Below are 69,803 nucleotides of genomic sequence, written 5' to 3' on the forward strand. Positions count from 1 at the left end.
AATCAATACCGGGAGAGTTTCCCCTATGAAATAATCAAGATTCAACCCTAGATGTTACAGCGGTGACGAGGTGCAGCGGTGGAGATGATGGTGACGGCGGTGGAGATGATGGTGATGATGATCCCAATGAAGTCCAGCTCAATGGCGGTGACGATGGCGTCTATTTCCCCCTCCGGGAGGGAATTTCCCCGGCGGATTTCAGCCTGCCGGAGAGCTCTTTTTCTGTCTGGTGTTTTCCGCCCCGCAGAGGCGGCTGTGACTCTTTGCGATTATTCCCAGTACCTTAGGTTTTCGGGTAGATTAAGTACGCGAAGGAGAGGCGGCCGAAGGGGGCTGTGGGCCCCCTCCCCACAAGGCGGCGCGGCTAGGGTGGAGCCCGCGCCGGCCTATGGGGGGCCCATGGCGGCCCTCCTCGGCCCCTCCTTTTGGCTGGCTCCCTCTTCTGGAGAATTAAGACCTTCGGTGTAATTTCCGTCAATTGTTGATCTTCAGAAATATTGCATTCTGACGGTGCTTTTTCCAGCAGAATCCTGACTCCGGTGAGTGATTCTCCAATAATCATGAAACATGCAAAATAGGTGAAATAACATAAGTATCATCTCTAAATATGAAATATATCAATGAATAACAGTAAATTATGATATAAAATAGTGATGCAAAATGGACGTATCATGCCCCTGGCCCATTAGGCTAGGGAGCACCCCCTCGGCCCATGCTAGGCCTCCTAGGGTCGTGGGCCCACTGGTGGGACCCCCGGAACCTTCTAGAACCTTCCCGGTCATCCACCGGAAAAATCCTGAACTTTTCCGAAACCTAGAAATCAACTTCCCTTATATGAATCTTATTCTCCGGACTATTCCGGACCTCCTCGTGATGTCCTGGATCCCATCCGAGACTCCGAACAAACTTCATCTCCATACCATATTCAAATCTACTTATGCGACATCGAACCTTAAGCGCGTCACCCTACGGTTCGCGAACTATGCAGACATGGTCGAGACTCCTCTCCGAGCAATAACCAATAGCGGGATCTGGAGATCCATAATGGCTCCCACATATTCAGCGATAACTTAGTGATCGATTGAATCATTTACATACGATACAGATTCCTTTTTTCACGCGATACTTTACTTGTCTGAGGTTAGATCATCGGTATCTCCATACCTTGTTCAACCTCGTTACCGACAAGTACTCTTTACTCGTACCGCGGTATGTCATCTCTTGTGATCTTAATCACATGCTTGCAAGCTAATCAGACGACGTGCCACCGAGAGGGCCCAGAGTGTATCTCTCCGTCATCAGGATGGACAAATCCCACTATTGATCCATATTCCTCAACTCACACTTTCCGAATACTTAATCCCATCTTTATGACCACCCATTTACGCAATGGCGTTTGATGTAATCAAAGTACCCTTCCGATGTAAGTGATTTACATGATCTCATGGTCGAAGGACTTAGGCAACTATGTATCGAAAGCTTATAGCAAATTGAACTTAATGACTTGATCTTATGCTAGGCTTATTTGGGTGTGTGTCCATTATATCATTCAACTAATGACATAACCTTGTTATTAATAACATCCAATGTTCATGATCACGAAACCATGATCATCCATTAATCAACAAGCTAGTTATACAAGAGGCTTACTAGGGACTTCTTGTTGTTTACATAACACACATGTATCAATGTTTCGGTTAATACAATTATAGCATGGCATGTAAACATTTATCATAAACACAAAGATTATAATAACCACTTTATTATTGCCTCTTGGGCATATCTCCAACAGTCTCCCACTTGCACTAGAGTCAATAATCTAGGTTACATTGTAAGGTACCTAACACCCATGGCATTCTGGTGTTGGTCATGCTTTGCCCTAGGGAGAGCTTTAGTCAACGGATCTGCCACATTCAGATCTGTGTGCACTTTGAAAATCTCTACTTCACCATCTTCGATGTACTCGCGAATCGAATGAAAACGCAGCTTGATTATCTTTAGCTTCTTGTGTGACCTTGGTTCCTTTGCATTGGCGATGGCACCCGTGTTGTCACAATAGATGACTAACGGGTCCAATGCACTAGCAACCACACCAAGCTCAACAATGAACCTCTTCATCCATACCGCTTCTGATGAAGCCTCTGAAGCCGCGATGTATTCAGATTCAGTTGAAGACTTCGCCACCGTGCACTGCTTGGAACTCATCCAGCTTACTACAGCTCCATTCAGTATAAACACGTACCCAGACTGAGACTTAGAGTCATCAGGATCAGTGTTCCAACTTGCATCGGTGTAACTGGTTACAATGAGCTCTTGGTCACCGCCATAACAAAGAAACATATCTTTTGTCCTTTTCAAGTACTTCAGGATATTCTTGACCATTGTCCAGTGTTCCATTCCTGGATCACTCTGATATCTGCTGGTCAAGCTAACAACATGTGCGATATCCGGTCTAGTACACAGCATGGCATACATGATAGAGCCTACTGCCGAGGCATAGGGGATCTTGCTCATCCTCTCTCTATCTTCTGCCGTAGCCGGACCTTGAGTCTTACTCAAGACCTTACCTGGCAACATAGGCAAGAACCCTTTCTTGCTTTCATCCATTCTAAACTTCTTTAGAATCTTGTCCAGGTATGTACTCTGCGAAAGCCCTATTAGGCGTCTTGATCTATCTCTATAAATCTTGATGCCTAAAATGTACGCTGCTTCACCGAGGTCTTTCATTGAAAAACACTTATTCAAATAACCTTTAACACTGCTTAATAGTTCCATATCATCCCCAATCAATAATATGTTATCTACATATAATATCAGGAAGGCTACAGAGCTCCCACTCACTTTCTTGTAAATACAGGCCTCACCATGAGTCTGTATAAACCCGAAGTCTCTGATCACCGTATCAAAGCGTCGGTTCCAACTCTGGGATGCTTCAGTCCATAAATGGAACGCTGAAGTTTGCATACCTTGTCAACATTTTTAGGATCAACAAAACCTTTGGGTTGTACCATATACAACTCTTCCTCAATATCACCATTAAGTAACGCCGTTTTGACATCCATCTACCAAATCTCATAATCGAAAAATGCAGCTATTGCTAACAAAAATCCTTACAGACTTTAGCTTCGCTACAGGTGAGAAAGTCTCATCGTAGTCAACTCCTTGAATTTTTCGGAAACCCTTTGCGACAAGTCGAGCTTTATAGATAGTAATATTACCATCAGCATCTGTTTTTCTCTTGAAGATCCATTTATTTTCGACAGCCTTGCGGCTATCAGGTAAGTCTACCAAAGTCCATACTTTTTTATCATACATGGATCCCATTTCGGATTTCATGGCTTCTTGCCATTTGTTGGAATCTGGGCTCACCATTGCTTCTTCATACGTCGCAGGGTCATCATCATTGTTGTCCACAATCATGACATTTAGACAGAGATCATACCAATCAGGAGTGGTACGTTCCCTCGTCGATCTACGAGGTTCAGTAGCTTCCTCATTCGAAGTTTCATGATCATCATCATTTGCTTCCTCTCCTATTGGTGCAGGCTGTACAGGAACATCTTCCGGTACTGCGCTACTCTGATCAACGAGAGAAGGTTCATTAACCTCGTCGAGTTCTACTTTCCTTCCAGTCACTTCTTTCGTGAGAAACTCCTTCTCAAGAAAGGATCCGTTCTTTGCAACAAACATTTTGCCTTCGGATCTGTGATAGAAAGTGTACCCAATTGTTTCTTTAGGGTATCCTATGAAGACGCATTTCTTCGCTTTGGGTTCTAGCTTGTCAGGTTGTAACTTCTTTACATAAGCTTCCCAACCCCAAACTTTAAGGAACGACGGCTTAGGTTTCTTTCCAAACCATAATTCATACGGTGTCGTTTCAGCGGATTTAGATGGTGCCCTATTTAAAGTGAATGCGGCTGTCTCTAATGCATAAACCCAAAATGATAAAGGCAAATCGGTAAGAGACATCATAGACCGAACCATATCTAAGAGATTTCAATTACGACGTTCAGACACACCATTGCGCTGTGGTGTTCCCAGCCGTGTCAACTGTGAAAGTACTCCGCATTTCTTTAAATGCTTGCCAAACTCATAACTCAGATATTCGCCTTCGCGATCAGAACGCAGAAACTTAATCTTCTTGTTACGTTGATTTTCCACTTCACTTTGGAATTCCTTAAACTTCTCGAAAGTTTCGGACTTATGTTTCATAAAGTAAATATACCCATATCTACTCAGATCATCCGTGAAGGTTAGAACATAATGATAATGATGAGGACATCCCTACTACACCATTACCTCCGTCACTGATAAATGAAGATGAACCTGCTGTGAAGCTCAAGTCCAATGAAGTTCGGATTGGACCAATTACAAGGGCTCGTGCGAAGCTACTTAAACAACAGGTGAACTTGTTTCTAAACGGTACTTTGATTGATGAGAACTTTATACTGCCTAAGTCCTATTACTTATGTATCATCAGGTATCAAGAAGAGACGAGCATCGCACGAGGAGGAGAGGAGCAGCTGGACATGAAGACGGACGTCAAGATGGACGTGAAGCTGGACATGGAGCTGGAAATGAAGATATCTCATGGACGCGCGAGGGAGGAGCGGGAGGCATGCGCGAGAGGAGAAGAAGACGTCCAGGCCGGTCCAGCACCCGGTCCGACCGGCCGCCAGACCGGCCAACCCGGTCACTGACCCGGTTGACCGGGCGCCAACCGGACGCGATTCATCGTACCGGATGAAAACCGGAAAACCTCGCAACTACCCGGTTGACCGGACCCCAGACCGGCCGATCCGGTCCCTGGCCCGGTTGACCGGATTCCAGACCGGATTCGTCCGAGTCTGTCTCGACCAGATCTATTCTGGGTCGGTTATTTTTGTATCTTTTCGACCAGAACTCGTCTCGGACGCCTATATAAGTGCCCAGGATGCCCCCTAGCTGCTTTAGACCACGTTTAAGATAAACCCTAGTTCTTAGTTGTTTGCTCTAGCAAAACTATTGAATCCCTACACCATATTGCTTGAATATTGTGTAGATCCTGAAAAAGTCTTGTGTGATCTGCTGTTCCATTGGGAATTATACGGTTGCAACTTACCGCTTTGTGGTCGGCGGCTACGTGCGCAAGTGTGTGGAGTTGCGAATATCTTGCAGGGTTGAGAGCTATTGCATTGGCGACAGGGACCAATCGAGAGATCTTGTTGCGTCATACAAGTTATCATCCACTTCATCGTCGTGTTTCTCCGCTGCCATCACCCCGTGATCATCATCACCACCGTTGCTTACTGAGAAGATCGGGCCACCCCTTATCATCTTGGTATCAAATTTCCAGTTTTCCTCGGTAAGCCATCCACAATCCACCCCATAGTTGAGTTGTGAGTGTTTCCTATCCAGAAAAATCCAAAAAAAATTAGGGTTAGGGTTTTCCATAGCCTTAGATTGCACTAATTTCAAGTTTTAGTTGCTTTTCGTAGTTGTTTTTGCGTATCTTTTCTTTCCATCTAGTCTTTTAGGGTTTGAGTTTACTCTATCATCTTGTGTTCCTTTATCGTGTGGTGTCAGTTTTTGTTACTCCGACTCCACATAGCATACATTGTGCTTGTTCCCAACCATAGACACAGCCTATCGATATCAAGTGACTAGGAATTTCCCCAGAAGAGACTAGTTTTACCGCTCGACAGGCTGCTCGTTAGGTTATTGGTGCTTTGCATATTTCTGTTGGCCGTGTTATCAAGGAGTTGGGTCAGAAAATCAAAAAAAAAATAGAAAATTGAAAAGAAGCAAAAAGAGCTACATCGCTGCGTGTGTTATACAAATAGAAAATCCAAAAAGACAAGTGAAGTGCTAGTTGATTCAAGTGAAGGCCTAAGTTTACTTTACTGCACCTGTAGTTGAGCAATCTTGTGCCTGTCTCGTTGAGCTTTGCTAGCGTCTCTCGTGTGCATTGCAACCTTTCCCACATATAGTTGCATTGCCCCATTATATCGCCTTGTGTGAGTATCATTGGTTGTTTACGGTCAGCGCTAGAGCTTGTTATTGGTGCAAATAGGTAGCCTACCTACAGCCCCACATATACTCTGCTTTGCCGTGTGATTTGTTCTTATACCCTTGATATTCGCTTCGCTACATACGTGCACTAGTTGCTACTACAAGTGGTAAGCAACACTAATTTACTTTGGAACGGTAAGATCTCCTTTTCTTATCAGTTTTGAGTGAGTTGTGAGAGTATCACCATATATTTTTGAATTAGTGCACTAATCTACTAACGATGTCTGCTAGTGATCATAGAATTGTTAATCAGGAAAACAAGAGTGCTGCAGATATCATCACATGGAGGGAGTATGAGGCTCTTCGTAATGAGATGCGACGTGAATTCCGCGCTCAGGACGAGGTGCTTAATGGGAAGATTGATGAGATTTCCCAAAAACTGGATGCTACTCAGGTGACCGTCACTGCAATGCAAGATCAAATGACGGATGTACAACGCAATCTTGCTGATTTGCGCTTAGCTGTTGAGAATTTGACCACGCAACAACAACAACAAGACGATGACGATGATCCTGAGCTTCAAGATGACGCACATAATGCTCGTGATGCGCCACGTGGTAATCGTGCTCGCGGTTGGGTTCCACTTGGTCGCAATGGTCGTGGTCAAGATGAGGAAGATGGTTTGGGTAAGCCCAAATTTACTATACCCAAGTTTGAAGGAGGAGCTGATGTTGAAGAATACCTCACTTGGGAGCTCAAGATTGAGAAGTTATGGAGCTTACATCCACATTATACTGACGATCGGAAGATTAAGCTTGCTTCTTCCGAATTTGATGGCTATGCTTTGCGTTGGTGGGATGCTTTTGTCCGTAACCGCGAAGAGGATCGTGAGCAGCCTATACGCACATGGCGTGCCATGAAGGAGGTGATGACTTCTCGCTTTGTGCCTACAAATTACTTGCGGAATATATATGATAAGCTGACTCTATTGAGACAAGGTGTGAAGACTGTGGATGAATACTACATGGAGATGGAGATGCTTATGCAGCGTGGCCGTGTCCGTGAGTCTCTTGAGATGACAATGCAGCGTTTCCTCAACGGTTTGAAGTATGATATCAAAGGCATTGTTCGACACTACAGCTACACCAATATGAATCAATTGTTACATCATGCAAGAGAAGCTGAATCACAGTTGGCTGACGAAGCAAAAATCAAAGGTCGAGCTACAGGAGCTGGGCGTTTCACACCCCGCGCGGCCCCATCTATGGCGCCGGCACCTTCGACGCGCGCTCCGCCCCTCCGCCTAGTAAGTCGGTCTCCAATGTGTCTAACACAAAGAAGTCCGACTGCTGCAAGTACGAGTGGCTCTAATGTGTCTCTGCACAGAATCGTGATATGCTTTGTCATACATGTGGTGGCAAGGGTCACTTCAAGAGAGATTGTCCGAACCGCAAAGTCATGATTATCAATGAGGACGATGAGTACGAGACTGGAGATGATGTTGATCCTAATGCTCCAGACGATGATGATTATGACACTGATGGTGAAGATGCATATCCATCTGATGCTCGCACCATTGTTGTGTCGCAGCGTGCTCTTAATGTGTTGCCTAGTACATCTACTCAGCGCTGCAATTTGTTCCAAACAAAGGCTTTAGTTGGTCCTGACAAGGCTTGCAAGGTCATTATTGATGGCGGGAGTTGCCGCAATTTAGCAAGCAAGGAGTTGTGTACCAAGCTGAAGTTGAAGTATCTACCGCACCCGCATCCATACTATATTCAGTGGTTGAGCGACAATGGTGAGATGAAGGTAAACCACATGGTGCGTGTTGAGTTTGCTATTGGACCGTATAAGGATTGCATTGATTTTGATGTCGTTCCTATGATGGTGTGTCACCTTCTATTGGGTCGGCCTTGGCTCTATGACCGTTCTGTGCAACACAATGGCCGTGCCAATACATATCACTTGGAGTTCAAGGGCAAGAAAATCAATTTACAGCCTATGACACCACAGCAAATTGTCAATGAGTCTCGTCAGAAAGTTGAAGTCAATTTGGAGGATGCTTCTTTAGATAGGCGAGAGAATTGTAATGTTGTGAGTGATATAACGAAAAGTGAGAGAGTGAATTCCTTAGTCTCATTAGCCACCAAAGAAGACATGAGAGAATTTAGTGAGGATCCTACAGCCATGCCTCTTGTGCTCTTGTACAGGGGTACGGTTTTGGTTTCTAACGACATGACCCCTCTTCCTCTTGGTGTTTCTAATGTTTTGCAGGAATTTGGCGACGTGTTTCCGGATGAGGTACCCGCAGGACTTCCACCATTGCGAGGTATTGAGCATCAAATCGACTTGATTCCTGGAGCTTCGCTACCCAATCGGGCACCATATAGAACGAACCCCGAAGAGACGAAGGAGATACAGAAGCAAGTACAAGCGCTACTCGACAAAGGTTATATCCGCATAAGCCTTAGTCCTTGTGTTGTTCCTGTTATTCTTGTTCCTAAGAAAGATGGTACATGGCGTATGTGCGTAGATTGTAGAGCTATAAACAATATCACTATTCGATATCGTCACCCTATTCCCCGTTTAGAGGATATGTTAGATGAGTTGAGTGGTGCTGCTGTGTTCTCTAAAATTGATTTGCGTAGTGGTTATCATCAAATTAGGATGAAAGAAGGGGATGAGTGGAAAACCACCTTTAAAACGAAATTTGGTTTATATGAGTGGTTAGTAATGCCTTTTGGTTTGACTAATGCACCTAGCACTTTCATGAGACTGATGAACCATGTTTTGCGTGATTTTATTGGCAAATTTGTGGTTGTGTATTTTGATGACATATTAATCTACAGCTGCAATGAATCTGATCATATTATACATATTCGACATGTTTTGCAAGTGTTGCGTGATAGTAAACTCTATGGTAATCTTGAGAAGTGCACATTTTGCAAATATAAGGTCATATTTCTGGGTTATGTTGTCTCTAAGCATGGAGTAGAAGTAGATGTGTCTAAAATTGAAGCTATTCAAAATTGGCCTACTCCCGTGAATGTGAGTCAAGTTAGAAGTTTTCATGGTCTAGCTGGGTTTTATCGCCGTTTTATGCCCAATTTTTCTACTATTGTTGCACCTTTGAATGAGTTGACTAAAAAGGGTGTTGCATTTGAGTGGGGCGTTGCCCAAGATCATGCTTTTGATGAACTGAAACGATTGTTAACTTCTGCACCGTTGCTTGCGCTTCCTGATTTCAATAAGCAATTTGAGATTGAATGTGATGCTAGTGGTATTGGAATTGTTGGTGTGTTGATGCAAGAGGGTCGCCCAATTGCATATTTTTCTGAGAAACTTTCTGGTGCTAAGTTGAACTATCCAATATATGATAAAGAATTGTATGCTTTGATTAGAGTTCTTGAGGTTTGGCAACATTATTTGTGGCCAAAGGAATTTATCATACATTCTGATCATGAAGCTTTGAAATATCTGAAAGCCCAATCTACTTTGCATAGGCGTCTTGCTAAGTGGGTTGAGTTCATTGAGTCTTTTCCATACATTATTAAGCATAAGAAGGGAAAAGATAACATTGTTGCTGATGCTCTATCTAGGAAGAATATGCTATTAACTCAACTTGATGTTAAAATTCCTGGATTAGAGGTGTTATGTGATTTATATGCGACTGATCATGATTTTGCTGAACCATATCGCTTATGTGCTCTTGGTAAAGCATGGGAAAAATATCACATACATGATGGGTTCTTGTTTCGAGCTAACAAACTATGTGTTCCAGAATCGTCTGTGCGTTTGCTCTTATTGCAGGAATCACATGCTGGAGGTTTGATGGGTCACTTTGGGCGTGAGAAGACGCTACTCATGCTCACTGATCATTTTTATTGGCCAAAGATGAGGCGGGATGTGGACAAGTATGTGAAGAGGTGCATTACTTGCAACAAGTCCAAGTCCAAGCAGAAGCCTCACGGTTTGTATACTCCATTACCGGCACCTACTACACCTTGGGAAGATATTAGTATGGATTTTGTGTTGGGTTTGCCGCGTACTAAAAGAGGCCATGATTCTATATTTGTGGTAGTGGACAGATTTTCTAAAATGTCACACTTTATTGCCTGCCACAAAAGCGACGATGCGTCGCATATTGCTAACCTGATTTTCAGGGAGATTGTTCGACTACATGGAGTCCCGAAGACTATTGTTTCTGATCGTGATGTGAAGTTCATGAGCTACTTCTGGAAGACACTTTGGGGAAAGCTAGGGACAAAGCTACTGTTCAGTACTACTTGTCATCCCCAAACTGATGGTCAAACTGAGGTGGTGAATCGGACCTTGTCACAACTGTTGAGATCCATGATCAAGAAGAACCTAAAAGAGTGGGAAGAGTGTTTGCCGCATGTAGAGTTTGCTTACAACAGGGCGGTACATTCTACCACGGAGCTGTGTCCTTTTGAGGTGGTGTATGGTTTCAAGCCCATTACTCCACTTGACTCGTTGCCTTTGCCCATACATGAGAGAGTTAATATGGAGGCATCTAAGAGGGCAGATTTTGTGCGAAGAATCCATGTGAAGACTAAAGAGTTGATAGAGAAGAAAGGCAAGAGCAATGCTGCAAGGATGAACAAGAAGCGCAAAGAGATGTTGTTCAAGCCTGGTGATATGGTCTGGGTACATTTTCGCAAGGATAGGTTCCCGAAGCTGCGGAAGTCTAAGTTGAAGCCTCGTGGTGCTGGTCCTTACAAAGTGCTTGCCAAGATCAATGATAATGCATACTCGATAGATCTTCCAGTTGATGAGTTTGGTGTCAGTAATTCTTTCAATGTTGCTGATTTGACACCATATGACGGAGAAGACCTTGGAGCGTCGAGGTCGACGCCTTTTGAAGGGGGGAGATGATGAGGACATCCCTACTACACCATTACCTCCGTCACTGATAAATGAAGATGAACCTGTTGTGAAGCTCAAGTCCAATGAAGTTCGGATTGGACCAATTACAAGGGCTCGTGCGAAGCTACTTAAACAACAGGTGAACTTGTTTCTAAACGGTACTTTGATTGATGAGAACTTTATACTGCCTAAGTCCTATTACTTATGTATCATCAGGTATCAAGAAGAGACGAGCATCGCACGAGGAGGAGAGGAGCAGCTGGACATGAAGACGGACGTCAAGATGGACGTGAAGCTGGACATGGAGCTGGACATGAAGATATCTCATGGACGCGCGAGGGAGGAGTGGGAGGCATGCGCGAGAGGAGAAGAAGACGTCCAGGCCGGTCCAAAGACCCGCTCCGACCGGCCGCCAGACCGGCCAACCCGGTCACTGACCCGGTTGACAGGGCGCCAACCGGACGCGATTCATCGTACCGGATGAAAACCGGAAAACCTCGCAACTATCCGGTTGCCGCCCGGTTGACTGGACCCCAGACCGGCCGATCCGGTCCCTGGCCCGGTTGACCGGATTCCAGACCGGATTCGTCCGAGTCTGTCTCGACCAGATCTATTCTGGGTCGGTTATTTTTGTATCTTTTCGACCAGAACTCGTCCCGGACGCCTATATAAGTGCCCGGGACGCCCCTAGCTGCTTTAGACCACGTTTAAGATAAACCCTAGTTCTTAGTTGTTTGCTCTAGCAAAACTATTGAATCCCTACACCATATTGCTTGAATATTGTGTAGATCCTGAAAAAGTCTTGTGTGATCTGCTGTTCCATTGGGAATTAGACGGTTGCAACTTACCGCTTCGTGGTCGGCGGCTACGTGCGCAAGTGTGTGGAGTTGCGAATATCTTGCAGGGTTGAGAGCTGTTGCATTGGCGACCGGGACCAATCGAGAGATCTCGTTGCGTCACACAAGTTATCATCCACTTCATCGTCGTGTTTCTCCGCTGCCATCACCCCGTGATCATCATCACCACCGTTGCTTACTGAGAAGATCGGGCCACCCCTTATCAGATAACCACCGCGCGATACTACACTCATTGGTCCGCACACATCGGTATGTAAGATTTCCAATAAGTATGTAGCTCGCTCCATTGTACCAGAAAATGGAGTCTTAGTCATTTTTCCCATTAGACATGCTTCGCATCTATCAAGTGACTCAAAGTCAAGTGACTCAAGAAGTCCATCGGAATGGAGTTTCTTCATGCGCTTCACTCCAATATGACCAAGACGACAGTGCCACATATAAGTAGAATTATCATTCAATTTAATTCGCTTAGCATCAATGTTATGAACATGTGTATCACTACTATCAAGATTCAACAAGAATAAACCATTCATCTCAGGTGTATGGCCATAAAAGACATTACTCATATAAATTGAACAACCATTATTCTCTGACTTAAATGAATAACCGTCTTGCATTAAACAAGATCCAGATATAATGTTCATGCTTAACACATGTACCAAATAACAATTATTGAGGTTTAAAACTAATCCCGAAGGTAGATGTAGAGGGAGCGTGCCGACGGCGATCACATCGACCTTGGATCCATTTCCAACGCGCATCGTCACCTCGTCCCTCGCTAGGCTTCGTCTATTCCGCAGTTCCTGTTTCGAGTTACAAATGTGAGCAACCGAACCAGTATCAAATACCCAGGCACTACTACGAGAACCAGTAAGATAGACATCTATAACATGTATATCAAATATACCTTTCTTTTTCTTGATAAGGCCGCTCTTCAGATCAGCCAAGTATTTGGAGCAATTACGCTCCCAGTGCCACTTCTCCTTGCAGTAATAGCACACAGTATCAGGCTTAGGGCCAGCCTTAGGCTTCTCAGGAGGCGCGACAGCTTTCTTGCCGCCCTTCTTGAAGTTGCTCTTGTTGTTAGGCTTGCCCTGTTTCTTGAAACTGGTGGTCTTGTTGACTATCAACACTTGGTGCTCTTTCTGTATCTCAATCTCAGCAGATTTCAGCATGGAGAAGAGTTCAGGTAACTCTTTGTTCATGTTCTGCATATTGTAGTTCATCACAAAGTTCTTGTAACTAGGTGGCAGTGATTGGAGGACACGATTAATCCCGACTTGTTAGGAATCACTATCCCCAAGTCACTGAGTTTCTTCGCATGCCCGGACATAGCGAGCATGTGCTCACTAACGGAGCTGCCCTCTTCCATCATGCAACTGAAGAAGTGTTTCAACGCTTCATAGCATTCCACGGCCGCATGAGTTTCAAAAATAGCTTTCAGCTCATTGACCAACTCATACGGATCGTGGTGCTCAAAACTTTTTTGAAGATCGTCTTCCAGACTGCACAGGATGGCACACTGAACTTGAGAGTACCGAATTTTCTGAGTCTCGTAAACATTCTTTACTTTATCGGATTCAATTTCTGCAGGTGGGGCACCTAGTGGTTCATCGAGCACATATTGCAGGTTTCCACCAGCGAGGAAAATCCTCACATGACGGAACCAGTCAGTGAAGTTGCTACCGTTGCTCTTAAGCTTTTCTTTCTCTAGGAACTGGTTAAAACTGATGGAGGGGGACGCCATGATCTACAACATATTTGCAAAGAGTTCAGACTAAGTTTATAATAAAATGTGTTCAATTTTAATTCTTAAATTAACTAGGTGAACTCCCACTCAAAACAACATCCGTCGCATTGTCTTAGTGATCACACGAACCAAATCCACTACACCAAGTCCGATCTTCACGAGAAAACATGTAGCTTCAAAGGCGAACACTCAAAGTGTTCATCATATCATTCATATGACTCATGCTCTACCTTTCGGTATCCCGTGTTCCGAGACCATGTCTGTACATGCTAGGCTCGTCAAGGCAACCTTAGTTTCCGCGTGTGCAAAACTGGCTTGCACCCGTTGTATGCACATGTAGAATCTATCACACCCGATCATCACGTGATGCTTCGAAACGACAAGTCTTAGCAACGGTGCATACTAAGGATGAACACTTTATTATCTTGATATTTTAGTGAGAGGGATCATCTTATAATGCTACCGTCGCGATCTAAGCAAAATAAGATGCATAAAGGATTAACATCACATGCAATTCATAATGTGTGATATGATATTGTCTTTCTTCTTGTGCTTTTGATCACCATCTCCAAAGCACGGACATGATCTCCATCATCACCAGCATGGCGTCAAGGTCAGTGGCGCCGCTTCATGGTTGTCCATCACGTATAGCTACTATAACAACTACTTGAAATAAAGCTATTACATGATGAATAGACACGCAGATCTTTAACAAAAATTAAAGACAACCATTAGGCTCCTGCCGGTTGCCATAATACAATAATGAACATCTCATACATCAAATATAATCATCATCACATGGCCATATCACATCACCAAACCCTGCAAAAACAAGTTAGACGCCTCTAATTTGGTTTGCATATTTTACGTGGTTTAGGGTTTTCGAGTAAGATCCAATCTACCTACGAACATGAACCACAACGGTGATACTAGTGTTGTCAATAGAAAGAGCAAATTAGATCTTCACTATGGTGGGAGAGACAGACACCCGCAAAGCCACTTATGCAATACAAGTTGCATGTCAAGCGTGGAGCAAGTCTCATGAGACGTGGTCATGTAAAGTTAGCCCGTGCCGTAATGAAGAAATGAAATGTGCCATAGTTTGAAAAAATATAAAAATTACAAATTGAGACTGTCAACTCAATTTGTGCGCTCTAGGATCTCCTTCTGCCTCTTCTCGAAGCAAGCTCTCTTCGCCTCGCTCATGGTGGTCAAGTCGGTGTTCATGATCAGGTTGTCCTCGGCTTGCCGTTTGAGCTCAACTTCCTTCGCCTTCAACTCCACCTCTTTGGCCCTTGCCATTGCTAGGAGCTCAATTTCTCTCTCTTTGAGCTCAATTTTCTCGAGCTTTGGTCTTGGCCTTCAACTCTTCAATCTCAAGCTTCTTCTTTTGGACATCGAAGTAGTTCTTCTTGTCCTCTTCTTTCTCCCGGCGCCTCCTCTCATCCCTCTTGTCCGTGGACACATCTCTGTCAGCATGCATCTCCTTCAAAGTGCCAAACAATAGCATGGACGAAGCATCACGCTTCATGTCGGCTTTGGTTGACTTGTGGCCGCGTGGACGACTTGCACGAGAAGCGGAGCTACCGCAAGGCTGCCCACCATCAAGGTCGATGACCGTGGCATCTTTGGCGGTCTTGTTGCCAGTCAAGGTGGCCATGTACCAGTCGTACCCCTCCTAAAACTTGGGGGTGCCATGGAGTTCCTTCCAACAATGAGGGAAGGCAAAGGTCTTTTGTTCATTGTTACTTTTGTAGAAATCCAAAGCTTGCCACACCTAGAGCAAAGCGAGACAACAATGATAAGCATATGTGCAAAGACCGAATGAACAAGTTGAGGTTAAGAATCATACCAAGTCCTTCATGCCCATGCCGCTAACGGGCATCCGCTTCACGTGATCATACGCCGCCTGGAACTTATTGCATTCAGTTTGAATTGTTCCCCACCTCTTTTGGAGGGATAGCTCGCTGCGGTCGCTCTCAAATGGCTCCAGTCCGTATTTGCGATGTTCATGGAAGTATTCACAGATCCGGCGCCAGAATGCGGTCCCCTTCTGCTCGGCACCTGTCAATGCATCTTGCCCAATGGTCAACCATCCATTGATGAGCACCTTGCCCTCCAGCACCATGTAGTTGCTGGTTCTTTTGCTAACCTGGCGACCTCGAGCTGCGGCTTGTGTCAGCTCGTCAGCGAACAACGGCTCCTCCTCGATGTTCATGTTGCCGGGGTATGGCACGGTGGTGTCCTCCTGTGTGTCAGTTTGAATTGTTCCCCACCTCTTTTGGAGGGATAGCTCGCTACGGTCGCTCTCAAATGGCTCCAGTCCGTATTTGCGATGTTCATGGAAGTATTCATAGATCCGGCGCCAGAATGCGGTCTCCTTCTGCTCGGCACCTATCAATGCATCTTGCCCAATGGTCAACCATCCATTGACGAGCACCTTGTCCTCCAGCACCGTGTAGTTGCTGGTTCTTTTGCTAACCCGGCGACCTCGAGCTGCGGCTTGTGTCAGCTCGTCAGCGAACAATGGCTCCTCCTCGATGTTCATGTTGCCGGGGTATGGTACGGTGGTGTCCTCATGTGTGTCAATGGGAGGTGGCTGGGGAGCCTGCTCGGTTGAAGGATATGGCACGGTGGTCGGCATTGTCTGCGGGTAAGACGGAGGGACCTGCACGGTGGACGGTGCCATCGATGGCGGGGCGCGCTCGGCTGACAAATCGTCGAGCAGGTTGTGTGCACCGGTCATCGCTGCTGCTCCCAGGTGCTTTGGGCCTTTGGAGTTCGCCGTCGCATGGTTGAGGTCAATGGACAAAGGCGACGGCCCCGTCATGGACTCGCCCACCTCCGGTGACCCACCCCATGACGGGTACGCATAGCGCCCTGAATGTGCCGCCAATTCCCGCGCGCCGGGCGTGCACCCCAACGGGGTAGTCAGCGGGGCTGGAAGGGGCCGGGTCACGGACGAGGCCGAGCTCCCCCCCCCCCCCCCCGAGGTAGTGCCGGCGCCCTGGATGATCATGTGCTGAGCGAGCGCTGCGTGGCCGTAAAAGAGCATGGCCTGCTCTTGCATCACATTCGCCTTCACCTGTGTTTGGGGCTGGAGGAGCTGCTCCGCCGCCAGAACCCGCTCCTTGGCGGCATCGGCCTCCTTCTTCCGTTGCCACAACGCCCTGTGCCGGTCGCCCCGCTTCTTTGTCTCCATCGCCCTCTGCTCCGCGGTGAGCTCGGGCTTCGCCTTCTTCGTGGGCGGCCCGGGTTCCACGACCACCGGAGCGTCCAGGACTGGAGCCGCCTCCACGGGAGGAGCGACAACGGACGCGAGCTGGGCTTCGTCTCCGATGGTGGCGGTGGCGGCGGCAGGAGCTTCTTCGGCCAGCTCTAGGTTTTGGGAGTGGAGTGGAGTGGGTGTGTTTTGGGAGACAGACATGCGGGCCAGGGGCGGACAAGGGGAGGACGCGAGGGACCAGCCAACGGCGTCCGCGGCCACGCAAACTCGTCCCAGATTTGGGCCGGGTTTGGGTCGTGCCGGACGCCGTGGCCATCCGTTTTTGGGATGGGTCCGTGCGCTGGGCCGCGATTTTGTCCGGTTGGACCCATCCAGGCATCTCCAACGTGGCGACCCATCCCGCGCCCGCGCATCCGGATGGGTCCAACCGGACAAAACCGCTGCCCAGCACGTGGACCCATCCCAAAACGGATGGCCGCGACGTCCGGCACGACCCAAACCCGGCCCAAAACTGGGACGAGTTTGCGTGGCCGCGGACCCCGATAGCTGGCCACTCGCGTCCGCCCCTTGTCCGCCTCTAGCCCGCGTGTCATAGAGAGATAGTTTTTTTTCATTAAAGTTAACCATCACATTTTTTCTTAAATCTACTACTACTAGTCTAGCTACGTACGGGGCCGGCGTCCTCGCCGGCGACTCGCCGCCGGGGCCGTGGATTTCACTCGACACGGGCGGCATGTACGCGTGAGGATTCCACTCCAGCTTTAGCAGCTGGGTGGCCTGGCGGCGGCCCTCTTGCGGCTCTCCTCCGCGGCCGCCTTCCTCTTTTCTGCTTGGGCGCGCTCGCGCTCCGCCTCCCGCACAGGTCGAGCTCCTGAAGGGTAGCGCGTTCCACAGCGGTCCGTGCCTCCAGGCGGATGCGGCCGGCGGCCTAGGCCTCGTGGTTCGCCTCACGACGGCGCATGCGCTCTTGGCGGCCGCGCTCCACCGACGCAGCAGCCTCTCCGGCGCGCGCCGCTCGGGCGAGGGCAGCTGTATGAGGTGGCGGGCAGCTCGCATAGCGAGGAGCTGGTTCTTCTGGCCGAGAAGGTCGCCTAAACAGCGGCGGCCGGCCCGGCAGGTGGCCTCGTGCTCCTTCGTCACGCGCGTGAGGTCGGCAAGACGTTCCTCGATGGCGACGTTGATGTTCGTCAGCGCGAGGTCGTCGAACCAGTCGTCGGCGTCGACGGGCTCCTCCTCCGCGGCCTCATACGAGCCGTCCGCGTTCTCGTGCCGGCCCGTCGCGGCCGCCTCCACCAGCTTCGTGTCCTCTTCCTTCTTCATCGTCCCCTCGGCGGCGACGCGGAGCGTCTCATCGTCGGCGACCCAAACCGCGTCCGCCCGCTCCTCCTCCTCCGTTCGCGGGAACCTGGCCCAGGCGGCGAGGGAGAGCTTGGCCCACGTGGCCTGCAGGGTGCGCGGCATGGCTATGGAGGTGTAGAGGGCGTCGGAGAAGGAAGAGGGGGAGAGGACGGCGAAAATGCTGTGAGGTCTGTGAGGCCGGCGTCGTCTTTTTATAGCCGGTGTCGATGAAGCCCTTCCTCTCCCTGTTCCAGCGGGCAGCGGAGGTGTAGAAGATCTCCTCCAAAATCTAGCAGCACGACGGCGTGGTGGTGGTGATGGAGGAAGAAAAGCTGCAGGGCTTCGCCTAAGCCGGAAAGCGTATAGTGGAGGAGAGAGAGGCGGCCAGGAGGAGGAATGATGGAGAGGGTGGCCGGCCACCCCCTCCCCTCTTTATATAGGTGGCCAGGTCGGTGGGGAAGCCCCTTTCCCATCTAGGGTTAGGGGGGCGGCGGCCAAGTGGGGGGAAGAGGGATTCTTCCCCGCCAAGTTGATCCCCCCCTAGGGAAACCCTAGGGGTTGGCCGGCTGGGCCTTGAGGGGCATGTGCCCCTGGCCCATTAGGCTAGGGAGCACCCCCTCGGCCCATGATAGGCCTCCTAGGGTCGTGGGCCCACCGGTGTGGGACCGGAACCTTGTAGAACCTTCCGGTCATCCACCGGAAAAATCCCGAACTTTTCCGAAACCTAGAAATCAACTTCCCTTATATTAATCTTATTGTCCGGACTATTCCGAACCTCCTCGTGACGTCCTGGATCCCATCCGAGACTCTGAACAAACTTTGTCTCCATACCATATTCAAATCTACTTATGCGACATCGAACCTTAAGCGCGTCACCCTATGATTCGCGAACTATGCAGACATGGTCGAGACTTGTGGGGCCCCGGACTAGCTGTCCGAAACACCCGTTATGCATACACATTCACGATCCCATGATCAGTGTGTCGTGAAAGCATAACCGGACTGGTACCAAATACAACATCCATTATAGTACCGAATAAAAAGATTACAACGGTCACATGACCAATACTTACATAAGAGCCTCAATGGCAAGAGATTAACAACCACACAGCGGAAATACTTCAGAAGAAAGCGTTCGCATGGCTCGAGTCATGCCATAACCCTACAGGCAACTGACTGGGAAGATGTGCCTAGCTCGCATAGACGTCGTCAACTCCTTCTTCATCTGTCGAACTCCACCAAGTCTGGCCAAGTAAATAGCCAGGGACAAAGCCATGAGTACATTATGAATTGTACTCTTAAACCACCTTAGAGAGAAGTAAAGGATATGAAATTTGGCAGTAGCAAGGAATAGGCACTAACTAGGGCGACAAGGAGCGAGAGGTAGTTCCTCTCGAGAATATGACATCTCTATATCTTTGTTGAAATTTTTTTTTGAAAACAACTTTGTATTTACAGACTAATAGGTAAGGATGACCCATTTTCCTTTCGGACCATCTCATATGGCCAAAACAACTTTTCCAACTTTCCACCGTACCTCCCAGGTACATTTCCACCAGTCCCACTGGTACTCCTTTCCCAAAACATTTTTGAGAAAACACTTTTATAAACCAAAACCTTCCTTTAATGCCACGTACCGCCATTCCCATGTCCATAACCGCGGACACGGCTATTCGAATAGATTTACACTCTGCAGAGGTTGTACACTTTCCCCACAAGATCCGATAAATCCGCCGGGATCATCCCTGGTTCGCCAAGCGTCAAAACGCGAGGCTCGGATAACCGATCGTAGTTTTTCGCTTGCTCGCTTTGAGCCTAAGACATGCCGAATGAGTTGTACCTCCCAACACTGAGTCGGGATGCCGTTTACCCAGGAGTTGCAAAGTCCCCCGACACCCGACCCTCGGAATGCCATCCAACCACTTAGGCATCTTTCAATGGGAGCTCATAAGTTGTACCCCGCGTACCTAAACAGCAAATGGGTTGCGTCCCTTCTCATGGGAAGAACCCCGGTCCGAAGCGTCCATGGTCGGACCGCCACTACACTTGCGGGACCCAAACTAAGGCGAGACAAACTACTACGCTACGCCCCGTCCCACTAAAGGGTAATGTGGTTGTACTGGCTAGGTCCGGTTTCGTACTATGGTCACCAAGGTTTTTCGAAAACAACTTTTCATTTCCCTTTGCCTCCAGCAATATCTTTCATAAACCTTTTTGTCTTTCGTAAAACCACACTTGGACAGGGCTACCCCATTCCAAGGTTTTCGAAGAATTTCCTTTCTTGAAAACTTTTTCACAAACCTTTTTCAAAAGGGCTCCCGACCTATAGTCCCATTTCTCTTTTGAAAAGAGGCGACAAGGGTGATAAGGTGGTAAGCATCGTATCACTAATAGAGGTGTGATCAGTAGGTACCAACGAGGGCTGCACCCTAAGGGTGGATTAATAAAAGTCCGGGTGGCACTAACCACCGACATAATAAATAAAAGACATGCACTTTATAAAACCTGTCATAATGCAAGAGCAAGAATATATATAGGATCAGAGATGCATCAAGAGGTGGCTTGCCTTGGTTGGCTATTTGTCCCTGGACTTTCTCTTCGAAATCCTCGAAATGATCCTCCTCTTCTTCATCTGTGGCATTCGTATCTATCGTCGCAAAAAAAAACACACAATCACCATACAAGACACAACCGTACAAGTAAACATTCTAACAAAATTTATTATAATGAAATCAGTGGGTATTCCAAGCACTAATAAGTGCACAGTACCCCTAGTTATTTTCTAGCACTTTTTTTTTCGAGAAAACCATTTTACTTGTTCATAAAAGGCAAGAAAGCCTTAAAATTAGCCACTGCCTCTCTGCTTACCACCAAGGCCTAAACTTGGTATGCCAAGGTAGGTAATGACACAAAGAGAGCCTGGACCTCTTCCCTTATCCCCATCTACAGTAGATAAGGCGATTTGTGCACCCTCCCGCACTGACCACCTCGCCGCCGTCGATCCGCTCGATCCCTCGCCTCCGGCGGCCGCTCCGGCGGCGGGAGGGTGGGGGATCGTCGGATCACGGTGTGTACATAGTGTAGGTCGCTGTAGGTTGGCTGCCGGCGGCGCTGTGGAGGCGGTGGCGCGGTCGGAGAGCCTTTTGAAGACGGCGGTCCTCTCCTCCGTTCTGGATGCTCCGGTGGAGCTCCGGGGCGGATCTGCTGTCCCAGGCGCGGTCGTGGCTCGGTGGAGCTGTGCTGCGGTTTTCCCCCTCGCCGGTGTCCGAGTGATGGCGGAGCCGGCCGTCCTAGATCTTGGCGGAGCTGTTGTTGTTGACCAAGCCGGTGTCGTTCGTGGTGCAGGATGGAGGTGCTATGGTGCCGAGGAGCGTCGACTTCCTGGCCGTTCGGGGGCTCCTCCCAGTCCAAGCTTGAGGTGGAGGAGTGACGGCGGGTTTCGCCGGCGTAGCGTGCTGCTCGACGGAGAAGACGCTGGGGCTCAGAAGGACCTTTCTGTATTTTTCTCTGTTTCTGAGCTTGTTTGTAAAACTCTTGGTTAATGGTATCAGCTCTGTTTGCGCAAAAAAAAAAAAAAAAAAAGGTAGGTAATGACACAGGGAAGTACTATACAGTGGTGTGGTGTCAAATTTAAATATATAGTATCTTTAACCATTTTTACAAAAGCGAGGAACAATTAGCTTCCCTTTTTGGCTCACAGAACACAAATGAATTAAGGCAAACAAGTTGTACATCCCGATAGACAACTAAATAAGGATTCCAGAAAAATTGGATTCACTCCATTTAGCTTTACATATTATTTATAATAATTAATTTACTGTTTAGGGTTCAGTTTTGGTAAATAAATTTACATATATTCTCAGAAGCTTATAAAACATTTTTATCTGGATAAGTCAGATTTGAGCAGAAAATAAGATATACTGGTTCTTATAAAATTGGATATACTGGATAAGCTTATAAAATAAGATATACTGGTTCTTATAAAATTGGTTTCGTGCACAAAATCTATTTTTGATGTCCCTCAGTAATTTTCTCAAGTCAGATTTGAGCAGAAAATGTTCTCTGGTTCATTTGCAAACTGGCAAGGTACGTGCGTTTTCACTTATGCCAAAAGGCGGAGAATACAGAGGGGTATTCAACACAATTTAGTTTGCTCAAAAAAAAGTGCTCTAAATTTTTTATATTGAATTTACATTGCTATTGCATGACTCACGCACTTTATTTCCTGAGGGAGATGCAGAGCAGATCTGGGGTTGAAACCAGTTTCTAATGATAGAAAACTCACTACGGTACCTTAGGAATTTTAGATCTGCTGATTTAGGTATTTACAAAATAATATTTGGTGGATTTAAACCTGAACTAGATCTGGCAGCACAGGATTTCTATTCCCAGATAAGAAAAACGAAACGGGCCGAAAGGCCGGGACGAGGCGGATCAGCGCCGGCTAGCTTGGCTCAGCTCAGTGCTGGGATGACCCATTTTGCTACTTGCGGCCATGCACCATGCATTTGCATGCAGCAGCAGGATCGTGATAGCTACGAATGAAAGCTACCTGGATGCGTCCTTCGGGGACTACCAATGAAAGTCAGCGTCGCGGTGATAGCTACGACGGAGGGAAACGGGGTTCTCACCGGCGGTGGTCGAAGATGATGGAGGTCGCCGCTGAAGGATTCGGCGGAGGCTGCGCGGCTCAGTCGGCGACGCGCACATGCAGTGACGGCGTCCCTGTTGGAACAAATCTTGTTATTAGTACTAAGTTTAGAGTTTAGAACAAGAGAAAAGAGGCACGAAGGTGCGGTGCCTGAAAAAGTCTCTGTGTGTTTTTCTCCAATGTGTATATGTGTGTGTTGATCCTTGGCCAAAACTATCATTTGGTATCAGAGCCTCGTTTGTCGAGGTCCGCTCTCCATCGTCGTCGAGCTGCGTCACGAGCGAAGGAGAACGGCGTGCTGCCCGGTAAGTTGCGTCACCGGCGGCAAGGAGGTGATGGCCATGGCGTGGAGGCCATTGCCATGAAGAGTTCATCGTCCATGTCCGAGTCGTCGACAAGGTGCGTCATCGGCGGCAACATGGAGGGAGTCACCGGCGAGGTGCGGCACCAGCGGTGAACATGTGGCATCGAGTGTGTTATGGCGGCACGCTCACGGTGAAGGCGTAGGAGGTGCGACTCTCGGCGAGGCCAATGGCGACGACGGCAATCGGCGTACAAGATGGCATTGGCGGCCATCTGCGAGGTGCACCGATGACATCGACGACCACATGCTTCAAGGGAGAAATAAGTAATAGCAAGATTTGGGAGGTGATTGTTGGAACAAATCTTGTTATTAGTACTAAGTTTAGAGTTTAGAACAAGAGAAAAGAGGCACGAAGGTGCGGTGCCTGAAAAAGTCTCTGTGTGTTTTTCTCCAATGTGTATATGTGTGTGTTGATCCTTGGCCAAAACTATCAGTCCCGGCGTCGACGCGAACGTGCAGACGGGTCTACGGTCGTCGACGACGTGGCCGGAGGCGAGTTCGGCGTAGCTCCGGACGAAGCGGTTAGCGGAGGTGCCTAGCGATGGAGCAGGCAACGCGGAGATACTGCAGTTCACGTCGTCCATCAAGTATGACTCGCGGGAGGCCGGGCGTTAGCGTTGACGACGGCGGGCACGGTGCACGGACAGAACAACACGGAGAAGCTGGACGATGGCTCGTAATGGCGACGGCTCGTACTAGCCTCCACGGCGACGGCCGCCAAGGTTTTCTGCGAGGTAAAACGGACGTGTTAGGAGGGCCAGAGAGAGAAGAGATACATGCAGGAAGAGAAAGTAGAGAGAAGGGATGGAATGCGACGAAGACGACGACGTGAGCCCGGCCAGCTCAGCTCGGCCTCTGCCTCGACGAGGAAGGAAAAGAAGCAAAGCTTCGCTCGCCTGTGTTTCTGGGATATGAGAAGAAATGTGAGGGAGTGGGAAGTGAGGAAAGGAATGGAAAGGGAGGGCTCTGCTCAAGTTAAAAAGGACGGGCGACGGTGCACCGTGGACAGTGAGCACGGGAGGATGGTGGCGATGTTCCACGGACGCGATTGGGCGGAGGGGCGGTGCCATCGTGAACAGCATCAATAGTTGGGTCTGGTTCGTCTTAGGACGACGAAAAGCGCGGTCTGAGCTTGCCGAAAGGAGATGGCATTGAAGGGTACACGAAGGTGTTCGATCTTTCCAGTTCAGTCTTTATCGCACAAGAGAGAAATCTATGCAGTCATTTTGTGTTCTGGATCCAAGGTAAATGGTGGTTTAGATGGGTGCTTCCTGTGTCGCACTAATGGAATGGGAACGGATCGGCGTCCACGGTCGTGGTGACCACGGGGCTGTCGAGCCTGGGGAAGAGAGATGTGGGACAGAGGCTGCCTCGGGAGTGAGCGGGTCAGAGATGGGATCGACATGACATTACCCTGGCGCAAGCTCGGGAGCTGGTGTGGTCGAGTCACCACTGTCCATCTTATTTGGTGAACACCGGGGAGAGAGAGAAGGGAGAGGTGGCCGCGCCCACGGGCAGCTATTGGGGTGTGCTGGAGCGTGCTTGCACGCGCGTGAGAGAGCAGCAGGAGACAGGGCAGCAGGGGTCTTCATTGGTTTGGCAAGAAGTGATGGAGGGAGAGGCAGCAAGGTTCTCCATGTTCTTATCGCATGCAAGCCTTGGTCTTTCTCTCCGCTTCCTCTCCAAGAGCAAACAGCCAATGCTGTTCACGTGGGCACTTGCTTGCATGGATGTTCAGAGTGGAGTCGTGGAGAGAGTAGAAGGAAAGGTCAAAGAGAGGGAGAGAGAATCAGATCGAGCTGGCTCGATCAATGAATCGAAAAAGTCTCAGGCTGCAGAAATTTAACGAGCCTCACTTTTCACCTAGCTTCAGCTCGATGCAAACGCATTCACGTAAAAATGTGAACATCAAAGATGTAGAGGGTAGTGCCAGCTTTACCGGGAAATTTTCAGAGAGACAAACGATTGCCAAATGATGGAGAAAAAGAGTGCCAAAGTCGAGGCAAAGTACTGATGCCCAGACTCATAAGTGAAATTCAGAGATAACAGCTCCACCGGGCCGATTTTGCCGAATTCCTGCTAACACCTCAGAGCTTGATTTGATATAAAACTTATTGCATGGCGAAGAGGAAGGTAACAAGTTTATCAAGAATTTTACGGAAGAATTAATGGTGGAGGAACGAGGGCAGGAGGAAGGCTCAAAGTCGAGACTGTAGATGAACCCGAAGGTCATTTTCTGAAATTCGATGAGATCAACCGATTTTCACATTTTCACCAGGAGCACATGGGTGCACCGAATGAGCTGAATTTTATTCTAAGCTGTTGAGGATACGTCCACGATTACAAGTAATTTTAGAGATAAAAATTTAGTTGAGAAATGAGGGAAAGGGAGAGGTCTAAAGTGGAACATTTCTTTGATCTGCACGGATTACTGCCAGCAGTTGGTTTCTGACAGTTTCAGAATTCGGATGGTTTTCAGAGTGATGCTAGGATTGGAGTTTTGTAGTGGCTGCACCGAGCAACTTGTGTTGACCCAAGGTCAACTCTCCATTTTATTTTATTGTTGGTGATGATATTCATGATCATCCATATTTTGTTTTGAAAACATAACTTGGAAACTATTTTGGAAATAGTTTTAGAAAACCAAGAGCAAATTACGATTTTTTTAAAATAAAATAAAGCAAGGTTTATCAAATAGGCATACTCCACTTTGTAAAGGAAACACGAAATACCTAAAAGATTGTTTTTTTTATAAAAAAAAAGAGTTTACCGAGCACTTACATGGCATGGCGATTAATAATGATCACCATTACCACTTAGGGTAAGTGGTGGGTTTTAAAAATGAACATATTTTGAGAGGCTTCGGCCATAGGGTTCAAACCCAATTAAAACAATGGCCTACCCAAAAGGGTTTTTATCATAGATAAGAAATGAATTGAGATTAAGGTGTAAGAGAAAGATGATCATGGCATCACTGGTTTTAGTGATACTATGTGTAAGTGTGTTGAAGGCAGTTTTGTTAGGCAACCATACAAGTAAGTAAGATCAGACAAGTACTGAAACGAAGCTTTTATAAAATTTAAAATTCACACAAGGTAAGGGTGAGACATTTGGCAAATACTTTATCTCAGAACAAAATAACTTTAGAAACACTTTTTGTGATACTATGATCTCAGGTGACCATAGCCACTTTAAAATAAAAGGTGTTTGACAAGATCTTTTGAATTTAAAATTTGAGTCATAAGACAAAACAAAAGAGGCTTTGTTATATGACATAAGGTTCAAATATTTTTGAAGAGAGGAGATTAAGGTGATAGAAGAGTGGCCATAGCATGAGTATTCTCTCGAGATAATAAGATGTGGTTTGAGGTACATCACTTAACATTATTCAACCAACTTCACTCATCAAACAAAGTTAGACATATTTCAACCAAACACATGACAGCACAAGCAAAACTTAAAAAGTTTTTGTTCCCCCTGATTTTTGCACTTTGGACAAATAAACAAGGTTGCAAAAGTTGGGGCGTTACAAGACTCCTCTCCGAGCAATAACCAATAGCGGGATCTGGAGATCCATAATGTCTCCCACATATTAAACAATAACTTAGTGATCGATTGAACCATTTACATACGATACTGATTCCTTTTGTCACGCGATACTTTACTTGTCCGAATTTCGATCATCGGTATCTCCATACCTTGTTCAACCTCGTTACCGACAAGTACTCTTTACTCGTACCGTGGTATGTCATCTCTTGTGATATTAATCACATGCTTGCAAGCTAATCAGACGACGTGCCACCGAGAGGGCCCAGAGTGTATCTCTCCGTCATCAGGATGCACAAATCCCACTATTGATCCATATGCCTCAACTCACACTTTCCGAATACTTAATCCCATCTTTATGACCACCCATTTACGCAATGGCGTTTGATGTAATCAAAGTACCTTTCCGATGTAAGTGATTAAATGATCTCATAGTCAAAGGACTTAGGCAACTATGTATCGAAAGCTTATAGCAAATTGAACTTAATGACTTGATCTTATGCTACGCTTATTTGGGTGTGTGTCCATTATATCATTCAATTAATGACATAACCTTGTTATTAATAACATCCAATGTTCATGATCACGAAACCATGATCATTCATTAATCAACAAGCTAGTTATACAAGAGGCTTACTAGGGACTTCTTGTTGTTTACATAACACACATGTATCAATGTTTCGGTTAATACAATTATAGCATGGCATGCAAACATTTATCATAAAAACAAAGATTATAATAACCACTTTATTATTGCCTCTCGGGCATATCACCAACACCTTCGTCACGCGCGTGAGGTCGGCGAGCTGCTCCTCGATGTCGGCGTTGATGTTCGCCAGCGCGAGGTCCTCCGCGGCGACGGGCTCCTCCTCCGCGGCGGCCCCCTCCTCTGCGGCCTCGTACCACCCGTCTGCGGTCTCGTGCCAGCCGTCCGTGGCCGCCTCCACCATCTTCGCGTCCTCTTCCTTCTTCGCCGCCGCCTGGGCAGCGACGCGGAGCGCCTCGTCATCGGCGACCCACCGCGCGTCCGCGCGCTCCTCCTCCTCCGTCCGCGGGAACCTGGCCCAAGCGGCGAGGGAGAGCTTGGCCCACGTGGCCTGCAGAGTGCGCGTCATGGCGACGGAGAGGGCGCCAGAGAAGGTGGAGGGGGAGAGGACGTCGGAGCGGGTGTGATGAGATCTGTGAGCCCGCCGCCGTCTTTTATAGCCGGCGGCCTTGGGCGGGAAAGTTGGGCACGAGCGCGCGCCAATGGCATTTTCGCGCGCGCGGGAACCTTGGTGCGCGCAGGAACTTTCCCGCGCGTTCTACCGCCCGCCATTGCTGTCCCGTCGAGGCCGGCCATGGCGCAGCGCCGCGCAAGGAAGACGAACCACGTGGCGTCTTTTTGGGTCGCCGCGTTGGGCGCAGCGTGCGACCCAACCGGACACGCGGACGCGGGCCGCTGTCTGGGTGTCCGCTCGGCCACCCAAACGGCCCAAAACGGACGGCCCAGCGTGTCCGTTTGGGTCGCTCGGTAGGGCATCTCCAACCCGGCGACCGAAACGGATGCGCTGGGCCGTCCGTTTTGGGCCGTTTGGGTGGCCGCGTGGACACCCGGACAGCGCCCCGGGTCCGCGTGTCCGACAACGACCTGTGTCCACGTGTCCGTTTGGGTCGCACGCTGCGCCCAAGGCAGCGGCCACCCATTTGCCATTTGGTCTATTTCTTTAGGAAATAGGCCATTTAGCAACACATACTTATAAATAATATCTTAAAATATAGAATAATATCTAACAAATATAGAATAATATCGAATAGCATAAAATAATATCAAATAAAATTTAGCATAATGAAGAAACGAAATGTGCCATAGTTTGAAAAAATATAAAAATTACAAATTGAGATTGTCAACTCAATTTGTGCGCTCTAGGATCTCCTTCTGCCTCTTCTCGAAGCAAGCTCTCTTCGCCTCGCTCATGGTGGTCAAGTCGGTGTTCATGATCAGGTTGTCCTCGGCTTGCCGTTTGAGCTCAACTTCCTTCGCCTTCAACTCCACCTCTTTGGCCCTTGCCATTGCTAGGAGCTCAATTTCTCTCTCTTTGAGCTCAATTTTCTCGAGCTTTGGTCTTGGCCTTCAACTCTTCAATCTCAAGCTTCTTCTTTTGGACATCGAAGTAGTTCTTCTTGTCCTCTTCTTTCTCCCGACGCCTCCTCTCATCCCTCTTGTCCGTGGACACGTCTCTGTCAGCATGCATCTCCTTCAAAGTGTCAAACAATAGCATGGACGAAGCATCACGCTTCATGTCGGCTTTGGTTGACTTGTGGCCGCGTGGATGACTTGCACGAGAAGCGGAGCTACCGTAAGGCTGCCCACCATCAAGGTCGATGACCGTGGCATCTTTGGCGGTCTTGTTGCCAGTCAAGGTGGCCATGTACCAGTCGTACCCCTCATGGAACTTTGGGGTGACATGGAGTTCCTTCCAACAATGAGGGAAGGCAAAGGTCTTTTGTTCATTGTTACTTTTGTAGAAATCCAAAGCTTGCCACACGTAGAGCAAAGCGAGACAACAATGATAAGCATATGTGCAAAGACCGAATGAACAAGTTGAGGTTAAGAATCATACCAAGTCCTTCATGCCCATGCCGCTAACGGGCATCCGCTTCACGTGATCATACGCCGCCTGGAACTTGTTGCATTCAGTTTGAATTGTTCCCCACCTCTTTTGGAGGGATAGCTCGCTGCGGTCGCTCTCAAATGGCTCCAATCCGTATTTGCGATGTTCATGGAAGTATTCACAGATCCGGCGCCAGAATGCGGTCCCCTTCTGCTCGGCACCTGTCAATGCATCTTGCCCAATGGTCAACCATCCATTGACGAGCACCTTGTCCTCCAGCACCGTGTAGTTGCTGGTTCTTTTGCTAACCCGGCGACCTCGAGCTGCGGCTTGTGTCAGCTCGCCAGCGAACAACGGCTCCTCCTCGATGTTCATGTTGCCGGGGTATGGCACGGTGGTGTCCTTCTGTGTGTCAGTTTGAATTGTTCCCCACCTCTTTTGGAGGGATAGCTCGCTACGGTCGCTCTCAAATGGCTCCAGTCCGTATTTGCGATGTTCATGGAAGTATTCATAGATCCGGCGCCAGAATGCGGTCTCCTTCTGCTCGACACCTGTCAATGCATCTTGCCCAATGGTCAACCATCCATTGACGAGCACCTTGTCCTCCAGCACCGTGTAGTTGCTGGTTCTTTTGCTAACCCGACGACCTCGAGCTGCGACTTGTGTCAGCTCGTCAGCGAACAATGGCTCCTCCTCGATGTTCATGTTGCCGGGTATGGCACGGTGGTGTCCTCCTGTGTGTCAATGGGAGGTGGCTGGGGAGCCTGCTCGGTTGAAGGATATGGCACGGTGGTCGGCATTGTCTGCGGGTAAGACGGAGGGACCTGCACGGTGGACGGTGCCATCGATGGCGGGGCGCGCTTGGCTGACAAATCGTCGAGCGGGTTGTGTGCACCAGTCATCGCTGCTGCTCCCAGGTGCTTTGGGCCTTTGGAGTTCGCCGGCGCACGGTTGAGGTCAATGGACAAAGGCGACGGCCCCGTCATGGACTCGCCCACCTCCGGTGACCCATCCCGTGACGGGTACGCGTAGCGCCCTGAATGCGCCCCCAATTCCTGCGCGCCGGGCGTGCACCCCAACGGGGTAGTCGGCGGGGCTGGAAGGGGCCGGGTCACGGACGAGGCCGAGCTCCCCCCCCCCCCCCCCGAGGTAGTGCCAGCGCCCTGGATGATCATGTGCTGAGCGAGCGTTGCGTGGCCGTAAAAGAGCATGGCATGCTCTTGCATCACATTTGCCTTCACCTGCGTTTGGGGCTGGAGGAGCTGCTCCGCCGCCAGAACCCGCTACTTGGCGGCAGCGGCCTCCTTCTTCCGTTGCCACAACGCCCTGTGCTGGTCGCCCCGCTTCTTTCTCTCCATCGCCCTCTGCTCCGCGGTGAGCTCGGGCTTCGCCTTCTTCGTGGGCGGCCCGGGCTCCACGACCACCGGAGCGTCCAGGACTGGAGCCGCCTCCACGGTAGGAGCGACAACGGACGCGAGCTGGGCTTCATCTCCGATGGTGGCGGTGGCGGCGGCAGGAGCTTCGTCGGCCATCTCTAGGTTTTGGGAGTGGAGTGGAGTGGGTGTGTTTTGGGAGACAGACATGCGGGCCAGGGGCGGACAAGGGGAGGACGCGAGGGACCAGCCAACGGCGTCCGCGGCCACGCAAACTCGTCCCAGATTTGGGCCGGTTTGGGTCGTGCCGGACGCCGCGGCCATCCGTTTTTGGGATGGGTCCGTGCGCTGGGCCGCGATTTTGTCCGGTTGGACCCATCCAGGCATCTCCAACGCGGCGACCCATCCCGCGCTCGCGCGTCCGGATGGGTCCAACCGGACAAAACCATCGCCAGCCGCGCGGACCCATCCCAAAACGGATGGCCGCGACGTCCGGCACGACCCAAACCCGGCCCAAATCTGGGATGAGTTTGCGTGGCCGCGGACCCCGATAGCTGGCCACTCGCGTCCGCCCCATGTCCGCCTCTAGCCCGCGTGTCATAGAGAGATAGTTTTTTTTCATTAAAGTTAACCATTACATTTTTTTCTTAAATCTACTACTACTAGTCTAGCTACGTACGGGGCCGGCGTCCTCGCCGACGACTCGTCGCCGGGGCCGGCGTCCTCGCCGGCGACTCGTCGCCGGGGCCGTGGATTTCACTCGACACGGGCGGCATGTACGCGTGAGGATTCCACTCCAGCTTTAGCGGTGGGTGGCTTGGCCACGGCCCTCTTGCGGCTCTCCTCCGCGGCCGCCTTCCTCTTTTCCGCTTGGGCGCGCTCGCGCTCCGCCTCCCGCACAGGTCGAGCTCCTGAAGGGTGGCGCGTTCCACAGCGGTCCGTGCCTCCAGGCGGATGCGGCCGGCGGCCTAGGCCTCGTGGTTCTCCTCACGACGGCGCATGCGCTCTTGGCGGCCGCGCTCCACCGACGCAGCAGCCTCCCGGGCGCGCCGCTCGAGCGAGGGCAGCTGTATGAGGTGGCGGGCAGCTTGCATAGCGAGGAGCTGGTTTTTCTGGCCGAGGAGGTCGCCTAAACGGCGGCGGCCGGCCCGGCAGGTGGCCTCGTGCTCCTTCGTCACGCGCGTGAGGTCGGCAAGACGTTCCTCGATGGCGACGTTGATGTTCGTCAGCGCGAGGTCGTCGAACAAGTCGTCGGCGTCGACGGGCTCCTCCTCCACGGCGGGCTCCGCCTCCTCCTCCGCGGCCTCGTACGAGCCGTCCGCGTTCTCGTGCCAGCCGTCCGCGGCCGCCTCCACCAGCTTCGCGTCCTCTTCCTTCTTCGCCGTCCCCTCGGCGGCGACGCGGAGCGTCTCGTCGTCGGCGACCCAACCCGCGTCCGCCCGCTCCTCCTCCGTTCGCGGGAACCTGGCCCGGGCGGCGAGGGAGAGCTTGGCCCACGTGGCCTGCAGGGTGCGCGGCATGGCTATGGAGGTGTAGAGGGCGTCGGAGAAGGAAGAGGGGGAGAGGACGGCGAAAAAGCTGCGAGGTCTGTGAGGCCGGCGTCGTCTTTTTATAGCCGGCGGCCTTGGCGGGAAACTTGGGTGCGAGCGAGCGGCCATAGCCTTTTCGTGCGCGCGGGAACCCTGGTGCGCGCGGGAACTTTCCTGCGCGTTCTCCCGCCCGCCATTGTTGTCCCATCGAGGCTTGCCATGGCGCAGAGCCCGCACGCTGAAGACGAACCACGTGGCGGCTTTTTGGGTCGCCGCGTTAGGCGCAGCGTGCAACTCAAACGGACACGCGGACGCTGTTTGGGTGTCCGCGCGGCCACCCAAACAGCCCAAAACGAATGGCCCAACGCGTCTGTTTAGGTCGCCGGGTTGAAGATGCCCTTACGGTAGAGAGAATCCACGAGGGGGCAGATAGAAGGCAAAAGGTGTTTGGCTGACCAACGTGTCATTGTGGAAACGTGGGGTACGTCACCTCTTTGACCGAAGGCAGCCATTGGTAATCTACAATGAAAATCGCCCACATGTCAGGCTTTTATATATTATTATAGTATAATATAATGGTACAAGAGGAATGGCCTGGTCAGGTGGAATCGATGAAGGCTATAGAACTGATACACCACTTTTATTTGGCTGTACAACTGAAAGTATACAGACAATGTTCCCCTTCCCAGAAAGGCCGGCGAATGAATGAAAGGAATAGCACACCTAAACTAGATACAAAAGGGAAATAACAACAATGAGTAATTATACAAAGAATTGAGAACTGTGACAACGGAAACACCACGAATCAGCCAGATGGTCTATGGTAGATATGTTTTGTTCTTGCATCCACAATCAGGCCCCTATCACCATTCACCTCCAGATCATGCCTGCAGGATTATTTTCATAAGAACAGTGTCTTTCATAGCTCCGTAAAAATGTGCTAGAAGCAAGAATTACTTACTGAAAGACAAAATCTGGAATGGTTAATTGTTCACGTGGCACGTATCTGAACAGCTGCACAAGCCTATCGACATATACAACTTTCTTCCAGACCTAGTTTAAAAACACGATTCTAAACCTCAAGCAACATATTAAGTGATTAAGGAATATCAGTATGGTGTGAACTGAGAGATACCTCTCCATCAACCAAAACTTGCATTGCCAGAATAGCTGATCTCAACCCCAAGGTTGGGTGAAGGATATATATTCCCTGTTACAGTGAAAACTGTTAGAAGAGCAAACTTTTAACAGATAAATAGGATACATAGCGCATAAGCAAGATACTGACATGAAGGTTCCGCTGGTGTTTCCGGCCTAATATTTGTTGTATCCGTTTCATGAATCCTAAATCTGGTTGCCTGGACATAGATTAAGAAAATTCCTTGAATAAACTCATGAGGGTTTAAAACCCGCTGGTAGGAGAACGATGGAGAAGGATCGAGCTCTGGCGATCCCAGGCGACGACGGGAGCCCGCCGCCGACCACCGCCCTCCCGACCCATACAGCAGCCACCGCCGGCGCTGGACTCCCCAACTCCGACGCCACCCTCCCGTCGGCTCCCGTCGTCCTCAGACGCGGCCCCTTGCCGCAGGTTTGCTCCCTCCCGCCCCTCCTCCGTCGCCCTCGTCGACCACCGCTCCCTTCGCCTCTCCTAGCTCTACTGCTCCTCCCTCGCTCTCGTGCCCTCCTTCGGCCCCGCGCACCCGTTCTTGCGCCTACGCCGCGCTCCACCCGTCTCCCCGGTGAACTCTTCTCCGATTACTCCATGGCCAAGTTCCACTCTCCCGTCCCCGCCGCCCTCGTCCCTGGTTCTCCCTCCGCCGCGGGCTCCACGCTCTGGCTTGCGTGCGTCCGGTCCGCCGGGCCGATCGACGCTCCCGCGCTCTCAGCTTGCCTCACTTTCTTCTTCTCCCACCCCGACGACCCCTTCTCCGTCTCCGACGCCGGCGACGGCGTCTTCTCTACCACGGTCTCCGGCACCAGCGTTGCGGCGGCGCTGCTCTCCCGCCGTGGTGTCGCAGCAGGGCCCATGCGTGTTGACTTTTTCCCTTCAAAAAATCTAGCCGTTGAGGCCATGCGATCAGCCCGGGCCCGCGCTGACTCTCCTGCCCCCATGCATGTCAACAAACCTGTCACCCCTGACGTAAGCCCCTCCGGGGGTGGCCCCGCGCGGAGAGCCGCGTCTACCCCCGTTCCCTCCGCCTCTCCCGGCCCCACCCTCCACGTACCCACCGCCCCATGCGTGTCGCCCCCCCACCCCACGCCGCCCTCCACTACGCACGTGCCCCCCCCTCTCCACCACCTGGCAGGGGCCCGCCAGACCGCTGACCACGCCACGCCCCTGCTCCAACCGCACGATCCCCATCCGACGCCCCGCAGCTGGGCGGACGTGGCTAGGGCCCCCCTGCCACTCGACGGCCCACCGCTCTCCTTCTCCCTCCGTTATCCTCGGCGACCCCGTTCGCTCCGCCCTCTCTCTCTATCCGACATATATGCGGAGAGGCTGTGCTTCCGCTGCCTCCTCCCAGACCACCCCGTCCGCGACTGTAGAAACCCAATGCACTGCCGCCTGTGCCGCAGCCCCGGCCACTGCAGCGGTGGCTGCCCTCTCTTCGGCGCCCGCGCCTGCTGCACCACCCACCCCTCCATCCTCCGCACCCGTTGTACCTCCGCCTCGCGTCGCCGGCGGCCGCGGGCATCTCCCCGTCACGCCTTACCCCTTCGCCTTCGCCATGTTGCCACCTCCAGGCTTCACCACTACGCCCGTCGGCCAGCCTCCCAACGCCACAACGCCCACCCCCTCCTTTGCCGCTCCCGCTCCACGAAACCCCATCTCACCCTACTCTCCCATCTCGCCGCTGGACTTCGCCGGCGCCTCCGCCAGCAGGGGCTCGGACGGTACCGCCGCTGGAGGCGGCAGCGACGACTCTACTGACTCTGATCCGCGTCCGGCCACCCGCCACCCCGCCCACATCGACGTCTACATGCTGCCAGTCGACGCCCGCTCCCACGGCGCCACCGTCGTTCTCTTCCGCTCCCGAGCCAGCCGTGAAGCGGCGGTGGACGGCAGCCCGTTACCCGTCCTCGAGCATTCCGTCTACTTCGAGCGGCACGAGGAGGCGCTGAACCGCCTCCGCTTCACCCATACAGGCTACGCCGCCCTCGCCCTCGTCCACTTCCCCTTCGACCATTGGACGGTGCCGCGCATCCAGGGCTCCATCAGGCAGATGGGCAATCCCACCGACATCGCCCAGGTCTGCCTGTCCGGGCGCAACTACTTCCGTATTCCTCAGGACCTGAACGTCAAGAACGCCGACGACGACTACACCGTTGTGGAGGTGCAGCGTCTCCGTCGGGTGCCGATCGGCGGTGCAACTGGTGGTGGTAACGAAGGAGGTGGCGGCGGCGGCGGCGGAGGCCGCGGTGGCAGTGCCGGTGGCGGCAGCTGGGGCGGCACGGACCCCGGACGGCCCGCCGCGCGGGGATGGGCCCTGGTCGGCGCCGACTCCTTTGCCGTGATGGGCCGCCGTCCTCGCGATTCGGTGGCAACAGCGGCTGCCCGCAGTGTCGCACTCGGGCCGCTCGTGGCCAGCATCCTGACGCCGCGCCGGCGGCGGCCGCCGACGATGCGCCCCCGAGCGAGGCGGATTTCTCCATCGACGTCCCGCAGCTGTGCTCCGAGCGTGTTCGCGACGCTCCCTTCGCCGCCATCACCAACGGCGGCGTCCCACAACACTCCGACATCCGCGTGGGTGCGTGCGGCCATTTTCTCCACATCGTCGTCCGCGGAGAGCCGGGCGAAGAGGCATACTTTGCCGTCCCGCGCCGCATGGCATCCCCCGGCATCATCGGGCCGCGCGGCCTAGCCCACCTCCACCTGGTTTCCGGTGCCATCGGCGTCGTCGACCAGATCGTGAAGGCCCCGGGAGTGGCCTCATGCCTCTCTGTCAACGTCCTCGCCGACGCCGTGACCTGCGCCTCGCCCCTCGAGCTGGTGCCCTACCATGGTGTCGTGAGTGCCAACGCCGGCGCGGCGTCGGCGGCCAGGAACCTGTCTTCTGCGCTCCGCTCCGCCGAGGACCATGGCGAGGGTCCGGTGTAGGAGGCCGCCGGCCACCCGGCTTGTGATGCTGCTCCTGCCCAGCGCCGCTCCCTCCATGTCGCCGTGGCCGCCCCGCCAAGTCCCACTCCACCCGTTCACCTGCCCCGTCCTAGGCCGCCGTTGGGGTGAAACGCAGCGCCCGCGTGCGTGATCAGAGCGGCCCCCTCTTCGAGTCCGTCATGGCGCGCGCTATCAGGCTCAAGGCCCTCAAGTCCGGGGATGGTGGGGACGCTCTGTCAACCTTGGTGCCACCGCCCTTCCGCACCGATGAGCTGCTCTCCATGGCCCATGCCTGTCAGCGCGGGAACCATGGTGTGTGCGCTCGCGTTCGCCTCCGAGGAGCCTGCCGCCGATCCATGAGTTCCCTACCCAGCTGCTTGGGGCGGGCCAATTTAGGTCCCTGGATGATCGCGCCTCTGGCTCCCGCGCGTGCACCGCCCGCCCCCGTCAAACACGTCTACCTGCTTAGCTCAATGCCTGTAACGTGCGTCTCCAGTTTGTGTTGTATAGCCTCGCACGTTTTGCTCACCTTGGTGCTGTCCGGTGTGGAGCCTGTTCCACCCTGCCAGCCCCACTTAGGGTTAGATAGTCCGGTTTTGGAGCTTGTTCCACACCGTCGATCGTGCTTTGTGGGTGTGGTTGATGTAAATAGCTTGGTGACAATCAAGTTTCCATGGATGTAAACAGCCTCTCACAACTCCTCCTCTCCTCCTGGAACATTCGCGGCTTGAATGACCCCGACAAATGCCTTGATGTAAAAATGAACCTATCCGCGCAACCCCTGCATGTTATTTGCCTCCAAGAATCGAAGCTCTCCTCGGTCCCACCTCAGAAAGAGGCGACTTTCCTCCCCCAGGGGTTCACTTGCTTCTCCTTCCTGCCTTCCATTGGCGCATCCGGTGGCATTGTCACCGCGTGGGACTCGCGACACGTTACCCACCTGTCCGACCTCCCGATGCAATACTCGCTCTCCTCCACCTTCGAGCTGGCGGCCGACGGCACCCGCTTCACCATCACCAACATTTATGTGCCGTGCGGGCCCGAGCGGCGGGACGACTTCCTCTCCGAGCTCCAGTCCCTCTCGGACTTGGGCTCTGACCCCTTGGTTCTGTTGGGAGACTTCAACATTGCCCGATGCGCCGAAGACAGAAACAACGATAACTTTGATGCCCGCGCCACGGGCAGCCTAAACGATCTCATCGACGACCTTGCCCTCCAGGAACTCCCTCTTCTAGACCACAGATACACCTGGACAAACTCCCGAGACGACCCCACCCTCGTGCGGCTGGACCACGCGCTGATTAATCTCGCCTGGGGCGCCCGCCTCTTCAACTCGACTCTTCACTCGCTGATCTGCACCACCTCGGACCACGTGCCCCTCCTCCTGATGGCGTCCTCGCGCGCGCCGAAAACACAGATCTTCAGATATGAGAAGGCTTGGGCCCTTCACCCTGAATACAGGTCCCTTGTTGCCTCCGTTTGGGCCCGGCTACAAAATAGATTGCCACCCCAAGCCTCCCTGAGAATTTGCAACACCCTGAAATGGGTCCGAGCTGAATCTAAACATTGGGCAAAACAACGCCGCAAGCCTGCCGAGGTCGTCTCTAATTGTAGGAGGGTTCTCGAGCTTTTTTTGATTTAATAGAAGAACTCTGGCCGCTTCCGGCCCCGGAAAAATTGCTCAGGGACCGCGTTCGTCAGCACCTTTCCCTAGAATACAAGGCCCTCAATGCCTACTGGAAACAACGTTTCACATTCCGCCTTTGCCGTTTCGGTGAAGACAACACCAAATTTTTTCATGCCTGCGCTTCCACGCATCTCCGGAAAAACCAGATCAAGGTCCTACATGACGGCGGGCGGGTGCTCTACAACCACTCTGAGAAGGCGGAGCTGCTGCGCACCTTCTACGTTAGCCTTCTCGGCACCTCCACCCCGCCGGTGTGGGGCTTTGACCTCCGCGCCACCATGCGTAGCGTCACGGGATTGCAGGAGCTGGACCGACCCTTCACCATCCAGGAGGCTAAGGATGTTGTTTGGGCTATGCGTACGGATAGCAGTCCCGGCCCAGATGGGTTTGGCCCTGCCTTCTTTCGCACCTTCTGGGATATTGTCAGCCCGGACCTCATGGCCTTCCTCTAGGACTTCTATGATGGGGTGGCCCCCCTCGACGGCCTCAACCGGGCCTTTATCACCCTCATCCCCAAGAAAGAAGAGGTGCTCACCGCTGACGGTTACCGCCCCATCTCGCTCCAGAACTGCGTTATGAAGATTGTCACTAGGATCCTCACGACAAGGCTCCAACAATACATTGAACGGATTATCTCTTTTGAACAGTCGGGGTTCGTCAAAGGGCGAAACATAGTCAACAACTTCCTATGTGCTGCAGATGTGATTCCGAGCTGTCGTACCCGTAAAACCCCTGCAGTTGTGCTCAAGCTTGACTTTAAAAAGGCCTTCGATTCCGTCAACTGGACTGCACTAGACGCCATCCTGGGTGCTCGCGGCATTGGGCCTCTTTTCCGGTCTTGGATTTCTGCCATTCTTACCACTGGACGGACCGCGGTCCTACTTAACGGGGTCCCCGGATGATGGATCTCCTGTAAGAATGGGCTATGCCAAGGAGACCCGCTGTCCCCGTACATGTACCTCGCCGTCGCCGACTTGCTCCCGTGTCTCATTGCCATGGAAAGCTCCGAAGAGTCCCTGCTGCACCCTCTGGTGGACGACCTCCCATGCCCCGTTATCCAATACGCAGACGACACCCTGCTGATCATGCGGGCCGAGCGCTCACATGTCTACCGCCTCAAAAAAATCCTTGACCTCTTCTCCCAAGCAACTGGCCTCCACATCAACTTCCACAAGAGCACCTTCGTCCCCGTTGGTGGGGTCCCGGACGATCTTGCCACTGATCTTGCCAGCATTTTGGGCTGCCCCGTCTCGTCCTTCCCCCAAACTTACATGGGGCTACCCCTGTCGGACCACAAACTCCCCGCGTCGGCGCTGGAATTCCTGTCTGTCAAGATCTCCAAGCGCATCCCCGGATGGCGTACGTCCCTACTCCCCATTGGCGGGCGTCTCACGCTCACTAATGTTGTCTTGTCCGCCCTTCCGTCATTCGCAATGTCCGTCCTACCTATCCCAAGAGGGACCCTCGCCAAGATGGGCAAGCCGCGGCGGGCGAGTTCTGGAAGGCAAAGGAGAAATGCTCTGGGGGCGATTGCCAGGTTGCCTGGGACTATGTCTGCCGGCTACGGTCCGAAGGGGGCCTCGGCGTAACGGATCTGGGCCTTGAGAACACATGCCTCCTGCTGAAGGTCCTGCATGGTCTCTTCTCTGGGCGAGACTCCCCTTGGACTAGGTGGATTAAGCGGAGCTACCTCGGCGACCACCCCCATCCAGCCACGCCCGCTTGGAGGTGCTTTCAGGCGCTTCTCTCACTTTACCGCTCTATTACTAGGGTGGACCCCCGTGACGGGCGCTCGACCTCCCTCTGGCATGACTCCTGGAGCTCCCTGGTCCCCTGTATGCGGCCCTGCCCGCAGCCTACTCGCATTGTCTCCGCCCCCTTGCCTCGGTTGCATACACCCTCGGGCGCGGGGGTATTGATATCCCCGTCGCCCACCGCGTGACCATTGCCGCCGCCGGCGAGCTAGACTTTGTGCGCGCCTGCCTCTCGCTCACCATGACACCTGACATCCGTACCATCGCTCTCGGCCATTCCACCGACTTCAGCACTGGAGACATCTACCGAGCCTTACACTCCTCGGGATGTGTCGTTCCCGGCCAGGAGGTCAACTGGGACTGCTTCGCTCCGCTCAAGGTGCGAGTGTTCTTCTGGATCCTCCGTCTCCAACGAACCAGAACTCGCGCCCTGCTACACCGTCTCAGGTGTGTGCCCTCCCCCAACTGCGCGTTCTGCCTAGGGGTTGTGGAGGACATTTCACACCTATTCGTCTCGTCGCCTCGGACCCCTTTGGAACATCGTCTCTCCCACGATGCGGCCCCGGGACGGCGCCGACCTACCAGCTCTCCTTGATGGACTCTCCAAAGATCTACCACAAATGCACGTCAAAGCGCGCAACACCGCCGTCCTTTCTCTCCTTTGGTCCGTTTGGAAGTCCCGGAACAAGATGGTCTTCGACACGGACCTCTTCTCTACTACCCGTGTAGTTGCTATGGTCATTGACCACCTACGCCTTTGGACTGTCCACGCCTCGGCTAAAGTCGACACGGATCCCTTGCTAGCCTGGTGTCAGTCCATCTCTTAGCTTCCCCCCCACCATCTCCCACCCCCCTTGTAAACCCCCTTCCCCCTCGGGCGCGGTATGCCGCCCCGGATCCCCCCTGGTGGGGGTCAGCACTTGTATTCGACTTGTTGTTTTGATAATATACATGAGTTCAGGTGGGCAAATCGCCCCCGTTGATTTCTCAAAAAAAAAAAGGTTTAAAACCCTGAAGAGATTAACAGGTAGAGGGTGCTATTGCATTGACGAAGATTGGTTACCAAATAGACTGCCACATCACGTCTTCTATCACGCAGGATTCATAGGCGGACCCACACGGAATTCATGCTGGACCCTCATGAGGCTGTGTCCATGAGTACTCCCATGGTTCTACCATGTGTGTGTGTGTGTGTGTGTGTGTGTGTGAGAGAGAGAGAGAGAGAGCAAAGAGAAAAGAAAGATGGAGAGAATAGATAAGCAAGAAATTTAATCAATGAAATGTGGATCCAGGGTGATGTGGCAGTTCATGTTAGCAACCAATCCACACGGGCATGCCATGTATGCAATAATACTCTCCAAAGTCACCCTAGGGGTTTATTTGAACAGTTTGCACAGGTAAGGGGGGGGTGCATATCTAGATTTCCCAACCACAAGGTTATGTTGTCCCAGCCCAAAACTTCAGGGAATCAAGTAGACTGTTTCTTTTATCAAACACTTACGGTTGCAATGATGCTGCAGAATGGAGATACGCAATTGTATATGGCTTCTGAATCAAAGGTTCAAACTCCTGCAACGAGATGCTGCTTTTAGAATGAACTTTAACTCATCTTTTATAGTTTGATGTCTTGTTTTGTCACTCTCTTATCGTTGCCACAAAAATAAGACTTAAACTATAAAATACGAACTGAATACTCATAGGAAAATAAAACTTAAACTATAAGTCCCAGGAGGCATAGACATGACTCTTTCAAATACAATATTAAAAAAAGCACATTCCCTGAAAATCCATCTAAACATTACTGGTGTCTTACAGTATACTTGTCTCTAGTTTAATTTGTTTAGAATCAAATCTCAGTTTCATAAAAATCGTTATACAGAGACTTCTAATAAGAAAATTACTTGGGTTAATTGCTTCCATGTACATTCGTAGTTCGAAAAAACCCTAAAATTTATAGCATCAATAGTATATTCTGTGTTAGTGGCTGCCAATGCACATATATAACTAGACATGCCTGACTTAAGAAATGCAGAGAGCATAGAAAACCCTACACTATGGTCAAGCTGATCAAACTTCCTAGTCCTAATCATTAAGTATCTGCAGACAATTGCAATCCAGGACATCATAGTTGGGCTGGGGCTGGAGAAGTTCTGGTAGGCAGCTTTTGTTTCAACTGCATAATTACCTTCACTACATGTAGAACAAATCGCTCAAGATCCAGGCAGCGAAGAAGAAAGTGTGCACCAACAACAACCATAACTGGGCGCCCTTCAATATCAACTCCAGCGCGATAACTGCAATTTGTAGGGCTCATCAGAACTGCAGGCAATAAAATACAGTGGAAGAAAAGATAAATCATATGCAGAGATAAACTAGCATAAGAGGAGGCAAAATAAAACGTCATAACAACAAGAGAAATTTACATACATTATTTTCATTTCAGCAATCTCTGAAAGATTAAGAGAATTTGCTTTAGCAAGGTATCGTGAATGAAGTGAATATTCCTCAGCAGCAGACAATGGAGGGAAACCTATATCACCATATCCAAGCAACCTAGAGTAATTAAATCCCTTTTGAGCTTGAGAAGATTTTTCCCACTGCTCCTTGCGTCGCAGATCCGGGTCTTTAATTAGTGACATAAATGAAGGATCCAAATATGAATCCAACTTGAAAGTACCCCTGTTGAATAAATCAGGGAAAATTAGTTGAGCAATATTTGTACCTAAATAAAGACCTTTTGAAGATAAATTGTAACATGTAATCAATAAAATAGATAACGTAGATAATTAAGTAAAAATTAAAGTACACATAACTGACTAAATAAAAAGAGGGTAGTGTCTCATCCATATGAGGGTCTACACAAAAGATAGTCTTTCAGTAAAAACAGGACAATAAAGATTTGACCAATCAATCTGCAACAAAGTAAGACCGAATAAATAAAATTTAAGCTGCCTAACTGAGACCAACAAGGATGCATAATGCCTAAGCTACAAATCAGAAGCAGCCACTGATCTAGCATTTACCTAATATCGACAGCAAATGTATATATCACATTTAGTGTATGCGAATTTATACTGGTTAGGAAAAATCAAGGTAAATGTTAAACTTTTTGAATTCACCTCTTCGATGCCAACCCAGAATCAAGTGGAAGGTCAAGTGAAGCTGTAGCTACTGTTCTGTCTGTTGCACCAGCAGGCAAAGGTCTTATTCTTATTTTCCGTTCATCTATTACAGTTTCACCATTCTCATCGCCAACATCAGCTGGAAGTTTCGATACTGCAATTTCTTCCTCCTGCTTGTCCCGAGGAAAATAAAGTGGGAGCAATCTGCATAATGTTTTTGTTAGCAAATGTAAAAAATAAAATAATTTTGAGCTCCAGCTTAAGCACCTTTTGTATATCTCAGTATCATATGATGATGTAGTACAAAAAACAACACCCGCTATCTTGCCTATTTGTTTCTCCAGAAAACGTCTAACAGTCCCTGAAGAGTAAAGTGAGTTAAAGCACAACAAAATCTTAGACATGTGAATTATTTATAGAGTACAAGTATGGTACAGTCATTTTTTTTTTTTAACTTTCTGCCACTCATCGCTTCACCTCCAAGTGGAAACAATATATTAAACGGAGGGTGCCTAAAAGCTTCCTTTGTGTGTAAAACATCTTGTATAACAAATCATAAATACAACAAGTACAAGATAGAGCACACATAATAAGAGAACTCACTTATTGCTACATGGGCAGCTGGTTCACGAGGATAGTTTTTAGCTTCCGTGTATATGCAACCCATTGCGATGCTAAGGAAATGAAATGGAAGAAAAGTAGCGATATGTGAAGATTTCAGACAGCACAGCGCAAAGACCAAACATCACTTGTTAAACAAGAAAAATAACAAGATAAAAGGATAAAAGATTTCAATTTTAACCCATAAGATGCCACAAGCTGACAAGTACCTTTCAAGGCCATTCTCAATGAGTAGTTCCAAACATGACCGGTAGCAGTGACTAAGTGCATTCTCCGCAGCTGTGTGATACTTGACAGCATATTTCGGTCCCACTGTATGGATGACCTTCCTACACCATCAGTTGATGTAATATATTTTAGTATAAATAACAATGCATACAACAGTGAATCAGAATAATTAATCTGAATGACTTTGCAGGTATGAAAGAACAATTAATCTGAATGACTTTGCACATATATTTCGGAGTACTTAAATTTTGAAAAGCAGATACAAACTAGTAAATGCCTTTCTTGTAAATTACATCTTTCCCAGAACTAGGAATTGTTCCAAATCCAAAGTAGTTTACAAGTAATTGAGTTATGTGAGTTGAATAATTATTCTTATCGTATAAATTAAACTGCACTGTATAAAACTGTAACATAGAGACACCACGTAGGTGTCCAATCCAGTAGAGGAGAAAAGTAAAGCGGGGTAGCTTTTTCATGAGTATAAGTTGTAATATTTTTATTAATCCGAAGGATGAAACCTGACAACACTGGAGATGATAATCATTTGTTTAACTTTCAATATAAATAAAAGACTAATGAAGCACAGGTGAAGACTACAAAATACAGTGATGTTGTAATTTCAGGCTTCAACAGTGTTTCCAGGATCCAGATCCGTGCACATGAATGTTGCAACTTGAGATGCATGCATTTTCTACTTGAATAAATGTAGAACATGTATTCATAACTGAAACAGCACGCGGTAAGAGCCAAGGCTACCTCGCAGGAAGATCATATGCAGTGGTCATCTTTGCCATCCCAGTTCGGCAGCCGCCCTGCAAAGCATGGACCAATAATAAAAGGTGACTTGACAAACTTCACAAATGTTCCACTGGCTAAAAGTAGAATGGCAATTTCAAAAAAAAAAAAAAAAAAAAAAAAAAAAAAAAAAAAAAAAAAGTAGAATGGCTGGTCCTGAACTCCTGATATAAGTCAAAGTCGTACCAAGGTGGCGCATTCCTCCGTGAGCCCCGAGCCTGCTGCGGCGTGCAGCCCAGGACTGCTGTGCCCCTCGTCCAAGCTCTACAGCATTCGCGGAATCACGAGGTTAGCGCCGCGACTACAGCACTCTGCAAGTACCAGCAAGACATTAGAAGAAGAGAATGGCAACCTCGTTGGTGGAGTTGACGACTGCGTCAACCTCCAGGTTCCACGGGTGTCCACGCCAGAGGTAGATCCTGGAGTTTATCTCGTGGTCGACGGGGAAGCGCGAGGAACCGCCGCGGGCGCCGCCCGCGTCGTCGCCGGTGAGCGGGTCGGAGAAGGAGAGGAATGAAGACGCTGCGGGCTCGGATCCGCCGCCCGCGGCTTCGGCGGCGGCGGACGAGGAGTTGGGCGCGTAGAGGCGCTGGTCCGGGTCGCTCCAGCGCGGCACCTGGTCGAGCGTGACCGCCGGCTCGATGCCGCCCACGCCGAGCGCTATGGCGGCCGCTGCGGCGGAGGCCGTGGCCGGCGGCGCCGAGCGGTGCTGCATGGAGGCGGAGGCGAGCGGGCGAGAGGTAGCGGGGGCGCTGGTGTGAGGCCGAGCGGCCGTTAAGAGGCGGGCGCGAGACGGAAGGAGCCAAGGAGGCGTCGGAGGAGATCAATGGGAGACGACGAGAAAGAAACAAAAGCGTCCACTAGGCAATGACATGTGGGGACACGTACCTTCGTTTTTGGGGCACAACGTGTGTGGGCGTAGCCCACGTGATACAGCTCGGACGGATATTCGGAGCCGTGCTGCACTGGCGCCACCGCTAGCTGACGTGATCCGCTCGCCTGTGTAGAGGCCTTTGTTTTTTTCCGACGGACGGCTAAAATGATCTGGGTGCTGCTCCAGCGGGGTGATGCATTTTTATTTTTTTCCTCTTCTCCATTTAAACATAGTTCCAAATATTACATATTGAAACATGATTTTACAAAAACTAACACATAGTTTGGAACATGGTTTACACAAACTAACACATAGTTTGAACCATGGTTTGACACAAATATAACATTTAAAAAAGAAACTAGTTGTGTTGATTTGCGTATGTTCACGCCAAGAAAGAACATTCGAGGGCACACACCCAATCACCCAAACTGGAAAATCCAGCGGGAGGAGACGGTGCCCTTATTGATTCTAACGAGGAAGAACAGACAGAGACCTCCACTACTGGCTTCGTCTGGCCCGTAGCCAGATTCGCTGCAAAGAAAGAACATTCTAAGTTCTAAGTTCTAACTATCGGTGTCCGAGCCGAATTCGCCGGTGTGGTAGTGCCTGCGGCAGGCTGTATCGTCGAACACCTTCACGATCATCTTGTCGTCCCCCTCGTAGAGGAAGGTGAGCTGGCAGCCGGGCTCGAGCGCGAGGTCACGGCGAACTTGTCCCACCCCGTGTGCAGTACATCTTGCCCTCGCTCGTCGAACAGACCTCCACGGTCCGGCGGCGTGCTGCACTGGCCTCCCGTAGCTGCAAATGCGTCGGCTCGACGCCATCGACGAACTCGGCAAACTTGTCCGGGAGCCGTTTGATGCCGAGTGGGTCGTCGTCGATGCGGAGGAGGAACTCGAAGCAGCGCTCCTCCTGCGAGGACGAGGAGTGCGCAGGCGACGGCGAGCGTGGGGCCGTAGCTGCTCCACCACGGCGGCCCCCGCCCCGACCACGGCACCTGTGGCCGCAGCCTCGATCGCCTCGCCGCCACCAGGACCGGCCATGGATCGCCTCGCGGGCCTCGGGCTGCGCGTCGCAGAACACCTAGGCGGCGCTACGGTCGAGCTTTGTGGCGGCTAGGGTTTCTTTGGAGGAGTGGATGAGGAAGAAGAACGCGCGCCCCCTTTATATAGGCCGGAGGCATGCGGTGGCCGCGGGACGCGTGTCATCGCCATTAACGTGGTTGGCGGAGGTGGGATGCGGCCGCTCGGCAGCCGAGGCATCGCCATTAACGTGGCGCAGACTGCCGAAGCGATGCAGCGGCGCAGTCGCTGGCATGTTTGAGAAGACGCATCGACGCAGAGTCACTGACAGGCGGGCCCGACGAAACGTCCGCCAGACGCGAGCGGACACTTTTGGCGTCCGCGGAGCATCCGCGGAGACGCATCTGAGGCGCATATTTGGGCCAGGTTTGCGTCTTCGCGACGGCCCGGCCACTTTGCGTCGCCCTGCTGGAGGTGGTGTGATGAGATCTAAGATCCCGGGAGTGGCCCGATCTCGCGATTTGACCCCGAAAACCAAGGGAAGAGGTAGGATAACGCGAGGAACACGAAGAACACGAAGAACGCCGGTACTCACGCACGCACACCAACCCGATACACCCAATGCTTACCCCCGTGGCTCGATGGACCACGCCAATAGAATCACCCGGAAGAGGCACGCGGCAGAATTCCCGAGAAGAAGAGATTGATGAGGGAGAGAGAGTAGCTTGTACTAGAATCTCACTCAGCAATATCCAAATCAACAACCAGGATGCCTTGATTACAGAGGGATGATAACCCTAGGGAGACTAAGCTCAAAGTTGTGTTTAAGCCTATTGCAAGTCTGAGGGGTAAAGGAGGGGTCCAGGCTACTTATATAGGCATACATGGCCAGCAAGGCGAAAAGGTACGCGAAAGGATAACTTAGGCAGTTTGGTGAGTCATTCCCGTCAAATCCGGTTTGGGATCCGGTCAGACCGGGCCTGTGGCCGGGTGGTCCGGTCCTGGGTCCGGTCGACCGGGCGCCAACCGGATTCTTGCGAAGTTTCCGGTTGCCTTCCGCACGATGCGTGTGGAAATCCGGTTGCCGCCCGGTTGACCGGGCCTGGGACCGGATGGCCCGGTTGTGGGACCGGTCTGACCGGGTCCTTGACCGGCCAGCACTTCTTCCCTTCCTTTGAGCGCTTCGAGCGACGTTGTGTCCAGCTTCGTGATCATCTCCATGTCCCGCTGCTCCTCTCCTTCCCTTGACCTTGGCGTGTCCTCCTCTCCGGGGTCTTGATGCGCCTTGTACCTAATGACACATAGCACATCGGCATGAGGTAGTATTCCATCCAAAGGGGTGCTAAGATCAAGGGTGGTGAGGAGCGAGTTCACCTCATCATGTAGAGCTTTAACTCGAGCTCGCGTCATTGGTCCACTTGGGGGACTTGTTGGTCTTGGTGTAGCGTCGTCGGTGAGCGGGGCTACATCATCTCCCCCCCTTGGGAAAGAGTCGTCCTCGACTCTTGCACCTCCTCATCTCCATGATAGGGTGACAAGTCCGAGATGTTGAACGTGTTGCTCACCAAGTACTTGGATGTCGGGATGTCGATGACGTAAGCGTTGTTGTTGATGCGCTTGAGGACCTTGAAGGGGCCATCTCCTCTTGGCTTGAGCTTGGAGTTGCGCTCATGAGGGAACCTTTCCTTCCGGAGGTGGATCCAAACGAGGTCTCCTTCTTGAAATATTCTTTCCTTCTTCTTGGCGTTGATGCGGTTGGCTTGACGAAGCACATGTTCTTGTATGGTTGCTCTTGTTTCTTCATGTAGTTTCTTCATGGCGGCGGTGCGCTTGTCGAAGTCCATGTTGGTCCGCTCATGAAGGGGAAGTGGAAGTATGTCGAGTGCCGTGTAAGGTTCGAAGCCGTAGACGACCATGAAGGGGCTCCTTGATGTTGTCTTGTGCTTGGCGCGGTTGTAGGCGAACTTCGCGTGAGGAAGGCACTCCTCCCATGACTTCAAGTTCTTCTTCACGAGGACGCGTAGAAGAGTGGAGAGGCTTCGATTGACCACTTCCGTTTGGCCGTCCGTTTGCGGGTGCGAGGATGATGAGAACAAGAGCTTCACTCCAAACTTTGCCATGAGCGACTTCCATAGGTAGCTCATGAACTTGACGTCTCGATCCGACACAATGCTTGCCGGTATTCCGTGTAGGCAAACAATTTCCCTGAAAAACAATGAAGCAATGTGTGAAGCATCATCGCTCTTATGGCAAGGTATGAAATGAGCCATCTTAGAGAATCTATCCACTACCACAAATATGGAACCATGACCATGCTTAGTGCGAGGCAATCCTAAGATGAAATCCATGCTAATATCGGTCCATGGTGCATATGGAATAGGTAATGGGGTGTAAAGACCATAAGGGTTGGAGGTGGACTTAGCTTGAAGGCATGTAGTGCAACGGTTGCATAGGCGCTCCACATCTCGCTTCATCTTTGGCCAATAGTAATGAGTGGATAACATCGCGAGTGTCTTGTCACGTCCAAAGTGACCCATAAGACCACCCCCATGTGACTCTTGCAAAAGTAACTTTCGAAGAGAAGACTCGGGAATGCAAATCTTGTTAGCTTAAAACAAGTAGCCATCATGCAAATAGAAATCATCCACTCCTCGTTCAACGGAGCACTTCTCAAAAATCGGAGCAAAGAAAGAATTGGAAGGATAGAGTTCTTTGATCTCTTCAAGTCCCAAAACATGAAAATCCAAACGAGTAAGCAAAAGGGTGTTTTTGCGGGAAAGAGCATCCGCCACAACATTGTCCTTGCCCTTCTTGTATTTGATTACATATGGGAAGGACTCAATGAACTCGACCCATTTTGCATGTCGTTTGTTCAAGTTGTGTTGGCTTTTCAAATATTTCAAGGACTCGTGGTCGGAATGAATGATAAACTCTTTTGGCCAAAGATAGTGTTGCCAAACTTCAAGAACACGAACCAAAGCGTAGAGCTCCTTGTCATATATAGGATAGTTGAGGCGTGCGCCATCTAACTTCTCACTATAATATGCCACGGGTTTGCTGTCTTGCATAAGAATGCCACCAATACCGAGTCCACTTGCATCACACTCAATCTCAAAAGTTTTTGCAAAATTTGGAAGGACAAGAAGGGGAGCTTCGGTAAGGCGTTTCTTCAACTCATCAAAAGCATTTTGTTGGGCCTTGCCCCAAACAAACGGAACATTCTTCTTGGTAAGTTCATTCAAAGGGCACGAACTGCCGTCTTTCAAATAGGAACATAGTCGACTTCCCAATATATGTGTTGATCCCATCTTTCACAGAAAGAGCAGAAGGGAACGGTTCGAGATCTCTTGTTTGATCTGCAAGGGAGCGAGAAAACGCCCTAGTGGACTTTCCTTATAGATATGTTCCTGATTCTGGAATTACCCGCCTGCTCTTACTGAGATCGTATCCCTTTTGATAGAGGTTCTTAATCCCCCGGGATATCTACTAAGGAAGGAAGAATGAGAATCATTTCAGTCCACTGGTTCTAGCTCTGTTAGCTGTAGTAGTAAGCCTGTCAGGAAGGTTCTATTAAGCAAACCTGTAAGTTAGTGATTCAAAGTATAGCCCTGGTCTTTTCTAGTATTTTGTCGATTGATCCTCTCCCTGGTACAAATTATAACGCAGCTAAGTTCCTGGGGCTCCTCCTTTCTGATCACTCTCCCGCCAGAGATTCAGGATCCCGGAACTATGGCTCATTTGCGCGGGCTGAACTTCTACCTCTCTCTTTACGAGCAAGATTTTTGCTATAAATGAGAATATCATCGAAATAGACAACCACACTCTTGCCAATGAGAGGACGCAAGATGTGATTCATAAGACGCATAAAAGTGGATGGAGCATTGGAGAGACCAAAAGGCATAACGAGCCATTCATAGAGACCAAGCTTGGTCTTGAATGCCGTTTTCCATTCATCACCAATGGCCATGCGAATTTGGTGGTAGCCACTACGCAAATCGACTTTAGAGAAAATCGTGGCACCACTTAATTCATCAAGCATGTCATCTAAACGCGGAATGGGATGGCGGTAGCGGACGGTAATGGCATTGATGGGGCGACAATCCATACACATCCGTTGCGTCTCATCCGGTTTAGGCACAAGAATCACGGGAACCGCACAAGGGCTAAGGCTTTCGCGAACGTACCCTTTAGCAAGGAGATCTTGTATTTGGCGTTGTATCTCCTTTGTGTCTTCAGGGTTGGTGCGGTAGGCGGCACGGTTTGGAAGCGGAGCGCCGGGTATGAGGTCGATGCGGTGTTCTATGCCTCGAAGTGGTGGTAGTCCATGAGGGAGCTCGTCGGGGAAGACGTCTTGAAACTCCTGCAAAAGAGACAACAAAGACGGAGGAATGTTGGTTAAGTCGTTAGTCGCCGATGATGGTCCCTTGCATATGAGCACGTAGTGCAGTATGGTGGATGGGTTCTCTTGGACCTCTCTCCACTCACTCTTGGTGGCTAGGAGGACACTCTTCGTCTCACTCATATATGGCTTGTGGCGCTCACTATCTTTGTGGTGGGTCGCTCCCTCTCCTCTCATCTCACTATGGTGGGTGCGGAGTTGAGCCCTCGCTAAAGCCTTCGCATTATCCGCGATGATTTGGCTAGGAGTCATCGGGCGCAACTCGAACTTCTTGTCCTTGACCTTGAAGGTGTATGTGTTGGAGAGTCCATCATGTATAGCCTTCTTGTCAAATTGCCAAGGGCGGCTAAGCAACATGTGGCACACCGTCATGGGTACCACGTCACACTCGATAGTGTCCTCATAAGGTCCAATCTTGAAGGTGACGGTGACGGTATGTTGTATCTTGACGCTGCCCTTGTCACTCAACCATTGGATATGGTAAGGGTGAGGATGCTTGCGGAGAGTGAGGTTGAGCTTCTCACACAATTCGGTGCTTGCAAGGTTATGGCAACTTCCACCATCGATGATGACCTTGATCGATTTGCCACCAATTCCGGCACGGGTTTGGAAGATGTTGCACCGTTGGTCGTCCATAGCTTGAGGTTGAGTTGTTAGCACCCTTGTGACCACAAGTGAGGGACTTGGGTCATGCTCACATAAGAGAGGGTCTTCTCCACTTTCTTCCTCATAAGCTTCTTCATTGGCCGCGGCGGCTTGCACAAGGGCTTCGTATTCATCTTCACTTAGCGTCTCGATATCACCATTCTCCATAGTGATCATAACCTTGGTGTTCTTGCACTCAAACGATTTGTGGCCTTGGGTGCCACACTTGAAGCAAGTGACATTAGAGGGTCCCGTAGATGCCTTAGAGGAGGCGGTGGAGGACATCGTTTGCTTCATGCGACTTTGGATAGTCGGTTTCTTGGATGGTGTAGAGGGCACGTCGGGCTTGACACTTGTAGTAGGAGGAGTTGATGTAGCGATCTTGGAGGAGAAGTATGTCTTGGCCTTGGAGTACTTGATGTCCTCAATCACTTGGCGCTCGGCCTTCGATGCTTGGTGGACCAACTCAACCATGTTGGAGTATGGTTGAAACTCCACAATTCTCTTGATGGGGTAATTGAGACCATTGAAGAAACGAGCAATGGTTTGGTCCTCGGACTCTTGGATGTTGGCTCGCATCATAGTGAGCTCCATCTCCTTGAAGAACTCCTCAACGGTCTTGGTGCCTTGCTTCAACTTTTGGAGCTTGTTGAAGAGGTCGGTCATGTAGTGCGTCGGGACAAAGCGAGCATGCATCTCTTTCTTCATTTCTTCCCAAGTGTCAATAGGAGGTTGATACGTCTCCAACGTATCGATAATTTCTTATGTTCCATGCCACATTATTGATGTTATCTACATGTTTTATGCACACTTCATGTCATATTCGTGCATTTTCTGGAACTAACCTATTAACAAGATGCCGAAGTGCCGATTCTGTTTTCGCTGTTTTTGGTTTCAGAAATCCTAGTAAGGAAATATTCTCGGAATTGGACGAAATCAACGCCCAGGGCCTATTTTTCCACGAAGCTTCCAGAAGTCCGAAGACGAAACGAAGAGGGGCCACGAGGCAGCCAGAGCATAGGGCGGCGCGGCCCCTGCCCGGCCGCGCGGCCCTATGGTCCGGCCCCTCGCGCCGCCTCTTGACCTACCCTTCCGCCTACTTAAAGCCTCCGTGACGAAACCCCCAGTACCGAGAGCCACGATACGGAAAACCTTCCAGAGATGCCGCCAACGCCGATCCCATCTCGGGGGATCCAGGAGATCGCCTCCGGCACCCTGCCGGAGAGGGGAATCATCTCCCGGAGGACTCTACGCCGCCATGGTCGCCTCCGGAGTGATGTGTGAGTAGTCTACCCCTGGACTATGGGTCCATAGCAGTAGCTAGATGGTTGTCTTCTCCCCATTGTGCTATCATTGTCGGATCTTGTGAGCTGCCTAACATGATCAAGATCATCTATCTGTAATTCTATATGTTGCGTTTGTTGGGATCCGATGAATAGAGAATACTTGTTATGTTGATTATCAAAGCTATGTCTATGTGTTGTTTATGATCTTGCATGCTCTCCGTTATTAGTAGATGCTCTGGCCAAGTTGATGCTAGTAACTCCAAGAGGGAGTATTTATGCTCGATAGTGGGTTCATGTCTCCGTGAATCTGGAGGGGTGACAAGAACCTCTAAGGTTATGGATGTGCTGTTGCCACTAGGGATAAAACATTGGTGCTATGTTCAAGGATGTAGTCACTAGTTACATTACGCGCAATACTTAATGCAATTGTCTGTTGTTAGCAACTTAATACTGGAGGGGGTTCGGATGATAACCTGAAGGTGGACTTTTTAGGCATAGATGCATACTGGATGGCGGTCTATGTACTTTGTCGTAATGCCCAATTAAATCTCACTATACTCATCATGATATGTATGTGCATGGTCATGCCCTCTTTATTTGTCAATTGCCCAACTGTAATTTGTTCACCCAACATGCTGTTTGTCTTATGGGAGAGACACCTCTAGTGAACTGTGGACCCCGGTCCAATTCTCTTTACTGAAATACAATCTACTGCAATACTGTTTTACTGTTTTCTGCAAACAATCATCTTCCACACAATACGGTTAATCCTTTGTTACAGCAAGCCGGTGAGATTGACAACCTCACTGTTTCGTTGGGGCAAAGTACTTTGGTTGTGTTGTGCAGGTTCCACGTTGGCGCCGGAATCCCTGGTGTTGCGCCGCACTACATCCCGCCGCCATCAACCTTCAACGTGCTTCTTGGCTCCTCCTGGTTCGATAAACCTTGGTTTCTTTCTGAGGGAAAACTTGCTGCTGTGCGCATCATACCTTCCTCTTGGGGTTCCCAACGAACGTGTGAGTTACACGCCATCAAGCTAGATTTCTGGCGCCGTTGCCGGGGAGATCAAGACACGCTGCAAGGGGAGTCTCCACTTCTCAATCTCTTTACTTTGTTTTTGTCTTGCTTAGTTTTATTTACTACTTTGTTTGCTGCACTAAATCAAAATACAAAAAAATTAGTTGCTAGTTTTACTTTATTTGCTATCTTGTTTGTTATATCAAAAATACAAAAAAATTAGTTACTTGCATTTACTTTACTTATTTCATCATGTTTCCTTTTAATTTTACCACGAAAGACATACCGGTAGGACGTGGGTCTATAGTTGGGAGAAATAATATAGAAGAATTTTTCAATCATGTTAGTACCATTGAAAATTTTGAAGATAGACACTTGGTAGACCTTGCGCCTACTTATGAAATTGCTGCTGCGCATTTAGTTCGCCTGTTGGAAACTAAATTTATTAATCTTAATCCTATAATCCAACACATGTTTCTCACACTTGGTGATATGGAAGAAGGGGAAAAGAAAGATTTTAGAAACCCTTCTTAGAGAATTTGGTGGTCTAGCAAGAGAAGCTAGAAAGGTCTTTGCTAAATTTAATATGCTTGGTTCTCATACTAATTTTGTTAGTCTCCTTGAAAAGATGGACATGGATAGAATAAGATACACTAATAATATTGATGATGGTGGAGAGATCAAAGCACCAATACCATGTAAACTCTTAGCTATGAATGATGCACTAGAGAATAACTATGCTTGGCTTGTTCCTGAAAATTTGTTTGATGAGAGTAGCACGCCTAAGACTAATGAAAAGGGAGATGCTAAAACTTATGTATCTAATATACTATGTCTGGTTGAGAAAACTCCGCACCCCGCTGAGAATACGCCACCCTTTGATAATACTTGATACACACTTTCTGCGCCTAGCTGAAAGGCGTTAAAGAAAAGCGCTTATGGGAGACAACCCATGTTTTTACCTACAGTACTTTGTTTTTATTTTGTGTCTTGGAAGTTGTTTACTACTGTAGCAACCTCTCCTTATCTTAGTTTTGTGTTTTGTTGTGCCAAGTTAAGCCGTTGATAGAAAAGTAAGTACTAGATTTGGATTACTGCGCAGTTCCAGATTTCTTTGCTGTCACGAATCTGGGTCCACCTCCCTGTAGGTAGCTCAGAAAATTAAGCCAATTTACGTGCATGATCCTCAGATATGTACGCAACTTTCATTCAATTTGAGCATTTTCATTTGAGCAAGTCTGGTGCCATTTTAAAATTCGTCAATACGAACTTTTCTGTTTTGACAGATTCTGCCTTTTATTTCGCATTGCCTCTTTTGCTATGTTGGATGAATTTCTTTGATCCACTAATGTCCAGTAGCATTATGCAATGTCCAGAAGTGTTAAGAATGATTGTGTCACCTCTGAATATGTTAATTTTTATTGTGCACTAACCCTCTAATGAGTTGTTTCGAGTTTGGTGTGGAGGAAGTTTTCAAGGATCAAGAGAGGAGTATGATGCAACATGATCAAGGAGAGTGAAAGCTCTAAGCTTGGGGATGCCCCGGTGGTTCACCCCTGCATATATTAAGAAGACTCAAGCGTCTAAGCTTGGGGATGCCCAAGGCATCCCCTTCTTCATCAACAACATTATCAGGTTCCTCCCCTGAAACTATATTTTTATTCCATCACATCTTATGTGCTTTGCTTGGAGCGTCGGTTTGTTTTTGTTTTTTGTTTTTTTTGAATAAAATGGATCCTAGCATTCACTTTATGGGAGAGAGACACGCTCCGCTGTAGCATATGGACAAGTATGTCCTTGGTTTCTACTCATAGTATTCATGGCGAAGTTTCTCCTTCGTTAAATTGTTATATGGTTGGAATTGGAAAATGATACATGTAGTAATTGCTATAAATGTCTTGGGTAATGTGATACTTTGCAATTGTTGTGCTCATGATTAAGCTCTTGCATCATATGCTTTGCACCCATTAATGAAGAAATACATAGAGCATGCTAAAATTTGGTTTGCATATTTGGTTTCTCTAAGGTCTAGATAATTTCTAGTATTGAGTTTGAACAACAAGGAAGACGGTGTAGAGTCTTATAATGTTTTCAATATGTCTTTTATGTGAGTTTTGCTGCACCGGTTCATCCTTGTGTTTGTTTCAAATAAGCCTTGCTAGCCTAAACCTTGTATCGAGAGGGAATACTTCTCATGCATCCAAAATACTTGAGCCAACCACTATGCCATTTGTGTCCACCATACCTACCTACTACATGGTATTTTCCGCCATTCCAAAGTAAATTGCTTGAGTGCTACCTTTAAAATTCCATCATTCACCTTTGCAATATATAGCTCATGGGACAAATAGATTAAAAACTATTGTGGTATTGAATATGTAATTATGCACTTTATCTCTTATTAAGTTGCTTGTTGTGCGATAACCATGTTCACTGGGGACGCCATCAACTATTCATTGTTGAATTTCATGTGAGTTGCTATGCATGTCCGTCTTGTCTGAAGTAAGAGCGATCTACCACCCTATGGTTAAGCATGCATATTGTTAGAGAAGAACATTGGGCCGCTAACTAAAGCCATGATCCATGGTGGAAGTTTCAGTTTTGGACATATATCCTCAATCTCAAATGAGAAAATTATTAATTGTTGTTACATGCTTATGCATAAAAGAGGAGTCCATTATCTGTCGTCTATGTTGTCCCGGTATGGATGTCTAAGTTGAAGAATAATCAATAGCGAGAAATCCAATGCGAGCTTTCTCCTTAGACCTTTGTACAGGCGGCATAGAGGTACCCCTTTGTGACACTTGGTCAAAACATGTGCATTGTGATGATCCGGTAGTCCAAGCTAATTAGGACAAGGTGCGGGCACTATTAGTACACTATGCATGAGGCTTGCAACTTATAAGATATAATTTACATGATACATATGCTTTATTACTACCGTTGACAAAATTGTTTCATGTTTTCAAAATCAAAGCTCTAGCACAAATATAGCAATCGATGCTTTTCCTCTATGGAGGACAATTCTTTTACTTTCAATGTTGAGTCAGTTCACCTATTTCTCTCCACCTCAAGAAGCAAACACTTGTGTGAACTGTGCATTGATTCCTACATACTTGCTTATTGCACTTATTATATTACTCTATGTTGACAATATCCATGAGATATACATGTTACAAGTTGAAAGCAACCGCTGAAACTTAATCTTCTTTTGTGTTGCTTCAATGCTTTTACTTTGAATTATTGCTTTATGAGTTAACTCTTATGCAAGACTTATTGATGCTTGTCTTGAAGTGCTATTCATGAAAAGTCTTTGCTTTATGATTCACTTGTTTACTCATGTCATATACATTGTTTTGATCGCTGCATTCACTACATATGCTTTACAAATAGTATGATCAAGATTATGATGTCATGTCACTCCAGAAATTATCTGTGTTATCGTTTTACCTGCTCGGGACAAGCAGAACTAAGCTTGGGGATGCTGATACGTCTCCAACGTATCGATAATTTCTTATGTTCCATGCCACATTATTGATGTTATCTACATGTTTTATGCACACTTCATGTCATATTCGTGCATTTTCTGGAACTAACCTATTAACAAGATGCCGAAGTGCCAGTTGCTGTTTTCTGCTGTTTTTGGTTTCAGAAATCCTAGTAAGGAAATATTCTCGGAATTGGACGAAATCAACGCCCAGGGGCCTATTTTTCCACGAAGCTTCCAGAAGTCCGAAGACGAAACGAAGAGGGGCCACGAGGCAGCCAGAGCATAGGGCGGCGCGGCCCCTGCCCTGGCCGCGCGGCCCTATGGTCTGGGCCCCTCGCGCCGCCTCTTGACCTACCCTTCCGCCTACTTAAAGCCTCCGTGACGAAACCCCAGTACCGAGAGCCACGATACGGAAAACCTTCCAGAGACGCCGCCAACGCCGATCCCATCTCGGGGGATCCAGGAGATCGCTTCGGCACCCGCCGGGAGAGGGGAATCATCTCCCGGAGGACTCTACGCCGCCATGGTCGCCTCCGGAGTGATGTGTGAGTAGTCTACCCCTGGACTATGGGTCCATAGCAGTAGCTAGATGGTTGTCTTCTCCCCATTGTGCTATCATTGTCGGATCTTGTGAGCTGCCTAACATGATCAAGATCATCTATCTGTAATTCTATATGTTGCGTTTGTTGGGATCCGATGAATAGAGAATACTTGTTATGTTGATTATCAAAGCTATGTCTATGTGTTGTTTATGATCTTGCATGCTCTCCGTTATTAGTAGATGCTCTGGCCAAGTTGATGCTAGTAACTCCAAGAGGGAGTATTTATGCTCGATAGTGGGTTCATGTCTCCGTGAATCTGGAGGGGTGACAAGAACCTCTAAGGTTATGGATGTGCTGTTGCCACTAGGGATAAAACATTGGTGCTATGTTCAAGGATGTAGTCACTAGTTACATTACGCGCAATACTTAATGCAATTGTCTGTTGTTAGCAACTTAATACTGGAGGGGGTTCGGATGATAACCTGAAGGTGGACTTTTTAGGCATAGATGCATGCTGGATGGCGGTCTATGTACTTTGTCGTAATGCCCAATTAAATCTCACTATACTCATCATGATATGTATGTGCATGGTCATGCCCTCTTTATTTGTCAATTGCCCAACTGTAATTTGTTCACCCAACATGCTGTTTGTCTTATGGGAGAGACACCTCTAGTGAACTGTGGACCCCGGTCCAATTCTCTTTCAAATACAATCTACTGCAATCTTTGTTTCTGTTTTCTGCAAACAATCATCTTCCACACAATACGGTTAATCCTTTGTTACAGCAAGCCGGTGAGATTGACAACCTCACTGTTTCGTTGGGGCAAAGTACTTTGGTTGTGTTGTGCAGGTTCCACGTTGGCGCCGGAATCCCTGGTGTTGCGCCGCACTACATCCCGCCGCCATCAACCTTCAACGTGCTTCTTGGCTCCTCCTGGTTCGATAAACCTTGGTTTCTTTCTGAGGGAAAACTTGCTGCTGTGCGCATCATACCTTCCTCTTGGGGTTCCCAACGAACGTGTGAGTTACACGCCATCAGAGGTTCACCCTTTTCTTCCCTTAGAGTGAGGACTTGCTCCCACCAAGTGTTGGCGTAATCCTCAAACTCAAGCGATGCCATAGCCACTTTCTTGGCACCGGAGTAGTTGTGGATGCGGAATATCTTGTCAACATTGAGTGCCCATGAGAGGTAGGCCTCGGCATCTTCTTTACCCTTGAACTTCGGCATGGTGAACTTGAGCCTTCCAAACATGTTCTCTTCATCCTCCAAGTTTCTTCGACGAGGAGGGGCGCCTTCATCTCTTGCGGCTTGAGGAGGAATAGGAGGTCTTCTACGGCCAACCATAGCATTGGGTTGGCGTTGAAGGTGAACACTAGCTTCACTTGGTTCACGGTGAGGATGTTGTTGAAGATCTTGTCGAGGTTGTTGACGATGCTCATTGTTGGCCCTCTCATCTTGATCATGTTGTGGCTCTCCTCGTCCACGTTGGTCATGGCGAGGGTGACGTCGGAGATCTCGCCGAGGTTGATCTTGATGACCTTGGTCTTGGGGTTGGTCGTCACGCCCATGGTGGGCATGGCGATCCGCTTGGTGACGATCTTGCTGGAGGACTTGATCTTGTGGAGGACGCTCATTTGGACGAGCATGGCGGTGTATTTCTCCACGCCTAGAGTTGGAGCGAGAATCTTCATGACGAGCATGTGGGCGATGAGGTCGATGATGGTCTTCATGCCTTGAGGAAGAGCTTGAGGACGAAAGGCCACCATGAGAGTAGTAATCTTGTGGCGAGCTTGAGGATGATGAAGTAGAGCGGTGCCGGCGATGACGACCCAAGTTGGTGATGGCGCGCTCGAGGCTATCCATGCGCCGCTCCATGTTCGCATCATTGGCCGCCATTTGGCCATTCAAGTTGTCCGTAGCTTCACGCAGAAGAGCCAAGTCTTGGTTCACGGCGGAGAAGTTGTGAGCCACTTCATCGTATTGCTCATCGATGCGCGTCTCGAAGAGGGCAAGGTTGCTCCTTGAACTCTTGGCGTTGTGTCCATAGGTTGTGTTGAGTAGCCAACCTCTCGGTGTTGCGGAGGACTTCTCCATCCCTTGATTCATCTCCGTTCCTATCCATGATGGCAAGACAAGAACTATGTTGTGTATGTTAGTGGAAGGAGACTACCTCGCACTCTTACCAAGGTAAGATAGTATTGAGGCAATCAACCAAGCCAAAAGTAAGATCAAGTGTATCGGGGACACACGAAAAACCACACGCAAAAGCTAGCAAATATGGTGTTAGGCGAGTGTTGTGGAAAGCCAAAAGACAAATCCAAGATCGAGTATGTTGTTAAAAGTGGGTGAGGTCCAAAAATCCAAATGTCAATGTGAAGATCACTATGAACACGGAAAAGTTGTGGAACACACACACGGGATAAGCGGGGTTAGTGCAACCAAAAGTGAGCGGAAAAGTGTATGTAAAGGTGCTCGGTGTCACACTAACACAAGGAGAGCCAAAGCTTTGGTTGCAAATAAAGAGACAACAAGATTCACACGCGGCCTCTCTTCTCTTCTCTCGTTTGCTTAAAAGCTTATGACTCTTTTGTACACGGTGGCACTTGCACTCTTTTGTATCTATGGTGGCACTTTGACACTTTTGTATGTATGGATGTATGGTGCGACTTGCACTCTTTTTTTGTGTTTTTTTTGGGGGTTTTTTCACACACTATGTTAGCGTTAGACTCGCTTTTGCTATCTTGCCACACGAGTGTTTGCTTGTATGCTTTACTCCACACGACACACACACCTCACAATCGGGGCCACGTGCAATGTCTCGCAACACTAAAGAAGCAATGCTCGATGGGATAGATCGCAAAAGGAAGAGGGTTACAAGGGAAAGCTGCAAGTTATACATGCGATGATGGTGGTGGTGGTGGTGGTAGCCGAAATCGAGCGCGGAGGAGGGTGCGGAGCTGCGCCCGGTCAGGATCCGGTTGGACCGGATTTTGGACCGGCTGAATCCGGTTGCCGCCCGGTTGACCGGGTGCTGGGCCGGCTGGTCCGGTCTGGGGTCCGGTTGACCGGGTTTCTCAACCGGGTTTCACGATTCTCTCTCCTGTTCTTCCCCAAACCAAAACCAAAAGAGCAAATCGACGGGAAACGATGGAATTGGAGGCTACAAGTTGGGGAAATAGTAGATCAAGCACAATAACACCGAATCCACGGATCAAAACCACTCAAAACGCAACCAAATCACAGATCGGTCAAGAGGCACTTTGGGGCTATTTTTGGGGATTTTGTGGAAAATTTTCTAGAAACGAAATCGGGTGGGTGGAGGGTCAAAATCGCGGTAACCAAGAGCTGCCGATACCATATGATGAGATCTAAGATCCCGGGAGTGGCCCGATCTCGCGATTTGACCCCGAAAATCAAGGGAAGAGGTGGGAGAACGCGAGGAACACGAAGAACACGAAGAACGCCGGTACTCACGCACGCACACCAACCCGATACACCCGATGCTTACCCCCGTGGCTCGATGGACCACGCCAATAGAATCACCCGGAAGAGGCACGCGGCAGAATTCCCGGTGAGAGATTGGGGTTGGAGAAGAAGAGATTGATGAGGGAGAGAGAGTAGCTTGTACTAGAATCTCACTCAGCAATATCCAAATCAACAACCAGGATGCCTTGATTACAGAGGGATGATAACCCTAGGGAGACTAAGCTCAAAGTTGTGTTTAAGCCTATTGCAAGTCTGAGGGGTAAAGGAGGGGTCCAGGCTACTTATATAGGCATACATGGCCAGCAAGGCGAAAAGGTACGCGAAAGGATAACTTAGGCAGTTTGGTGAGTCATTCCCGTCAAATCCGGTTTGGGATCCGGTCAGACCGGGCCTGTGGCCGGGTGGTCCGGTCCTGGGTCCGGTCGACCGGGCGCCAACCGGATTCTTGCGAAGTTTCCGGTTGCCTTCCGGTACGATGCAGGGAAATCCGGTTGCCGCCCGGTTGACCGGGCCTGGGACCGGATGGCCCGGTTGTGGGGCCGGTCTGACCGGGTCCTGGACCGGCCATCACTTCTTCCCTTCCTTTGAGCGCTTCGAGCGACGTTGTGTCTAGCTTCGTGATCATCTCCATGTCCCGCTGCTCCTCTCCTTCCCTTGACCTTGGCGTGTCCTCCTCTCCGGGGTCTTGATGCGCCTTGTACCTAATGACATATAGCACATCGGCATGAGGTAGTATTCCATCCAAAGGGGTGCTAAGATCAAGGGTGGTGAGGAGCGAGTTCACCTCATCATGTAGAGCTTTAACTCGAGCTCGCGTCATTGGTCCACTTGGGGGACTTGTTGGTCTTGGTGTAGCATCGTCGGTGAGCGGGGCTACATCATGGTGCCAGACGCATTTCCGGTCACGGCGGACGAAAACGGTCGAACAGCGACCGTGTGCGTCGCGCCGCTGGAGACCTAAGGACATCTTCGCAAACGGACGCTGTCCGACCGGTTGCTTCCGCACGCACCGGAAATGCGTCTGCACCCTGCTTCAGCGGGGAGACGTGTCGGTTCAGGGCGTCCGCAGTGACGCAAACGCGGCGTAAATATACGACACTTTTGCGTCTTCACGGACGCTGCGCTGTCGCGTCAAGCGTCCGCTCGCTTCCCCCATGGGCTCGCCTGGCAACGAGCATGTATCAAGGGCATCGCTTCCGTGGCCAGCGCTTCCGCGTCTCAGCCTTCGCCTTCAATGTCGCGGCTATCTGTTCTGCGCGCACTGGCGGGCGGCGGCTAGACTTTTGTGCCGCCTTCAATGGCACTGTTTCCCGCGCACGGCCGGCCTCAAAAGTCGACCGGCACAGTTTCTGCCCTCGCCTACACCTCCACTCCCACCTCCACCGCCACGCGCCGCCGCAGCACCATGGGGAAGAAGAAGAACGACTCCGAGGCGTCCGGCAGCGGCACCAAGAAGGGGGAGCGGACACACAGGGTGCCGCTGCCCGTCAACGTGGGGAGGCTTATGCATGGGAACTGGACGTCGTGCGACGCCTGGTCGGGCGTGCAATTACCTGGTGGCTGGCGGCTCAGCTACCGTCGGGTGCCCGTCCCTCCCGTGCATGCGCGCCATCGACTCCGACAACTGGCGCACGTGTCTCGTGTCCGAGAGGGATCGGAGGAGGAGGGCTAGCTTCATGGGCGACATGGACTTTCCCTTCGACCGTCCACCGCCGCCTCGTCCTCGAAGACAGCAAGCGCAGATGCGTGCACAACAGGCGCCGACGCCTGCACAGTCCGACGACAACGACGATGACGACTACATCGAGGCGCTGGCGTACCACAACAAGGAGGTCAAGGACGACAGCGACGACTACGTCGCGGTCGTCTTCCAGGAATGGCAGCTGGCCATGGCGGAGGGCCGCAAGTTTGAGTACCCGGATAACATGACGGATGACGAGGCTGCGAGGCTCGGCGTTCTCGTCTCGGAGAACGACCGACCGGTGCAGCCGCCGCTGGCCCGGTACGCCACCAGCATCATGCCGACGGGCCTGTCGGACGATGAAGCCCTACGACTGGCGCTACAGGACTCGTCCACGCCACAACCGCCGCCGTACAACCCGTGGGGGGCCCACCTCAGCCCTGGGCTCCTCAACCGCCGCCATAGCCTTGGGCTCCTCCGCCACAACCCTGGGCGCCTCCTCCTCCGCCACAGCCATAGCCACAGTCCTGGGTGCCTCCTCCTCCAGCACCGCTGGCGCGCCCGGCGTACATTCCGCCGGTTCCCAACTGGCCGTGGGTGGTTCCGGAGCTCGTCGTGATCGACAGCGACGGGGAGAACCAGTAGGCGCGTGCGTTCTTATGTTTTTTTTTTTCCTTTCTTTACTATGTAAATTATGTTTTCATGTTATAAAAAAGGAAATTCGAGCAAAAATGCATCGTGCCGCTGGAGCCACCCGACACAAACGGACACGTGGTCGATTTCGGCCATTTTAGCCGACGCAAACGGTCATGCGTGGACATTTTCGAACGTTGAAATACGTCGCCCCGTTGGAGATGATTTAACCTGTGTAGAGGTGTTGACGTGGAGGACAGCCCGGATGAGGATGTTGTGGGACCCGTGGCTGGTGCGGTCGCTGCGGAGGTGCTGGAGAAGGTTCGGAATCGGGTGGAGCCGGGGAGTGGAGACAAGTGAGGCAAGTCCGGAGCAGCATGGGCCTCGGGGATCTGTCCTCAATTCCTTGGATCGGATCAACAACAGTTTTTCATCATATCTCTCTCGTCTACAAGCTGAGCTACATGTTCCGCGAAGCCACGACTTCAAGAATGTGGAGATGTTTGTTTGGGCTTTTTTAGCTTTCCAATAGAAAAAAGTAGGCAAACCAAAATAAACCAAGTGCTTTGAAAATTGTCTTTGCCGAAGCCAAAGCAGCCTACCTGCGGATACGGAAAAGCACTTTTTAAGATGCTTTCCTTTCCCAGCCGAATCGTTTTCTAGATGTGATCGTATCCTTTCGCAATATTTACGACAGAATTGCCACCACGAGTCTCGAACAGTTTTCCTGGCTAACTCCCCGCACTTGGCTAAAAAAAAATCATTTTGCATCATCCAGAGAAACACACACTAGGGTTCCTCCAGGTTTGGCCACGCCGCCACCTTGGGTTGGGCCGCCGTCACTGCTCCCACCGGCCAACCACCGCCTCCCCCGACTCCCTCCTCTCCCACCGCCCTCGCCTGTCGCTTCACCGTCGCCTTCCCCACCTCACCTCCGCCACCCGGTCTGCAGATCGACCGCACACGACCGCACGCTCAGCTCCGGCTCGACCCCGTCCCCGCTGGGAATCCCCCTCCTTCGTCTACCTCTTCCCCGTCCGACCTCATTCCCAGCCGGCCTCCTTCCCAGGCATAGGTGAGCACCCCGCCCCCTCCCTTCATGCTCCGTTGTTGTATTCTCTGTTTCCATTGTGAATAGATGATTTTTGTTGATGTTCAGGTACTGCTAGATAGTTGTAGTAGAGATAGTGAAGAAGATCGTGCATATTTTATACGTGCTATGAGGTGCTACGATTATGATGCGCATATGCTATAGTATCTTGCTTATTTTCACACATACTGCTAGGTGTTATGAATCGCTCCATTTAATTAATAGTGTAGTATTTTTGTTGTGCTATAGTTTTGTATTACTTTGTGACGTCGAAGGCTAGTTGAGATGCATACCACACTAGAGTTTTATGTGACATATTTATGGACGAAGTGAATGCCAACAATAGAGATGGGGGTTGCTTGAGTAGAAAAGGGTATAAGAATCTTGAGGATAAATTTACGGAGAAAACAGGGGATAGATTAGTGAAGAAACAATTCAAAAACAAATGGGATGCTTTTTGAAGAAGGATTACACGGGGTGGATGGAATTGCAAAATGCAACCGGGCTAGGTTGGGATCCTGAAACTACAACTATGGATGCAGATGATTGGTGAGATGATGATTGGTGGAAGAATAACCTTGCTGTAAGTTATAATGTTCACGGCTCACCTTCTCATTTGAAAAATTGCACACCCTTCTCGTTTCTAGCTATGGGCTAGAGTCAACTAGAGACATGTCCTCCAAAGAATGTCTAGCTATGTTTCTATGGATGGTTGGAGGGCCACAATCGTTTAGGCAAGTTGAGAATCATTTTAGTCGTTCAACGTAAACAATTCACAGGAAGTTCCACATGGTTTTGAATTGCTTGTACAAATTGGGTAAGCATAACATAAAGCCAACAGATCGAAATTTCACGGATGTGCATACAAGACTTCAAGATGCACGCTTTTGGCCTCATTTCAAAGATGCCACTGGCACCTGATGACCCACAAGTATAGGGGATCGCAACAGTCTTCGCGGGAAGTAAAACTCAATTTATTGATTCGACACAAGGGGAGACAAATAATACTTGAAAGCCTCAACAACGGAGTTGTCAATTCAGCTGCACCTGGAAACAGACTTGCTCGCAAGAGTTTATCAGTAGTAACAGTTTTATAGCGGTAGCAGTAGTGAAATATCAGCAGCAGTGTAACAAAGACAGCAGTAGTGATTATACCAAACAACAGGATTAAAATACTGTAGGCACAGGGATGGATGAACGGGCGTTGCATGGATGAGAGAAACTCATGTAACAATCAAAGCAGGGCATTTGCAGATAGTAATAAAACGGTGTCCAAGTACTAAACAATCCATAGGCATGTGTTCCATATTTAGTCGTACGTGCTCGCAATGAGAAACTTGCACAACATCTTTTGTCCTACCAGCCGGTGGCAGCCGGGCCTCTAGGGAATCTACTGGAAATTAAGGTACTCCTTTTAATAGAGTACCGGAGCAAAGCATTAACACTCCGTGAACACATGTGATCCTCACATCACCACCTTCCCCTCCGGTTGTCCCAATTTCTGTCACTTTGGGGCCTCGGGTTCCGGACAGCGACATGTGTATACAACTTGCAGGTAAGATCATAAAACAATAAATATCATCATGAAACAATAACATGTTCAGATCTGAGATCATGGCACTCGGGCCCTAGTGACAAGCATTAAGCATAACAAGTTGTAATAATATCATCAAAGTACCAATTACGGACACTAGGCACTATGCCCTAACAATCTTATGCTATTACATGACCAATCTCATCCAATCCCTACCATCCCCTTCAGCCTACAGCGGGGGAATTACTCACACATGGATGGGGGAAACATGGCTGGTCGATGGAGAGGCGTCGGTGGTGATGATGGCGATGATCTCCTCCAATTCCCCATCCCGGCGGAGTCCAAGAACGGAGTTTCTGGTCCAGAGACAGAGTTTCGCGATGGTGGCGGCGTTCTGGATGGTTTCTGGCGACTTCGACTTCCCGTCTCGCGTTTTTAGATCGAAACCCTTAAATAGTCCAGAGGGGGGCGTCAGAGGCTGGCCGAGGCGGCCTCACCATAGGTCGGCGCGCCCCCCTCCTAGGCCGCGCCGGCCCATGGTGTGGGGGCCGTGGGCCCCCTGGCCTGCCCTTCTGGCTCCGTGAATCTTCTGGGAAAATAAGCCCTTTGACATTAATTCCGGGGATTTTCCTGAAAGTTGAATTTCTGCACAAAAACGAGACACCAGGGCAATTCTGCTGAAAACAGCGTTAGTCCGTGTTAGTTGTATCCAAAATACACAAATTAGAGGCAAAACAATAATAAAAGTGTTCGGGAAAGTAGATACATTTTGGACGTATCAACTCCCCCCAAGCTTACCTTATTGCTTGTCCTCAAGCAATTCAGTTAACAACTGAGTGTGATAAAAGAACTTTCACGAACACATTTGTTTATATGATGTAAATATTCTCATGATATGGACAAGTACTTGGGCAATTCATAATAAGATACATGCAAATAAAGTCATCTAATAGCTATGTCAATCATGGAAAAGGTACCAACAAATTAATAATAAGCATCATGAATCATGTCTATCAGCAGGATTGCAATGTTCATAAAAGGATATGATAAAGTGGTATATCGCTTGCCCGTATTTGTATAGCAAAACATAAATGCTCGGGCACCTTTGAAGTTCATGGAAAGACTAGAAATAGAGATTGTCAAAGATAAAAGCATCAAAGTTATACCACAGTCAATCACATTTTGGGACAAGCATATTATACTAAGAATGACAGTTGTGCTCTCAAGAAAGTGCTCAAAGAAAGGATGGTGACTCAACATAAAAGTAAAAGATTGACCCTTTGCAGAGGGAAGCAGGGATTAACATGCGCTAGAGCTTTTCATTTTTAAAACAGGAGTAAAATTATTTTGAGAGGTGTTTGTTGTTGTCAACGAATGGTAATGGGTACTCCAACTACCTCGTCAACCAGACTTTCAAGAGCGGCTCCCATGAAGGACGTTATCTTTACCAGCAAGGTAAATCATCCCTCTTCTCTTTTGTTTACACACGTATTTTAGTTTTATTATGGGTGACACTCCCCCCAACCTTTGCTTACACAAGCCATGGCTAACCGAATCCTCGGGTGCCTTCCATCAATCTCATACCATGGAGGAGTGTCTATTTGCAAAATTAAGTTGCTTACTGATGAATCAGGGCAAAACATGTGAAGAGAATGAAGTTTGATTAATTGGGACTGGGAACCCCGTTGCCAGCTCTTATTATGAAAGTCTTTCAAAAGTAAACGACGAGGTTGAAAGATAAACACCACATACTTCCTCATGAGCTATAAAACATTGACACAAATTGAGAAGCATTTTGAAGGTTTAAAGGTAGCGCATGAGAATTTACTTGGAATGGTTTGAAATGCCATGCATAGGTATTTATGGTGGACACTTTGGAATAACTTGGTTTTCAGGGGTTTGGAAGCACGAGCAGCATTCCCTCTCAGTACAAGTGAAGGCTAGCAATAGACTGGGGAGCGACAATCAAGAGAGCAGTAACCGTCATAATCATGCTTGCGGCAAAATAAATTAACGGAGGCATAAAAGTGATACAAGAACTCTGAAGCAAAGTAAATCATCGAGGCTTAATTGACTTTTGTTCAGTCATATGCATGCATGAGCATGTGCCAAGTCGATTCAAATGAATTATTCAGAGGAGGATACCACAATGTCATACCTATTTATGAATAAAACAATGCAAGCAAACATCCATGACATGCTACTCATATTAATAAACTGGAGCTAAACATGAGAGATCATGAACTACCAGACTTTCTTAAATGACATATACCTCACATGAACCAACTAAGCATGCTCACATGGATGAGTATATGTACAAAAATGAAAACAAATAGAGTTCATACTAGCCTCTCACCACAGTCGAATTGTTGTAGATCGTCATTATTGCCTTTCACTTGTGTAGCTTGAATAATATGAAATGAAAACCACGCTCCAGCCACCGAAGACCATTGAACTCCATAATGATCTTTACAAAACCAAAGAAGAACAACAAATATTTTTGGTGTTTTCGAATTGGAAACAAGAACAAAAGGAAGCAAGCAAACAAAGCAAAATCTTTTTGGATTTTCATATAGCAAACCAACGATAGCAAACAAAGCAAAATAAAAGCAAGAAACCAAAATAAACAAATGGTGAAGAGAAACAACAGAAATATTTTTGGTCTTTTTGTGTTTTAGGAAAGAAACAAAGCAAAAACAAGAAAATGAAAACTAGAAGAGTCACATAAACACAAAGCAGCAGGAATTCGTCAAACTTGACAGCAGTACAGTAATCGATTTTTAAGAAATTTTCTTCCGCTACTCAGCTCGAAAAGTGTTCAACTAATGAAAGTTAGATAACAACCTGGGGAACATGCACAAAAATTGGCTTCGCAAAATAACGTTCGGGCTGTTTTTGAGAATTTTTTTTGGTATCAGTCCAGAATCTGTTTTCAGGCAGCACTTCCCCAAATATCATCTCCCTCTGATTAGAAAACCACTTTAAGAAGCTAAACAAGTATGTACAAGTATCCAACAACTATAATATGCAAAGAATGAGTGATGCCGGTATATCCTCAGTTGCTCATCCACCTCCTCCTTAGAGCGCGACCATAGTTTCCTGTGAATCAAGAGCAGCAGAGGTACTCAGAGTTGTACCTTTTCTTGTAGTGGATGGTAATATGGCGACTTTAGGATCGCGAGATTTACCCATGATGGAGAAATTGCAGCGAACAATATCAATCCAAGTGAACTTCCAAATAAAGCTATGCTCCCCGGCAACGGCGCCAGAAAATAGTCTTGATGACCCACAAGTATAGGGGATCGCAATAGTCTTCGCGGGAAGTAAAACCCAATTTATTGATTCGACACAAGGGGAGACAAAGAATACTTGAAAGCCTTAACAGCGGAGTTTTAAATTCAGCTGCACCTGGAAACAGACTTGCTCGCAAGAGTTTATCAGTAGTAACAGTTTTATAGCAGTAGCAGTAGTGAAATATCAGCAGCAGTGTAACAAAGACAACAGTAGTGATTATAGCAAACAAAGTTAATGATTAAAATACTGTAGGCACAGGGATGGATGAACGGGCGTTGCATGGATGAGAGAAACTCATGTAACAATCAAAGCAGGGCATTTGCAGATAGTAATAAAATGGTGTCCAAGTACTAAACAATCCATAGGCATGTGTTCCATATTTAGTCGTACGTG

The 69,803-nt window shown here is 49.5% G+C and overlaps 2 protein-coding genes and 1 long non-coding RNA gene across 11 annotated transcripts; all 3 read right to left on the bottom strand.

Annotated features, from left to right (window-relative positions):
• Positions 1-14,220: 14,220 nt before the first annotated feature.
• LOC139830633 (uncharacterized) lies at positions 14,221-16,327 on the bottom strand. The gene has a single exon (XM_071819140.1). The coding sequence runs from the start codon at positions 16,313-16,315 to the stop codon at positions 15,332-15,334; it is 984 nt and encodes a 327-aa protein (XP_071675241.1). The 5' UTR covers positions 16,316-16,327; the 3' UTR covers positions 14,221-15,331.
• Positions 16,328-20,544: 4,217 nt separating this feature from the next.
• LOC139830638 (uncharacterized) lies at positions 20,545-24,063 on the bottom strand. Its single transcript, XR_011743594.1, has 2 exons — positions 22,681-24,063; positions 20,545-20,696 (listed from the first exon to the last, which is right to left on the bottom strand). It is a non-coding gene; the product is annotated as an uncharacterized lncRNA (long non-coding RNA).
• Positions 24,064-32,626: 8,563 nt separating this feature from the next.
• Positions 32,627-45,251, bottom strand: LOC139838647 (uncharacterized). 9 transcript variants are annotated; one of them, XM_071828692.1, is made up of 14 exons: positions 44,768-45,249; positions 44,602-44,679; positions 44,377-44,432; positions 43,602-43,721; positions 43,375-43,445; positions 43,039-43,132; positions 42,769-42,975; positions 42,203-42,328; positions 41,835-41,943; positions 41,151-41,218; positions 33,395-33,464; positions 33,242-33,316; positions 33,068-33,159; positions 32,627-32,993 (listed from the first exon to the last, which is right to left on the bottom strand). In XM_071828692.1, the coding sequence occupies exons 1-14, from the start codon at positions 45,128-45,130 to the stop codon at positions 32,912-32,914; spliced, it is 1,611 nt and encodes a 536-aa protein (XP_071684793.1). In that variant the 5' UTR covers positions 45,131-45,249; the 3' UTR covers positions 32,627-32,911. The 9 variants fall into 9 exon arrangements, 8 of the variants coding, with proteins under 8 accessions (XP_071684793.1, XP_071684791.1, XP_071684796.1 ...); XM_071828690.1 differs by having other exon boundaries at positions 42,077-42,328; positions 44,768-45,248; XM_071828695.1 differs by lacking the exon at positions 33,068-33,159 and having other exon boundaries at positions 42,077-42,328; positions 44,768-45,251.
• Positions 45,252-69,803: the final 24,552 nt, after the last annotated feature.

This window comes from Lolium perenne, chromosome 1, assembly GCF_019359855.2.
Source record: "Lolium perenne isolate Kyuss_39 chromosome 1, Kyuss_2.0, whole genome shotgun sequence".
Lineage (NCBI taxonomy): Eukaryota > Viridiplantae > Streptophyta > Magnoliopsida > Poales > Poaceae > Lolium > Lolium perenne.

Excerpts from the sequence above, each read along its gene's own strand:
- LOC139830633 (XM_071819140.1), bottom strand. The coding sequence starts at position 16,315 with ATGACGGGGCCGTCGCCTTTGTCCATTGACCTCAACCATGCGACGGCG.
- LOC139838647 (XM_071828690.1), bottom strand. The coding sequence starts at position 45,130 with ATGCAGCACCGCTCGGCGCCGCCGGCCACGGCCTCCGCCGCAGCGGCC. Across the intron at positions 43,133-43,374 it reads AGCTGCCCATGTAGCAATAA|GGACTGTTAGACGTTTTCTG; the intron begins GTGAGTTCTCTT and ends TTTACTCTTCAG. Across the intron at positions 33,465-41,150 it reads TCTGCAGCATCATTGCAACC|GCAACCAGATTTAGGATTCA; the intron begins GTAAGTGTTTGA and ends ATCTATGTCCAG.